Genomic DNA, 72,089 nt, shown 5'->3' with positions numbered 1-72,089 from the left:
TGGGCTGAAGGGCCTCTTTCTGTGTTGTATGTTTCGATAAATGGAAATTGTCATTGCAAGGAAGCCCCTGCCTGCCGTAGATAATACCTTCTAGTGCTACCTCAGGCCTGATTGGAGAGTTAAGTGGCCCTGAAAGTAGGTAGAAGTCAGACAGGACTTTTAAAGCGGAGCACCTAACACCGGCCCTGAAGGTGTTCTAAACCACCTGCAGTCCAAGCAGCCCCAACCTCACTTGATATAAACATTGCAAGTGCAATCTGGTCTGATTTTCCGACTGAGAGGTTGGAAAGCCTCGCTAAGCCACATTTAAACAAATACATACACTGCGAGCTGCACAGTTATTGGTATGATTGTCAATTACGTTTTAATATATGTGACAAGTTGTCAATTCCAGGAAGCCCCAAAAACTGTTTCCAGTTGTGCTTAACAAGGTGGCTATTCAACAGTTGAGCTGACTGGAGGAGCAGTAGGTTAAGTGAGTTGGGACCTTCAGCTGCCATGGTTAGAAAAGACTATGGGCAGAATTTTACAGTCGGTGTGTGGGGGCGGGCCTGACACACTGACATGTAAAATGATGCGCAATGACGTTGAGCATGTGTCCTGACGTTGAGTGTGTACACTCTCGTAATATTTCGTTCGGCGGGCACATGCCAGAGTTGGCTGGGCGCCCGCCAATAATTGAAAGGCCTATTAAGGCCAGTAACAGGGTGATTAAGTTGAATTTTACACTGCAGGTCCAACCTTACAGTTGGCGGGCAGGCAAAAAGGCCAAGTGGCCTTTATGTTTTATAGGAAACCTCACCCACAAGCGGGATGAGGTTTCCTAAAGCTAATACTAATTAAATGAAAACTTTCTTTTGAAAATAAAATCAGGTCCCATCTCATGTGACACAGCCACATGAGGGGACCTGTTTAAATAAATTTTTATTGCCTTCAATTATATTTTTAAAAAGCGCTTCAATCTCGCTGAAACAGCACTGTGCCTCAGGGAGATTGAAGCACTCCTTCACACGCATGCATGAACTGTGCGCTGGACCTGACTCTCCCACCTCCTCCCACCCGCACAGGTAGCGCTACCACTCACCATCCACACAGGGTGGGCCTTAGTCGGCCCGCCCAAGTGAAATCGCGGTGCGGAGTCGATCGCGGGGGGCAGTCAGCTTCCCGACCACCCACGCCCATTCCCGCCGAACCCGCCCGACGACTGGAAAATCCTGGCCCATGAAAAGAAAACTGTGTCTATATTTATTATGGGTGAGTCCGGAACTAGGGGGTGCTGTTTTAACATTAGGGGTCACCCTTTTAGGACAGAAATGTGGAGGATTTTTTCTCTCAGAGGGTTGTGCGACTTCAGAAAGCAGTGGAGGCGGGGTCATTGAATATTTTTAAGGTCGAGGTAGATGGATTCTTGTTAGGCAAGGGAGTTATCGGGGTTGGATGGGAATGCAGAACTCAAAACACAAACAGAGCAGCCATGATCTTAGTGAATGGTGGAGCAGGCTTGAGGAGCCAAACGGCCTGCTCCTGCTCCCATTTTGTATGCTCGTATATCCAAGTGAACCATAGACTCACTGATAGTTAGTACCTTAAAATGAGATCTGATGCTCTTCCACTTTTCAAAGACAGAAGGAAGTTCCAGTGTCAGCACAGGATCGATCGAACAGCTCAATTAATTAACAAAAATGTTTCCTGTTCATTCTGCTGGAGATGCAATCAGGAAAGTACCTATACATCAGGTTCAGTGACGATGTTCCTAAAACCATAGAGAGCTATGAGAGCAACATAAAATAGAGAAGCCATAATAGTCAGAGTAAGGTAGGCAGAAAAGACACAAGAACATCATTTCTGTAGGTATTGGTTTATTGATGACAAAAAAGACAAGCAAATTTTCTTCTTCCAAATCTTCTGTGTCTTCTTCCTCTTCAGTTTTAGCAATGGTGTCTTCATTAGAAAATGAAGTCCTCAGTGGAATTTTGGATCAATCCTTGACCAAGTGGCTATTTTTCACATGCTATCCTAGGAAGTAAGTGTCAGCAATTTTTTCTAATGTTTCTGTTTCCATCCAAAAGTAATTTAAAGTCATGTTAGAGGAAGAATGGACTCTATGGGCTGAATCGTCCAGATTTGCAGTAATGGATGTGAAAAAAGAATTTGTACCCATCGGCCACAATGGTGGGTTTTCCCACCGTATCATCTGCTTCCCGCCTCATTAACTACGCAGCCACAGGAAACATACCATCTCACTGGCGGGCAGCCGCTGAATCGTCAGTCATGCCGTTACCTCACTCCGGGTGCCACACACAGAGTTCTCAATTCTTGCAACCCAGGTCTGCTCCAGTGAAGACATGGTTCTGAAAGCCAAGAAGAGTTTGCCGGAATGGAATGTCTTTTGGAGGCCCAACGTGATGTCCTCCACTCCCGCTCAGGCCATAGGAGATCCAGCAATTTCACCACGCCGGCTTGGTAGGCAATGGCAGTGGTGGTCAGTGCTAATGTGACACAGAAGAGGTTGGCCATCCAATGCAGATAGAGGATGAATGATCTCATCCATGCCGCCATGGTAAAGCAACCATCTCAACACTCTAAACTCACACACTCACAAACCCATCACATATTCACTGTCATCTCACTCACTGCCAGCTCAAGGGATATCACCACTCACTCTCTCACACACCCTCACATTTCCATCTGGCCTCATCTCCTCTGGAGACCCCCTCCTCAGCCCTCACCATCTTGAGGCCACTTGCACATATCGACGTGTGCCCCAACATACACCCTTGGATACCCCCCCTTCCCCAGTACAGTCCTCGCCCTGCAGCCTCTTCCCTTGCCTGAGGCCACTTTTCCCCTTTCCCCAAGTAAGTCCTAGCCCTGCAGCCATTGAAAAGCCACCCAACCCCCACCCCCCCTTAAGACCAGCCTGGTAAGTAAAGACCTCTGCCTAGGAGGCCCCTAAAAGTGATGTGGTGCTGCCTGCAAAGCCTGGTGCTGATGACCACAAGTGCTGCCTGGAGGAAGGTAGGCAAATAAACCTTGACGTCCTGAACAAAGTGCAGCTCACCAGGTGCATGTGAAACACATCGGCATGCAAGCACGCCAACGTGCCCGAACGATCCAGTGTGGGGCGGATGATTCCAGTGGGCAGGGCTTGTAATGAGATGCTAAAGTATTGAAATTAGGTTCCTGATGTGCAACGGTGAGAAATGCAGCCCATCATCGACGAGCAGAGCAGACAATCGCAAACTGATTCCACGATAGCATAAAACCGATTTTTGGCCTTCTTGCCATATTGTCTGCTCATGCCACCAAACACGCCCACCAGCATTGGGAGTGGAAAATTCCACCCTATATATCAGGAAAACATTTTTATCCATTACTCCAGTTTTGTTCCATTTTCTTCTGAAGGTTCTAACTCTTGCTGTGGTATACTCCCATAGGCATGGCAACCTTTGACACTTCTTTGAAGTGATTATTGTTCATTCACAAATGTCGGCACATTATTCAATTACATAGCACCTCAGGATGTCCCAAAACACTTCACAGCCAATGAATTAATTTTGGTTCCTGTTGAAAGATAGATCAACACAATATGCATCATGCAAAGGCCACAGTGTAACACAACTGAAATAAGTGTCTGGGTTGGTGGTGATAATTGAGAGAGGAACGTCAACCTTGAGATCTCTTCTCCAAATAAGTATCATAAGATCTTTTATGTACGTGTGAACAGGCAGAACAGACAGCAATTTAACATCGCATCAGAAAGACAGCAGTCCCAACAATACAAGTCTCCCTCACTGGGGTGTCAGCACACATTAGGAGCGGAATTTACTCTTGGTGATGGGAGTCTCACTTGTCACCTGGAGCGTTGGCAAAAACCCAGAAATACCTCTTTTCGCTAAGGTCCACCACACCGAGTGCCAATCAGGCATTTCACAGGGCAGCAGGATCAAGGACCCCAGGGGAGGAAGTCCCACTCACTGAGAGCTGGCTGCTAATTGGCCACGTCATTCGCTAAATATACATTAACAAAATTACGATCTAATGCGCAACATAAGTAGTGTTGGAAAATGAATAGGTGATTTGCTTAGTTTGGAAGGCTTTTTATACGTAAGTATATAGTTATGTGTGTAAAGTGCAACAATCCTTTTTCTGGATGCACAGTATTTCAAGCCTCAGAGTTACCTTAGGCAGGGAAGTAAGTGATTGTAATTGTGGAAAAGAATCATTCAAATGCCCTCCCTTTTACTATTAAGAAAATTATACCCCATCATGGGGAAGATGGAGGGGATTGAATGGGATTGGTTGACAGAGAGAAGGTTAGGACAAGGGGGCGTAACCTTAAAATCAGAGCCGGGTCATTGAGGAGCGAAATTCTTTTTCATGCAAAGGATGGTAGAGGTGCTGAACTCTCTCCCACAAAAAAGAACTGGATGCTAGCTCCATAAATAATGTTAAGTCTGAGATCCAAAGAGAATGGTACTATGAGCATGTAGCTAAAGTGAATTTATCGAGTCAGGATACAGATCAACCATGATCTCATTGAATGGCAGAACAGGCTTGTGGGGCAGAATGACTCACTCCTGTTCCTAGGTAAGAAAAATCTTAGATGTAAATATTTAATATCTGCCACCATTTTTCCATATTCGGAAGCAATATGTAAAGTCAGCTCATTGTACTGTTAGTTATATATGACTAGGGCTACTGAGCTCAGGAGAAAGCTTTGGAAATTTATTTGCATCTGTGGAACACTTGAGAATTAGGGAACTTTTCCATATGAAGCCAATCATATGTCATTTGCTTCTTCCTTTGGACATTCCACTGTCAACAAGGGTGGGCAGAAAGTCCACAACTTTGACTCTGTCAATGTTCACCAGGTTTGGCTCCACCAGCTTTCTGTCAGTCTGGTTATTTTTCCCTCCTTTCCCATTGGGAAGTGCCGCACCTTTTATTGGCAAGCAGCCGTGACTGTATTGTTGACATTGACAACTCCTTCCCTGTATAGCCTGCCAATTTGTCCCTAGCAAACTAAGATAAAATAAGGGTGAAAGTCACCTTGGTTGTACTAAGTGGGAGATAGTGAATTGGCAATGCGTTTAACTGATGGGGAACATCACAAAGAGTGTAAAATGCTTCAATTCATGACTGTCTGTTTAGTATTACTGTTCAAGATGATTTTCCTGATGAAAATGCCTCTCTGCTTCTTCTACAAGACAGGTCAAAGTTAATTGTTCTCTTGCTTCAAAGCTGCACTGATACCTGGGCCATATCTTCAGAGTACGTGATACCACCATGTATTCAAGTATCAGCAAAGCATATCAGTGAACGGGACATATTACATAGGAACATAGGACAGGAACAGGCCATTCAGCCCATCGAGCCTGCTCTGCCATTCAATAAGATTATGGCTGATCTGATTTTGGTTTCAACTCCACTTTACCGTTTGCCCCCATAACCCTTAACTCCCTTGTCTATAAAAATCCGACTAACTCAGCCTTGAATAAATTCAATGACCCAGCCTCCACTGCTTTCTGGAGAAGAGAATTCCACATACTAATAACCCTTTGAGAGAAGAAGTTTCTTCTCATCTCCATCTTAAATGACCTCTTGTTGTTAAACTGTGTTCCCAAGTTCTAGTCTCTCCTACAAGTGGAGACATCCTCCCGGTATCCATGCTATCAAATCCTCTCAGATTCTTATATGTTTCAATAAGATCACCTCTTAGTCTTCTAAACTCCAATGGATAAAGGCCTAATCTGCCCAACCTTTCTACATATGATAAGCCCCTCATCCCAGGAGTGAGTCAATTCTGTCATAATTAGTAGGTAGTCCATGGACTTTCCAACACTGGCTGTTACTACTACAATGAAGTCATTGACAGAGGGGAAAATTTGATTGATTCGCATGATGTTCAATTGCACCCCCCGACAGAAGCGATGTTATCAGTTGTATCCGAACATACGAATTAGGAGCAGAAGTAGGCCAATTGGCTCCTTGAGCCTGTTCTGCCATTCAGTAAGATCATGGCTGATTTGTTTGTATTTCAAGTTCCACATACCATTCTATCACTGATAACCTTTGACTCCCTTGCCTAACAAGAACCTATCTACCTCTGCCTTAAAATTATTCAGTGACTCTGCCTCTACCACCTTCTGAGGCAGAGAGTTCCAAAGTCGCGCAACCCTCTGAGGGAAAGAAAATCTCCTCATCTCTGTCCTAAAAGGGCGACCCCTAATTTTAAAACAGTGCCCCTTAGTTCTGGACTCACCCACAAGAGGAAACATTATTTCCACGTCCACTGTGTCAAGACTGTTTAGGATCTTATATACTGCAATCAAATCACCCCTCACTCTTCTAAACTCCAGTGGAAATAGGTCCAGACCATTGAACCTATCCTCATATATCCACTCATTCCAGGTATCAATTTCGTAAACCTCCTCTGAACCGTCTCTAATGCATTTACATCCTTCGTTAAATAAGGAGACCAAAACTGCACATAGTATTTCGAGATGTGGTTTCACCAATGCCCTGTATAATTGAAGCGTAACATATTTACTTTTATGCTCAATTCCTCTCATAATAGAGGATAGCATTCCATTAGTCTTCCTGACTACTTGTATATGCGACCAGCAGTCTCTAAATGCGGACATAAACCCTAGGTTCGGCAAGCCTTGATGCGAACAGTCTGTGCCAGAGAATTCCCCAACCAACAGCAAATTTAGACCGAAGAAGTCTTGCCACCCTAATGGATAATCTGGCAATACTGAAGCCTCAGGCACATCAATAGCCTGAGTGTGTTGTCTGAGATTTCTTCCTATGTGGTGTGTTATGGACAGACCAACTGCTTTTAACTATTTCTTTGCTGCACTATGCACTGCTTAAAAGAAAGTGGTTTTTTCTGTTTGATAAATCAAACCAGAAGGATATGTTGCTGAAATCGCTGTCATTGGGCAGCCTTTGTGTCGTTAGCTTTACTTTAAGCAACTAAAGTGAAAACAGAAAAAGGGGGAACAAAGTAGCAAGCAATTTCTTTTATGTTTGATTTTATTTTAACGAACACAAAATCTGAACCAAAAAGCTAATAAAATGTTGCTCCATGTGACGGATGAAAACAGGGGGTTTTATTACAGTCTACTGCCACATTTATAGGAATTGCTGGGTTCAGTTTCTCAGGCATGGTGATGTGTATGTGTCCAAAAAAGACAAGTGCCGTGTCTGTTTAGCATGAAAATATTTGCCCAGATTTTGATACCCTCTCCCTGTCCTGTGGTGTCTATTAATGATTAGAAACTAAAAAAACTCATTCCGGTTCCCAAAACAGAGTGCTGAGTTTATTAGTCATAGTTGGAATACCAGCTGTCAATGCCTCATTTCAGGGCCAGATGGCTTTTGATTTGTGGGTTTTTATGTGCACTATGCAAGTTATGTAACAAAGTCCATAAGGGACAAATAATATTTAACTTTTCAAGTTCGGCTGTTTAACTGTTGCATATTATTTTTACCTCCAACTTAACAATGTGTTACGACGAGGATGAGAGGAGTGCCCAGTTTATCCAGCCCCACTATTCCACAGGTCGCACCATTAGTTTAAAACTTTAATTCAGTCACCAAAATGGCCAATTATTTACCTTTGCTACTGTTAGGCCCAGAATAAAAGAGGCTTTAACCAGGCCTCTTTCAATAAACTGAGAAGTATTGATTTATTATAAAGCAAAACTTTTTTAAAACATGCTGCAAGAAACGGTTAACGCACAATTTAATCTGGAAATATAACTATCTACCTCTTTTAAAATTCCCCAGCATGCACACACACACAAACAAATAAACAGAAAACAAACAGATAGCGTCTCTGCAGAGAGGGCCTTCGGAAGATAGACTTTAGAAAATCAAGAATAAAGTTTATAGGGTTTTGACGCTGTTGGTCTGGAACTCCCTTACTGAGGATGGGTCACTAGTCCCATAGATGTCTGGAGGTTTTCACCAACAGTGCTTCAGCATGGAGGAGAAGGTAGCTGGAGCAATCCTTCTTGTCTCAGCCACTTGGGTTTCCAAAGACAGGCAAGTTCCACTCAGATGAGGATTCCTAGCTGAATACTGACAATCACACAGTTTCAGGCAAGGCAACGAGAGTGCGAGCTGGGTAGCTTATTACTTTATCAGTTCAGTCCCGACTGAATTCAAAAAACTAAGTCCAAGACTTTAAACTCATCTTTGTCATGTGATTTCTAGTAAATCACAAGCCTTTGCCTTTAAACCAGTTTTTTTCACCCATTAAAATAATTACAGTGCAAACAGCTCTTCCGTCTCAATTACAATGCTGGTCATGTGATTTCTTGGAAAAGGACTGCTTGCTCGCAGTCCAAAGGTGAACTTATGATCCTTTTTAAAAATCCAGGTCAGCTTCCAAGTGACCAGATAATGCAAAGCCCTTCCATATTTAAAAAAAATATATATGGTTTTTAACAAATACAATTAATGAAAAGGGCCTATATCTCAATTACCTATACCTCAATTACTGTAAGAGTTTTAATTGCCTTTGCTATGAAATCTTTCCCAGCAAAGGGAGTGAGCAATTTTAATGGTTGGTAGGAGGTGTCACAAAACACTGACCTTTTATCATCTGCGTCCTCTGTTCAAATTCAGTCCAAACAGATGTGATGGGTTCTCCAATGGCTGTAATTTCTATTAAATGTCCTATTAGTGCAATGCCTTTGAAAAATCTTGAAATCCAGTTTGTTCCTCATGAACATGAATTAAGGCCTTCGTCATACTCCTTATTCTCTTGCACCAGTTTTCTTAATTTTCTTTAAAAGGTCAATGGGATGGATTTTGATGGGGGGAGGGTAATCGAGATGTAATGGCAGAGCCATGGGTCATTTCATTTCAGCTTAAAGGAAGTGCCTTCACAGAATCACAGAATGTTTACAGCACAGAAAGAGGCCTTTCAGCCCATCATGTCTGTGCTGGCTCTCCAAAGGAGCAGTTTACCTAGCGCCGCTTCCTGGCCTTCTGCCCAGTGCCCTGCACATTCTTCCTTTTTAGATAACAATCCAATTCCCTTTGAATTTCTCGACTGAATCTGCCCCCACTACACTCTCAGGCAGCACATTCCAGATCCCAACCACTCGCTGCCTGAAAAACCTTTTGCTCATGTTGCCGTTGCTCCTGTTGCCAGTTATCTTAAATCCGTGCCCTCTTGTTTTCGAACAACCGACCAATGGGGACAGTTTCTTCCTGTCCACTCTGTGCAGACTACTCATGAGTTTGAATACTTCTATCAAACCTCCTCTCAGCCTTCTCTTCACCAAGGACAACAATCCCAACCTCTCCAATCCATCTACATCATTGAAGCCTTACCGGATGAAGTGCCACTCTTTGGCCAATGTTATGACTCCTGGATTTGGCAGTGCCAGTTAATCTGGATACTTGATCACCACCTCGAGGGACTTTTTTTGTAATTTTGTTACACTTTTCTGACACAAGCTCACAAGAAAATTATGCCTGAGGAAAACCATTCAGCCCATCTTATTTTTTCTATCCCAAAGGCTATGAACTGTATCACTAGCCCCTACTTGCACAATTGTAGCAGCCAATTCTTACATAGTTTCCACCTCCACCACTCAATCTTTATTCCACATGTCATGGATACTATCTTATAAGTGAGATGTTAAACCAAAGACCCTTCTGCCTGTTGAGTTAGTCATAAAAATCCCATGGCAGTTTTGAAGTAAAGCAGGGGGCTTCTCATGCTTTGGCTAACAGTTACCCCACAACCAACATTTCCACTTTGCAATCTGGGGGAAGGTGAAGCCCAAGACAAGGAAGATGCAAGGCTTCCTGGGGAGCTCTGGAGCATCACTCCTGCACTTCCTGGTCCACAAGGATATGTGCTGGGCATCTTCAGGCCCATGATATGGCTCCAAGCCAGGTCTGATGGCGGGATTATCACTGCTTCCCCACTCAGGCCTCTTTACTTACATTTCAGAATGGGTTTCCATGACATCCCTTTCAAACTTGGATCGTGCCTTAAAGACGATACCCTACCAATAAGGCACAGGAACGTGATAGCAAGAGCCACATGGAGAGATGGTGATGTAGTGGTAATGTCACTGGACTAGTAATCCAGAGGCCCAGGTTAATGCTCTGGTGACATGGATTCAAATCACATCACAGCAGCTGTCGGAATCTGAATTCTGTTAATAAACCTGGACTTGAAAGCTAGTCTCAGTAATGGTGACCATGAACCATCGATTGTTGTGAAAACACATCTGGTTCACTAATTCCCTTTGGGGAGGGGATTCTGCCATCCTTACCTGGTCTGGCCTACATGTGACTCCAGACCCATTGCAATGTGGTTGACTCTTATGGCCTAGCAAACCATTCAGTTCAAGGGCAATTAGGGATGGGCAACAAACGACTGCCTTATGATTGACACCCACATCCCACGAAAGAATAAAGAGAAAAGAAACATCACCTGTGTCATAGCATAAGCCATTGGAATGCTGAATGTGCTTCACCTGCATAGATAGTTCTGGCAGTGTCCTTCAGGACTCACCAGCCTGGGTATCCAGAATGATGGTGATGTGCTGCTTAATGCCCAACAATGCACAACAGAGGGGGTTGCGGATGAAGGAGGACAAAAGAGTTCATCAGTTATCTTCGGATGAGGAGACAGTGAAGGAATATGAAGGTGACGCATCTGTTATCAGACATTGCCAGGATGCCTTAATAACCCACTCAGCTGGTGCTAACTCACACAGGAAAGAAAAAATCACAAGTGAAATCCTGTGGCCCTGCTCCCACCACCAGCAGCAGCAAAACGCTCTTCAGCATAAAACCTTCCTTCAACCATGTATATGCCTCCACTGAGTGCTGTCATGAACTAACACTCATTGTAAAGCAAGTGTAAGGATGAGTTAATAATCAGGACACACTAATGAGCAAGACGTGGAAGCAATGCTAAGCAATAAGTTTGATGATTCATTAAAAGAAAAGGAAACTCAAGAACATAACATTTTGCCAAAGAGCCATGTATATCCTCTTGGTCGATTACAATAACTTTCTCATATGTTTCCGATCACTTCTACATAGTGCTGACCATGTGGCTTCAGCAATGGTGGAGGGAGACTGCTTACATGACTGCTCTAACTGCTGAGAAGCGTTGGGTCAACCACTTCTGAGTTTTGGAGTCCATGCGGTCTTTACCAAAGACTACTGCATCTGAACCTGTGCAGAGACAGTGTCAATCTTTGGGAGATGAGTCCACAATTTGGGTACTGCCTATGAGGAGTGGCCAAGAGGTGAAAAGCGGCAATTCCTTGAGTGGAGTTCCCACTTCCATATCCACTTTCATTGTCTGCTTGGTCAGCATCACGTTACTCCTACCACTCTTCTGTAGACCAGCTTGGTGAAGATGAGACCCTTTCTCAGTAGTGAGACCAAACGGTGAGCAATGGGTGTTTTGTTTATATTTATGGCTAATATTTTTATTTTGTGAAAAAGGCTGTGTTAGGTTTGTGTTACAAGTGAATAGGTTGGATCTAACATTTGCATTTGTATATAAGTTGAGAATTTGTTTGAAAATCAAAAAGAAGTCAGAGGTAATAAGAAACATGTTTGCATCTTGCAGGAGTTCCATAGGTAAATAGGAGGAGGTATATTATATTTTATTGACCCAAAAGCAAAGACAGAATAGAGATATGAAAGATTTTATATTTGGAAGGATTTGGGTTTCAAAGAGATGTGAGAATAATGGAATCTGAGATGAAAGGGGAAAAAAAGATATTTTAGCATTACTGTAACTGTGAGCTATAGCTGGAGTTGCTGTTGAGCTGGAGCTGTGAGGTGTAGCCATAGCTGAGTTGTGAGCTGCAGAGCTGTGGCTCTGGGTTGAGAGAAGATATAGCTTGAAGCAGCCATCCTGTCAAGCCAGGAAAGTCTTGGGCTGCAAAAAGCAGTTTTATTCTTAAGTTTTGATTTCCACAGCAGAGTGGAAGAGAGTTACAGGCCATTTGGCATGCCTTTATTGAAGGTACAGCAGTTTGCCTTGTGTAATATTGCTGGATTTTTATAGTTAAACATTTATAAGGGAGTGTTGACTTGTGGATCTGGCCAAGTAGAGCCTTTTGGGGGAGGATGTTTTGTAAGACTAACTTTAGTGGTGCAACTGTAATCTTGTGTACTTAAGTTTTCTTTTATTCTGGTTAATGAAATTTTTACTTTTAATTTTTAAAATCCCAGAAGTGTTACTGGACTTCTTACTGCTGAAATTAGCACGTCTTCTTCTCAGTTTCAGAATACAAAAAATTGGACCGTAAATCAACTTTCCGACTGAGATTTGGTTTGTGCAGCTATGACATTAACTGCAGTATGACAATACCTAGATTACTGTGCTCAATTTTGGGCTTCACACATTTGGCCTTGGAGGGAGTGTAGAGGAGGTTGATTTTAAATCTGAGATTGATAGATTTTAGTTAGCCAAGGGTGTTAAGGGAAATGGGGATAAGGTGGATATGGAGTTAGGTCACAGATCAGCCATGAGGGGTTAAATGGCCCACTCCTGTTCCTAAATTCATATGATCTGGAATGTGTTGTAAGGCCACAGATAAGTTGTCTAGCATTCAGTTTAAGATGGCAGCTATGTTGGTATCTAAAGTCAGCATGGCTATGCCAATGGCCTCCATGGACTGCAGATGATTCAGCTGAGGACTTTGATTGGGCAGCATGCAGAAGAACACTGATGTGGGAATGCACAGTGAAATGCTAGGTGCATTGGCAAACCTGCCAGAAGGCTTACATGCAATGTCGATGGGTATGGTAGAGCTGAGGTTTCATCATGTGGGTGTACACATTCCCTGTTGTGCAGCTGGGAGATGTAAAAGCCAGAGGTCAAATTGCATCAATTCAGTTGTGATCACTGATTCCAATCTGTTAACTTGACTTTTGGGTTTTGTCCACACCCTTCCAACTCTTTTTGCCCATTGTAAACCACCTCCAGATTAACACTGGGGCCAATTGTGACTAACATTTGCACAAAAATTGTTCATCCATCCATTTGATTCCTTACTACCTGAATACCAAATCTAATGGCCCAAAGTTTTCTGAAAATGTAACAGTATGTTAATAGCACACACTGTTGTTAATGGAACACACCATTGTTAATGTACAAAGCAGCCAGCGACTTGTAGAGAGGAAGAGGTACTCTATGAATTGCAAGCTGGCGCATGTTTCTGGCTGATTTGTGCCAGCCCAGAATTAGCCTCACGGAAACATCATCTTACCATTAACTCTCCATGCATTTTGGGAAATTATTGCATTGCACCCCAATTGGTTGGTAGCCGATCAGGCTATAATCTGTGAGTTTGAATTGAATAGGAGATGAGAAAAAGGAAAAATAATCATGATCACAGGATAAGGAGATGCTTGAGGTAAGTACACTGGTAAGCTTTTTAATTTCATCTAAATCAATCAACTATAAAGTAATAGTCGATTAATTGGCATAAAAATTAAAAACTAAAGCCAATTTCATGGTTCATCATTTAAATTAAATTAGTGTTCAATTAATCAATCAAATCAAGGGAATAAAATTAAAATTAAATAATAATTATGACAAAGCTGAAGAAGTCTGATTTTTTTCAGTTAATTAAAATTTAGTATTTTTAGGTAAGAGTTCATCAAAAACATTTCAGTTAACCTCCCTATAAAATAAAGTGACATCAGCATTGCAGGAGCAGCTGATTGGTGAGTAGCTGGTGACTCTTTATTTATTTAAGTAGTAATTTTATTAGCCTAATAAATAGAGGCCTGGAAGGGCAAGCTGGACCCATGGAGTGTGCATCATGTTTTATGTGGGAATTGTAGGACACTTCTTGTGTCCTAGATATCCACATGTTCAGGAGGTGCCATCAGCTGGAGGAGTTCCAGCTGTGAGTTTCAGAGCTTGTTTAGCAGCTGGTGACACTGATACATCAATAAGAATGAGAGTTTCATGGATAGCACATTTATAGATGTGGTCATCCCATAGCTTACAGGTACGCAGGCAGAGAGTGACTGAGTGGCCACTAAGCAGTCAAGAATGACTAGGCAGGTAGTGCTGATCTGTTCTGTTGCCATTCCCTGTGATTGTGTATTGCTTGGACACCATGAAGCAGAATTCTTGGAGTTATAAAGAAGCCTTTATTAACAGCACTGAGCTATGTACAAATTTGCAGTAGAGGGTAAAGGTATGGAGAGGACCCCGCACTAGGTCCTGACAGGTTGCTACCTATCTCTAGACTGGGACTTAGCTCTAGATCATGTGCCTTTTTATATCACCATTGTGAGCAGTACTGTACTCAGTCCCATGTTAACCGTTTAGGTCCCAGATCCTCCTATTACAGTGCACATGTCGCCTGAGAACATTTTACGCTCCCACCAGTTTTCTGCTCTGGATGCAGGTGAGCTATTGATTCCTCTGGATGTGTAGCCAGAGCCTAGTCCATGGCACCAAAGCTGCTTCAGTAATACATGGGGGCAGGATAAATATTGTAAAAGCAATAGTGATAGGGGATTTGATATTTAGGGGAACTGAGAGGTATTTTTCCGTGAATCCCAGGTTGTATATTGCCTCCCTAGTACCAAGTCAAGTATGTCACTGAGTGACTGCAGAGCACTTTGAGGGATAGAGTGAAAATTCAGCAGTTTTGATCCATATAGGTACCAACAACATAGGTAGAAACAGAGATGATGTCCTGCCGGCAGAGTTTAGGGAGTTAGGGAAGAAAATAGCAAACAGGACCTCAAAGGTATCATGTGCTACTGAGTAGAGATTGGAGGGTAAAGCAGAAGAATATAGGAGAGACAGTCCAGGAGGGAGGGCTTTAGATTCCTGATTTGCTGCTATTATTGGGGAGGATTTAAATTAACATTGCTATATGAAGGGCAACTTCCATGGGGTGAGAATGGATCCAGCCCAGGTAAGTTGGAATCAAAGATTGGCAGGCAAAACTGCATTGGAATAATGGACTGCCTTTAAAGAGGAGATAGTTCGAGTACAGTCAAAGTACGTTTACACGAGGGGAAAAGGCAGAACAATCAAATCCAGAGCTCCCTGGGTGATGAAAGAGTTAGAGAGTAAGATGGAGCAGAAAAAGGGTATGACATGTGGATAATAAAATTGAGAACAAGGCTGAATGTAGTAGGTTCAGAGGAGAAGTGAAAAAACAAATAAGAGAAGCAATGAGAGAGGATGAGAAGAGACTGGCAGTAACATAAGAGGGAACATAAAAGTCTTCAGATATAAAAGCAAAAAACTGCGGATGCTGGAAATCCAAAACAAAAACAGAAACAGAAATACCTGGAAAAACTCAGCAGGTCTGGCAGCATCGGCGGAGGAGAGCACAGTTGACATTTCGAATCCCTTCAACAGAACTAAGTAAAAATAGGAAAGGGGTGAAATATAAGCTGGTTTAAGTGGGGTGCGGGGGGGGCGGTGGGTGGTGGTGTGTGGTGGTGCAGGCAGGGGGGTGGTTTGCGACAAGTAGCCAGTAATAGGTGGAGAAAAAAAGTATTCTTTTGAATACTAATGAATAGTAAAAAAAGTGGTAAAAGGAGGAGTGAGGCCCTTTAGGAACCTTAAAAGGAAATTACAGATGGAGGCCTTCACATGGAGGCAGTGGCCAGGTCTGAGGTATTAATTGTGTACTTTACCAAGGAAGAAGATGCTATCAAAAGGGACCTAGGTGTCTTTGTTCAGAAGTCACTAAAGATTAGCATGCAAGTGCAGCAACCAATTAAGGAGTCAAAAGTTGGCCTTCATCGTAAGGGGATTTGAGTACAGGGTTAAAGATGTCTCGCTGCAGTTATATAGAACCTTGGTGAGACCTCATCTGCTGTATTGTGTACAGTTTTGTTCCCCCTATGTAAGGAGGGATATACTTGCCATAGAGGGAGTGCAAAAGAGGTTGACCAGGTTAATCCCTGGGATGGTGGGAATGGCTTTTGAGGAGAAATTGAAGAGACTGGGTCTGCATTCCCTAGAGTTTCAAAGAATGAGGAGTAACCCCCGTGAAACTTACAAAATTCTTACAGGGCGTGAGAGGGTGGATGTAGGTAAGATATTTACCCGGGCTGGTGAGTCTAAAACCAGGGGAGATAATCTCAGGTTAAGAGGTAGGCCATTTAAGACTGAAATGAGTAGAAATTTCTTCACTTTGAGGGTGGTGAATCTTTGGAATTCTCTACCCCAGAGGGCTGTGGAGGCTCAGCCATTGAGTATGTTCAGAACAGAAATTGATAGATACTTGGAGACTAATGACATCAAGGGATACGAGAATAGCATGGGAAAATGGTGTTGAGGTAGATGATCAGCCATGATCTAACTGAATGGCGGAGCAGGTTCGACGGGACTAATGGCCCCTAAGTTCCTAAGCCATAGTAAAAGAGGAAGGAGTTAAGACACTGGATGGAATAAAAATTGGTAAAGCAGAGGTGTTAGATAGTCTATCTGTGCTTAATGTTGATAAACCTCCTGGACTGGCTGATAGTGAGGGAAGAATGGGTGTAGATAGCAAAGGCAGGAGGCATTGGCCATAATTTTCTGATCCTCCTTAGAGGCAGAGGTGGTGCCAGAGGACTGGAGATTGTAAATGTTACACTCTTGTTCAAGAAAGGGCATAAGGATTAACCCAGTCTACAACTACAGGCCAGTCAGTTTAACATTGGTGGTGGGGTAGCTTTTAGAAATCATAATTCGGGATAAATGAATTATTTATCCAAGACTTGGATAAATATGGATTAAGTAAGGAAAGCCTGCTCTGATTTGTTAAGGGCAAATCATGTTTAACTAACTTGCTTGCGTTTATTCTTGGGGTAACAGAGAAGGTTAATGAGGGTAATGCGGTTGATGGGGTGGACATGGACTTCCAAAAGGCAATGGATAAAGTGCCACCAAACAGGCTTGTCGGCAAAGTTACAGCCCAGTGAAACTTAAGATTCAGCAGCAGCATGAATACGAAATGTGGCCAGGTGACGGAAAACAGACAGTGGTGGTGAACGGTTGTTTTTCAGGCAGGAGGAAGGTGTGCAGTGTTCCCCACGGCTCAGTATTAGGACCCCTGCTTTTCCAAAAAGAAATTAGTGACCTAGACTTGGTTGCACAGGGCACAATTTCAAAATTTTGCACATGACCCAAAGCTTGGAAGTTTTGTGACAACTGTGAGGATGGTGATTAACTTCAAGAGGACATAATTAGGCTGATAGAATGGGCAGACAAGATGGAGGTGAAATTTAATGTGGAGAAGTGTGAAATAATTCATTTTAGTAGGAAGAGGTAATATAAAGGGTATAGTTCGAATAGGGGGTGCAGGAACAGAAGGACCTGTTGTTATATGTGCACAAATCATCGAAGATGGCAGGACATGTTGAGAAGTGGTTAATAAGGCATATGGGATCCTGGGCTTTATAAGCAGGGACATAGGCCAGGGTTTTGCCCTTGTCAGGAGGGCTCAGCAGGAATGGGCAAGAGCATTCGGGAGCCAACCGCTGCCCACGATTGGGGCAGGACCACGATTTCACACTGGCAGACCAATTAAGGCCCGCCCAGTGTAAAACGCGTGCAGCAGCGCTCAGCGCTGCCTGTGTACAGGGAGGAGGGCAAGCAGGGAACTTCACACATGCCTCAGGGAGGTGAAGTTTTGAACAAATAAAAACAAAGAATTTTAAATTGTTAAAAAACATGTCCCCTCATATGACTCTATGAGATATTTAAATTTTTATTTAATTTTTAATAGCTGTTGGAAACCTCATCCCGCCCGTGGATGAGGTTTCCTAAAAGATCCAAAGGCCACTTGGCCTTTCTGCCTGCCCGACAACTGTAAGGTTGGACGGTCAGCAAAAAATGTAATTCAATCATTATTTTGATGGTCTTAATAGGCCTTTTAATTGTCGGCGGGCACGCTGCTGACTCCCACGCACGGCCCTCGACTGAAATGTCGTACGAGTGCGCGATAATGTCGGGATGCTCGCCTGACATCATCGTATGTCATTTTACACTCGTTTGGGTCAGGCGCGTCTGCCCAAAGAGCTGAAAGGTCTGGCCATAGAGTGCAACAACAAGGAAGTTATGATAAGCTTGTATAAAACACTAGTTCAGCCTCAACTGGAGTATTGTGTCAAGTTCTGGGCACCCCCTCTGAGGGAAGGTGTGAGGCCATTAGAGAAAGGGCAGAAAAGATTGACGGGAATGATTTCAGGGCTGAGGGATTTCAGTTTGGAGAAGCTAGGTTTGTTCTCCTTGGAGAAGAGAAGGTTGCAAGGTGATTTGACAGAGGTGTTCAAAATCATGAGGGGCCTGGATAGAGCAGAGAGGAAGAAACTGCTCCTGTTGGTGGAGGATCGAGTACCAGAGGGCACAGATTTAAGATGATTGCAAAAAGAAGCAAGAGCGATGTGAGAAACTTTTTTACTCAGCGAATGGTTAGGATCTGGAATGTACTGCCTTAGAGTGTGGTGGAGACAGATTCAATTATGGCTTCTAAAAGATAATTGGACAATTATCTGAAAAGAAAACATTTGCAGGACTATGGGGAAAAGGCAGGGGAGTGGAACTAGATGAGTTGCTCTTGCAGAGAGACAGCACAGACACAGTGGGCTGGATGGTCTCCTTCTCTGCTGCAACCATTCTATGATTCTATGAATTGCCTACCCTCCCTATAGATAGTTAAGTATTGTGAGTAACAGCATAATTTCCCTTTTAACAATGTGATCACTGTTAATGACTGCTAATCAACCTCTTGGGCCCAAAAAATGAACAATTAAAACAATGAAGCCTCATTACTCCTGGTTGTGAATTGTTTTTTGAGATTTAAATATGTCAAATTTAAATGTTTTCATTTTTTTACCCTTTTATCTTTGTTAATTCAGTCTTTCTTTCCCTCTCATTTTTTATTTTGTAATTGATTTGACTATGAATTTAGCCACTTTAATTCACCCTCCTTCTCAGGCCTTGTGCTTTTAATTTCACAATCTTTAAATCTCATTGGTTAAGGCATACACTGTTGGTCCCATCATTCACCAATATAGACAATGTCCTGTCCCTCTCACTGCACCATTAGCAGCTCATACAACTTACAATCTGGTGGGTAACAAATTTTAAAACTTAAACGTGCAAATGCTCCTGTAAAATCTGGACCATTTTCTTACCAATAGGCAACTGGCAGTGGGTTGTTCAAACTGTAGCCCATGGGCTATATGCAGCCTTCAAGGCCTGGCAATTTCGTCCATGAATGCACACATGGTCCCAATGTTGGGACATGTCCCCTTCCAACAAAATCCCAGCTGACATTTCTTCAGTCAGCTCCTCACATTAGAATGCTAATGCCAGGTGCTTGCCATGGTTGTAACTAATTGCCTTTGGAGGATATAAGGAACTTATTTTTTCTTTATTTTTTCATGGGATGTGGGCATCACTGGCAAGGCCAGCATTTGTTGCCCATCCCAAACTGTCTTGAACTGAATGGCTTGCTCGGCCATTTCAGAGGGCAGCTTAAGAGTGAACCACATTTCTGTGGGGCCTGGAGACACATGCAGGCCAGACAGTGTAAGGATGGAAGATTGCCTACCCATCAGTAAGCCAGAATCAAAGATAGTTTCGTGATCACCATTACTAAAACTAGCTTTATAATTCCAGATTTATTAATTGAAGTTAAATTCCATCAGCTGCCAGGGTAGGATTTGAAGCCTTGCCCCCCAGAGCATGAGCCTGGGCATCTGGATTGTTAGTCCAGTGGTGTTAACTCTACGCTGCCGTATCGATCAAATTGATGATGGTGCTAGCACAGTCAGAACTGAACCATTTTTGGGTGCTGGGCAAGTCTACGTTTTAAAATACTTTTGTGGCGTCGAGGAGAAGATTTTAGCTAAGTCTGAAATATGTGTCTTTCCTCTTGTCAGTGTAAAGCTTGGCATGCTCCGCTGCAGATGTATGTGATACATAACACTTCTCAGGATCGTAAATGGAGAAGAGAGTTGAAAGAAGCTGTGAAGATACATCAGGCACTCAGCCAGTGAATATTCCTCACAGAACTGCTTCTGTATGGCTATTTCAGAACGGTCTCGTTATTTCATGGCTCTCAAAGCATATTACAGTTTAAACCGTCAGTGGTATGAAAGCCGTTTTAGTCAGGTTATAACTGGCTAATTCATTTCTGTTGAGAGCATTTAAAGCAGGATTATCCTTTCAATGAAATGCCTTGCAAGTCACTTATGAGAGCTTAATTGCTCGGAGGTATTGTAACAAAGAAGCTAGTGTGTTTGTATGAAATTCATTAATGTGTTTGTTCATCTGTTTATTTCAAATTAATTAATGGAGGCCTTAATACAGCACAGAGAGGTGTTTGAAATTTCAGGCTAATGTCATCATAGTAGCACAGAGAGCAATTTTAATGTCTAACTGTATGGTGAACGATGATGTAGTCATGTACCCTTGGGCAGGCTAAGCTGTGAAGTTTATAAATATTAAAACAAATTAGGAGGCTGGCGTCAACCACACTAGAAAACCCTGCAGCGTAAATCATCCCTCCCGTGTGCAGCCCAGTGCTTTTGCAGGTTAAAAGATCCAAGGCACTCCTTTTTGGCCTGCTCAAGCCAATTCCACTCCTTTTAGAAGTTTAATAAAAATGCTTCGCTGAACAGGCTTTCCATGTACTGTTCAGCAATGAGGAGGTGAGGAAAACCACTTGAAACAATGTCAAATGCCATTTGCTTCAGGTCAGCTTAACCTGCCCAGCATGTTGACAATGAGAGAAGGAACAGTCACCCGCTGACGTATGTCACAGCACAATTCAAACAGACCTTTTAACTTTACACCATAGATGTCGGCGTATAAGTCGACATTGGAAGCCTGGAAAAATCCCTCCAAAAATGGGAGTTGACTTATATGCCAAGTATGAAAATGAACCGCTGGCGTGGGTTTAGGTGGTCACCATCCTTCTCGTTCACCACATGGGATCCTGCTCTGTGTGGGCTTGTCTCTTAATCTCCTGCTCATCTTCCCAACACAGCCCGTATTGCCTACTTGATCCCTTGCACCCAGTTACAAGGTACCAGCAAGTAAAACATTCATTTGCGGAGTGAAAACTTAAGGCTGACTACTAATATGAGTATAGCTCGTCATGGCTGAAAAGGAGTTGGGGGGGGGGGTCAACTTATGCGTTGAATATGTGCAAAAACATGATTTTTGAGGCCGGAAAAAGTTGTCTTAAACACCAGGTTGACTTTTTGTTATTCATTTATGGAATGTGGGTGTCACTGGCTAGGCCAGTGTTTATTGCCAATCCCTAATTGCCCTTGAGAAGGTGGTGGTGAGCTGCCTTCTTGAACCGCTGCAGTCCATGTGGTGTAGGTACACCCACAGTGCTGTTAGGGAGGGAGTTCCAGGATTTTGACCCAGTGACAGTGAAGGAACAGCGATATGTTTCCAAGTCAAGACGGTGAGTGACTTGGAGGGTAACTTCCAGGTGGTGGTGTTCCCATGTATCTGCTACCCCTGTCCTTCTAGGTGGCAGTGGTCATGGGTTTGGAAGGTGCTGCCTAAAGAGCCTTGGTGAGTTTCTGCAGTGCATCTTGTAGATGGTACATACTGCTGCCACTGTGCATCGGTGGTGGAGGGAGTGAACATTTGTGGAAGGGGTGCCAATCAAGTGGGCTGCTTTGTCCTGGATGGTGTCAAGCTTCTTGAGTATTGTTGGAGCTGCACTCATCCAGGCAAACGGACAATATCCCATCACACTCCTGACTTGTGCCTTGTAGATGGTGGACAGGCTTTGGAGAGTCAGGAGATGAGTTACTCGCCGCAGGATTCCTAGCCTCTGATCTGCTCTTGTAGCCACAGTATTTATATGGCTAGTCCAGTTCAGCTTCTGGTCAATGGTAACCCCAGGATGTTGATAGTGTGGGATTCAGTGATGGTAATGCCATTGAACATCAAGGGACAATGGTTAGATTCTCTCTTGTTGGAGATGGTCATTGTGTGGCGCGAATGTTACTTGCCACTTGTCAACCCAAGCCCGGATATTGTTCAGGTCTTGCTGAATTTCAGCTTGGACTGCTTATAAACTGTGGTCTATGGTAACTCAAATATATGATGCATGTTGTTCATTGGACACCTCCCCTCCACCATGTACTCTTAGATCATACACCCTCACCTAAACTCCTTCCTGTTTTTGTCACCTGATTTAGTGTCTCTATTACAAAGCTGACATGGCCATACTCCAATACATCTTTCACAAAACATGCAGTGGAATACCTCGAGCATTAGCAATGTAACAAATGGTGGGGCGAGAGGTCAACTTTCTCAAGCTGTGTACACACCGTTCAGAAACTGTTCTATTGAGCCACTTATCTCTGTTCTCTACATTGAAAGTCTTCTCCACGGTATATTAATTTCATGTGAAATAGCCAATTGGCTGGGAACGTGCAGCCCCTTCCTCTGGCAGGATCTTCCAGCCCAATGGACATTTGAATATCCCGGCACATCCTGCTACCGCGGTGGGGCCAGAAAATTCCAGCCAATATTTTTTTTGTGTGTTCTTCAAAATGAGGGATACAGTGCTGGAAAAATGGATCACTTTTACATTGAAGTACATAGAACACAACTCACAGAAACAGACCGTTCTGTCCAACCAGTCTCTGTTAGCATTCATTCTCCACTCGAGCTTCCTCTCATCCATCCCATCTAACTCTGTTAGCATAATTCGCCTCTCTCCCTCATATCCTCCTCTACCTTGCTCCCCTTAAATGCACCTATACTGTTTGCCTCGACTACACCATATAGTAGTGGGTTCCACATTCTCACAACTCTATGGATAAAGAAGTTTGTTCTGAATTCCCTAATTGATTTCTTGGTGACTAGTTTATATTGATAACCTCTAGTTCTGCTCTTCCCCAAAATTGGAAACACTATGAAAAACTTTCATAATTTTAAAGACCTGGATTCCCTGTTCCTGCTTTTTACTTTTAGCTTCCATTAAACACATCCTCACTGGGCATGGCATGGGCCATGTTGTGAGTAAAGATCCCTCCGCTCTTCCCTGAAATGTGCCTCAACCCCAATTCAAACGAGCACACACCGTTGTGAAATAAGAACAGATGATGCTGGCTAAACTCAGCAAGTCTGGCAGCGTCTGCGGAGAGAGGAACACAGTTAACGTTTCGAGTCCGTATGACTCTTCTTCAGATGTGAAGAGAGGTAGAAATGTGATGGGTTTTATGCTGTTGGCAAGGGGGTGCTGGAGCAGATGGAGAAAAACAGAAGATCAGGGACAGGTTGGAGCCCAGGAGAGATTTGACGAAGATGTCATCGACACAAGACAAAGGACGGAATTGTCCCAGATTTACAGTAAGTGTGGGAAAAAAAGCATTTCACCCGCCGGCCGCAATGGCGGCTTTTCATGCTGTATCATCCCAAACCCGCCGCATTAATCATGCATTCCCGGGAAACACACCGTTTCATTAGCGGGAGGGCTATGATTCACCCGCCACACCGTCACCTCAACGTTCCCTCATGCCGGGCCCCATATTTAAAGTGCAGCCACGCTCAGACCTCTCGGTGCTTCCAGCCCAGGACTGCTGCACGGAGGACATGGCCCCAAAACACATGAAGACTACAGCCCCACAAATCAGTGACATATCCCTGGGATGCCTTCTAGACACCATTGGAGCCTGACACAATGTCCTCTACCGCCATTCTGGCCGCAGAAGGCCCGTCAGTGTCACCGCTCTGGCTTGGTAGGCAATGGCAGTGGTGATCAGTGCCAATGCTGCACAGAAGAGGTTGGCCATCCAGTGCAGATAGAGGATGAATGATCTCATCCATGCTGCCAGGGTAAGGCAACCATCTCACTCTAAACTCACACACTCAAGCCCATCACACATTCACTGGCATCTGACTCACAGCTCAAGGGACACCACCTCTCACTCTCTCACACACACCCTCACATCTCCATGTGGCCTCATCTCCTCTGGAGGCTGTCTCCTCAGCCCTCACCATCTTGCAGCCACTTGCATAGATCTACATGTGTCCCCACACACACCCTGGAATATCCCCCTTCTCCAGTACAGCCCTCACCGTGCAGCCTTTTCTCTTGCCTGAAGCCACTTCACCCCCTCCCCAAGCAAACCTTAACCCTGCAACTGTTGAAGAGCCACCCCTTGCTTTATGACTGCTCTGGTAGGTAGAGACCTGCTCATGAGCCCACCTAAAAATGATGTTGTTCTGCCTGCGAAGCCTAGTGCCGATGATTGTGAGTGTTGCCCGAAATAAGGTAGGTGAAGAAGCCTCAAAGTCCCGAGTGAAGTGCAGCTCGCCAGGTGCTTATTGCACATTGTTATGTACAGTTGTGAAACACGTCGGTGTGCTCTGGTGATCCAGCATGGGGGGCTGTTTCTGGCAAGCTGGGTTTATGCAGGTGTATTACAATGAAGCTCCCGGCGTCAGACAGTGGGAAACACAGCCCGCCATTGATGGGCAGAGGGAACAGTTGGAAACTGGTTGCCAATGGATCCCCAAATAGAGGTGAGTGTGGGTGGGGATGCGGGGGGAGTTGGAAGCAAGGGCAGGGGCTGGCTTCCTGCAGGACCACCCCTTCCCAATGCTAAGTCTCCTGAACAAAGGACATCAACCCCCATCCGCCCACTAGCCCAGCCTGGTAGGCCACTGGCAAACCCAATATAGTTTGTTGATTGGCCTCCCTGGATGGTGAGTCCCCCACCCGCTGCTGGTAATCAACCAGCGGCAGCAGGATGAGGGCTTTAAGAGGCCCGTAAGTGGCCTCTTAAGGGTCTGAATTGGCTTCCAGGTGGGAAGGTCGCCCACAAACCTTCCGCCTTCGGACCTGATCGGAGGGAGGCTGGAGTGTGGTGGCTCTCCCGTCTCCAAACTCACCTGGCGGGGGAATGGGGGGGTGTGGGGGTGCTTTAAATTTTAAATCCCACTCAATAAGTCAATAATACAGTAATAATAAAAAATAAAGCAATAATTTCCTGACTTATAGACACTTTGTTTTTACAATTTCTGATACTCCTTATGAGTCTAATGGTGGAACCAGATTTATATTTTTAGTATTTCTTTATGGAAACTTGTAGCTATGGTCACTTTAATTTGGCTACTGCTTTGACTGAGTAACATTGAGTGGCCAGTTATTGTAATCAGTGGCTCATTAACCTTATTTCTTCTCAGAAACCCTACATTACTTATATTTTAAGAACCTATGGTCGGCCTCAGGCCAGATATGTGATTGGGAAATTTTCTCACCTTAACCATGCCCAAGTTGTTACTACAGTCAAGTGAGTCGCAGCTATCTGTTTAATCGACAATGAAGAACGATCGATAGTGTTCCAAATCTCTCAGAATAGAAAGAGATCATTATCTCGCTGTGGTTCACCAGTTGCATTCACACCTCCGAGTCAGAATGTTGTGAGTTCAAACTCAGAGACTTGAGCACCAATCTGTGCTGACACTCCAGTGCAGTACTGAGGGAATGCTGCACTGTTGGAAGTGCCATCTTTTGGATCAGGTGTTAAAATGAGGTCCCATCTGGTCTCTCAGGTGGATGATATAGCTTCCATGGCATTATTCCAAAGAAGACTTGATAGAAGTTTGCAAAATTATGAGTGGCATGGACAGAGTAGATAGTCAGAAGCTTTTTCCCAGGGTGGAAGAGTCAATTACTTGGGGACATAGATTTAAGGTGAGAGGAGAAAACTATAGAGGAGATGTGCGGGGCAAGTTTTTTAAGCAGAGGGTAGTGAGTGTCTGGAATTCGCTGCCAGAGGAGGTGATGGAAGCAGGTACGATAGTGGTGTTTAAGAGGCAGCTTGACAAATACATGAAAAGGATGGGAATAGAGGGATACGGACCCCGGAAGTGCAAAATGTTTTAGTTGACGGGCAATATGATCGGCGCAGGCTTGGAGGGCCAAAGGGCCTGTTCCTGTGCTGTACTTTTCTTTGTTCTTTGTTCTTTGTTCTAAGAGCAGGAGAGTTCTCCCTTATGTCCTGACCAATAATTATCCTTCTTTAAAATGTTATCTGGCCATTATCACATCAGTGTTTATGGGAGCTTGCTATGCACAAATTGGTTGCCACTTTTCCTACATTCAGAAAGTCACTACATTTCAGAAGTATTTCATTGGCTGTCATTTTGGGATATCTTGAGGTCGGGGAAGATGCTATATAAATGCAAATGTTTCTTCCTTTCAAAAGATTGATGACCATCTGTTAGGAGGATTCAAACCTATTCATTGGGATCGCTGAGCCATTATAATTTGATTTGAACCTGCACTTCATCCAGTGTAGCTGAAATTACCACTGATTGTCAGCTCTATACTCAGAGCCTTTCTGACTCAGTGATGTTAGCAAATGCATTCTACCAGTTGATCAGTCCAGATATTCTTGTGAAGTTTTGCTGGTAGAACCAACAACTCTGATAATAACCAGCAACTCTGATCCGCTATTCCTCACCAAAGCGTGCTCTGGTTTACAAAAAATACTATTATTGCTGTTCTCCTAAATAAACCTGATTCATTGTTTACGACTTGAGATAACCAATCTCAGTGACATCTCTGTCTAGCTGAGCGATGCAGAGTTACGATATTCAGTGAGCTTGTCAGCAACAAATGGAATTCATTGTTCACTCCGAGCACGCTTCCTTCCAGATTAATGCACACATCAAGTCCCTGTTTGGTCCCTGGGGAAAATGGGCTCACCTGTGGAAATGGTTCTTTGTGCTGGGTGTTGGTAAAAACATTGCAGCATGGCTGCTTAATTGTATCAGCAGAGTGGCTGTACAAATGAGCTGAGTGAACCATGCTTTAGGAGAACATATTAAAGCTGCATTTATCAATCAGAATGGCTCTGGTGCTACTTTGACACCAGCTGCATATTTCTATTATTTAACAGTGCTGTTTTCTTTAACACCATCACAGGATATTTTTTGTAAAAGCAAGATCTGTACAGTGACACAGGACATAATAACCTGGAATTCACAATGGGAACATTGCCCTTTCCAGTTCTGGTGTGCTTCATCGAAAGGTCACTCAGGAAATGCAGCTTTGATATCCTGGTTCTTCAAAAAATACACATCAAACATATACACATGTTCAACATTAGAGGACATATCACAGGTTTCAACTCAATCGCTTCCAATAACCACTCCAGATTTGGCCTGGCATGCTATGTCAGTCAAGGCATTGAGGCTTGCGCCAAACTCAAGCACACCTTTCCAGCTTTTCCCAATTCTGGAAAGCAGGAGACATTAAATGACAATAGGTTTCACAAAGCCAAATGGAGTGTTAATGGGTTTGGTACAGAAACAAAAGATATGTCCAAATGAGGTGTGAATGGCTGGATAGCAGCCATCTGGCTGGAAAGGAAATGAACAAATAAAGAAATGAAGAGAAGCAAAAAAAGAGTATAGAAAAAAGGTGAACCAGCAAAAAAAAAACACGTACAAAATTGGAAGCAAAGGTTAGGATCTAAAATTGTTGAAATCAATGATCAGTCCAGAAGGATATAGAGTACCATATCAAAAAATGAGGTGCAGTTCCTCGAGCTTGTGTTGAGCTTCATTGAGTCACTGTGGCAGGCCAAGGACAGAAAGGTCAAAGTGAGAGCAAGGTAAAGAATTGAAAAGAGAAGCGACAGGAAACTCAGAGTCATGCTTGCAGACTGAGTGGAGGTGTTCCGCAAAACAGTCATCCAGTTTGCATTTGGTCACCCCAATGATGAGCTGACCACATCATGAGAAGCGAATACAATTGGTTAAATTGAAAGAAGAGCAAGTAAATCACTGTTTCACTTGGAAGGAGTGTTTGGGGTCTTGAATGCTGAGAAGGGAGGAGGTAAAAGGACAAGTGTTGCATCTACTGTGCTTGCATGGAAAGCTGCCGTAGGGAATGGAGGGGAGTTTTGAGGGTGACTGAGGAGTGGACCCGGGTGTCATGGGGGAACAACCTCTTTGGAATGTGGAGGGGTAGCAGGATGGGTTTGGTTATGGCATCATGCTGGAGCTGGTGGAAATGGTGGAGGATGAACCATTGAATATGAAGGCTGGTGCGGTGGAAGGTGAGGGAACCCTACCTTAGTTGTGGAAAGGAGGGGTAAGGATGAGAGCAGAAGTGTATGCAATAGATTGTGTTGAAATTCCTCTTCCCTCATTCCCTATTGTCTGCTATGAATTCTTCCACAGGAGTTACTTGTATCCTTCATTTCCTATCATTCCATTAAGTCGCTGCTTGTTGATTTTACAAAAGGCCCAAGTGTTGATGTACTTGGGTTCCTGCGTGTATTAAAACATCTTCTGATAAAACATCTGCTTGTGACATTTTAAATGGGGCTTTCTTTTTGCCAAACTTTCTCTCACAGCATCATCTTAATTTTGTTATTAAAAAGTGTTTGTTTGTCAGGGCAAGGGTCAACTGCACTGGGAAATGGTACAATTTTCTACTTGTCAGACTTGTCAAAATCTCTTCAGAAGCATAGTAAAGTCTAAGCCCTTGCGCTTTTGACTCCATGAGTTCTCAGTAGAAGAGTTCTGCTAGACCTCAAACCCACCTGGTTTCTCTTTGTTTTTCATCTGCAACAATTTAGAACATATTAGTCCAATTAAAGATACTAACACTTCCATTTAGGATTATCTGCCAACCTGCGCTTCAATGTCAATTTTGTCTCTCTCATTGTGGTTCAAACATGTGACAACGCTAAGATAAAAGCAAAGAACTGCGGATGCTGGAAATCCAAAACAAAAACAGAAACAGAAATACCTGGAAAAACTCAGCACGTCTGGCAGCATCGGCGGAGAAGAGCACAGTTGACGTTTCGAGTCCTCATGACCCTTCAACAGAACTAAGTAAAAATAGGAAAGGGGTGAAATATAAGCTGGTTTAAGGGGGGAGTGGTGTTGGGAGAAGAAGAGCTAGGTAAAGAGCCAGTGAAACGTGGAGATAACCAAAAGCTGTCACAGACAAAAGGACAAAGGGGTGTTGAAGGTGGTGATATTATCTAAAGGAATGTGCTAATTAAGGGTAGAAAGCAGGACAAACAAGGTACAGATAGCCCTAGTGGGGGTGGGGTGGGGTGAAGGAATACTAAAAAGGCTAAAAGGTAGAGATAAAACAATGGGTGGAAATACATTTAAAAATAATGGAAATAGGTGGGAAAAGCAAAATCTATATAAATTATTGGAAAAAACAAAAAGGAGGGGGAAGAAAAGGAAAGGGGATGGGGATGGAGGAGGGAGTTCATGATCTAAAATTGTTGAACTCAATATTTAGTCCGGAAGGCTGTAAAATGCCTAGTCAGAAGATGAGGTGCTGTACCTCCAGTTTGTGTTGAGCTTCACTGGAACAATGCAGCAGACTAAGGATGGACATGTGGGCATGAGAGTAGGGTGGAGTGTTGAAATGGCAAGCGACAGGGAGCTCTGGGTAACGCTTGCAGACAGACCGAAGGTGTTCTGCAAAGCGGTCGCCCAGTCTGCGTTTGGCCTCTCCAATGGAGAGGAAACCGCATTGGGAGCAACGAATGCAGTAGACTAAGATGAGGGAAGTGCAATTGAAATGCTGTTTCACTTGAAAGGAAATAAGTGAGGACAAGGGGAACCCTATCATGTTTCTGGGATGGAGGAGAAGGTGTGAGGGCGGACCTCATCTTCTGACTAGGCACTTTACAGCCTTCCGGACTAAATATTGAGTTCAACAATTTTAGATCATGAACTCCCTCCTTCATCCCCACCCCCTTTCCTTTTCTTCCCCCTTCTTTTTGTTTTTCCAATAATTTATATAGATTTTTCTTTTCCCACCTATTTCCATTATTTTTAAATATATTTCCATCCATTGTTTTATCTCTACCTTTTAGCCTTTTTCGATTCCTTCACCACCCCCCACCCCCACTAGGGCTATATGTACCTTGCTTGTCCTGCTTTCTACCCGTAATTTGCACATTCCTTAGATAATATCACCACCTTCAACATCTCTTTGTCCTTTTGTCTGTGACATCTTTTGGTTATCTCCACGTTTCACTGGCTCTTTACCTAGCTCTTCTTGTCCCAACACCCCCCCGCCACCACCCCCCCCCCACCCCCCCAACCCCTTAAACCTCCTTATATTTCACCACTTTCCTATTTTTACTTAGTTCTGTTGAAGGGTCATGAGGACTCGAAACGTCAACTGTGCTCTTCTCCACCAATGCTGCCAGACATGCTGAGTTTTTCCAGGTATTTCTGTTTTTGTTTTTGCATGTGACAACACTAAGTTGGAACTGATTCTCCGAATTTAAAGAAAAAAATCGTAGATTCGTCTTTTGTTTTTCCATCTCTAGTTTACTCTCATGCTGGATCTTGTATCCATATCCTCTAAACTCTGGATTTGTCTATAGTGATAAATATTCATATACTCATCTAGTGGTAATCATTTGGCTACTTTAAAAAAAGACTTGCATTCATATATCGCTTTTCACAATCACCAGGCATTTCAGAACACTTTACAGCTAATGAAGCATCCTTTGAAGTGTTGAATTGTAGGAAAGAAACAGGAGCTAACTTCCACAAACAGCAATGTGATAATGATCAGATAAACTGTTTTTGTAATGCACTGAGGGATAAACATTGACCAGGACACCAGCAGGGGTAACGTCCCTGCTCTTCTTGGAATTAACACCATGGCATCTTTTACACCTACACAAGGGGCTGAACCTCCGGCTCGGTGACCAAGCCCCGCCCCCGCTCACCGGGGCGTAAAATGACGGGGGGGTGGGGGGCGACATCAAGCGTGCGTCCCAACACCACCACACGTCATTTAGATTTCCAGTTCCGCCAAACCGTCAAAGGCCTGTTATGGCCATGAATGAACTAATTAAGCCTATTGAAAAAACTGCTCCTCCAACATTAAAGTTGGTGGGGGGGGGGCAGGTGAAGAGCCCAGGCGGCCTTCGTATTTTTCATAGAACCTCATCCACGGGCAGGGTGAGGTTTCATGAATGATTTAAAATGTTCAGAAAATGTTTTATTAAAATTAATGCACATGTCCCAGCTCATGTGACAGTTTCACATGAGGGGGCATGTCATAAAAATTTTTACAACACTTTATTACAAAAATTGTTTTAAGTGTTTACATTTAAAACGAATCTCCCCGAGGCACCTCTTTGCCTCAGGGCGATTTCTGATGCGTGCGAAGGAGCGCACCCCCGACTCAGGGAAACCCCGCCCCGCCTGCACAGGGAGCGCTCAGCACTTCCAGGCGCACGTCACGCTGGGCAGGCCTTAATTGGCCCACTCACGCAAAATGGCGGCACGGACCCGATCGGGTCCACGCCCGCCCCCACACAACACCCCACCCCCCCCCCACCCCCGACGGGGGGAAAATTCTACCCAAGGAGGCAGACTTGGTTTAAAGGTCCCATCGGAAAGACAGTACCTCCAACCCTGCAAAACTCCCTCAGCACTGCATTGGAATATCAGCTTTCATTTCTGTGCTCAAGACTTGCAGTGGGACTTGAACCAAGGATTTGTGATTCAGAGGTGAGAGGGCTACCATCTGAGACATGGCTAACACTCAAGAATGCATCATTGCCCGGTGCAATCCTGTCTATATCCAATATCCACACACACTCACTGGGTAGAAACCAATGTCATACCAATGGTTGATTTTTCCTCCTGGAAATATCATAGTGTGCCTACTGTCATTCGAGCTAGACCATATAAATCAAAACAGACCAGAGGGTAAAACTGTATAACTTGTTGCTATAGATCTGTATACATTTTCTCCTTTTAACGTTCAAATTAACTTTACTAATTTATTTATTTACATTACAATTATTTTATAAGTAAAAATTCTAGGGACAATGCTTAAATTAAATAATTAAAATTGACCCATTAGAGAAGTAAGAAGGGTGTGTTTAATATCACACTCGTAGAGATAGGTGCTAATTTTGGGCCAACTAGGTTAATACAATACAACTTATGTGGAATTTAAGTATTTGCCTTAACAAGGTTTAATGAATATAAGATACCTGCATTACAATTAATTTGAAAGGATCCAAACATACATTCATTTTCATCTGACTGGCAGAATGAAATCTTATATCATTTGCATGTATCAAGTGTTAATATTTGATAGCCTGTGGCATTAAGTGTCCTGTTCCATCACTCTTCATAATGTCTGTGCAGATCTCAATATACAATGTAGCCAATTTAGCTCTGAAGGAGAGTCATACAGACTCTCTCTGTCAGACCTGCTGAGCTTTTCCAGCATTTTCTGTTTTTGTTTCAGATTTCCAGCATCTGCAGTATTTTGCTTTTATACCATCCAGCTGCTTAAACTGAATTTACACAAGCCATTTTGCAACCAAAATGAAGCCAATGTTTATAGCAATCTAATGTTTAAAATTCATTGTTAAATATTTTATGTTGACAGATTGCCTGACTGTTCTATTTGAGATTGTGAGGTGGATAGAGCTGGAACTGGAATCTAATCTTTTTAACACTTAAATGCCTTTATTTACAGAGACACATTACAAACATGCATAGGCTTGGCCTAAATAGCCAAGTGGTTATGGTACTGGGCTTATAACCCCAAGATCAAGAGTTCAGATCTCACAATGGCAAACTATGAAACAATGTAACTTCATCTGAAACAGATGGAAAACAGGTTTGTACTCGAAAGAGTTACAAACATGCATCTCCAAACCAACCACCACAGTTTAAGTTGCACCTGTGTGTAAGAGCTTAAGGGACTCCCCAGTTAATAGCCAACACCTGAATACAATTGAACAGTGAGTTCGGATCAAAGGTTACAGACCTGAAACATAAAGGTGTTTCTCTTCCCACAAATGCTGCCTGATCGACTAAGTATTTCCAGCACTTTTTCTTTTTATTTCAGATTTCCAGCATCTGCGGTATTTAGCTTTTGTGCAGAATTAAACAATCAATTAATAAACAATTAACATCATCAACCCCTTGTTAACATTAAGTATTGATCTGCACTTTGTGATTTTTTTTCATTCGTGGGATGTGGGCATCGCTGGCAAGGCCAGCATTTATTGCCCATCCCTAATTGCCCTTGGGAAGGTGGCAATGAGCTGCCTTCTTGAACCGCTGCAGTCCATGTGGTGTAGGTACACCCACAGTGCTGTTAGGAAGGGAGTTCCAGAATTTTGATCCAGCGACAGTGAAGGAACGGAGATATATTTCCAAGTCAGAATGGTCAGTGACTTGGAGGGGAACTTCCAGTTGGTGGTGTTCCTTTGTGTCTGCTACCCTTGTCCTTCTAGAAGGTAGTGGTTATGGGTTTGGAAGGTGCTGTCTAAGGAGCCTTGGGAGTTCCTGCAGTGCATCTTGAAGATGGTACACACTGCTGCTCCTGTGCGTCTGTGGTGGAGGGAGTGAATGTTTGTGGATGCAGTGCCAATCAAAGTGGGCTGTTTTGTCCTTGATGGTGTCTAGATTCTTGAGTGTTGTTGGAGCTACACTCCTCCAGGCAAGTGGAGAATATTCCATCACACTCCTGACTTGTGCCTTGTAGATGGTGGGCAGGTTTGGGGAGTCAAGAGGTGAGTTACTCTCCACAGGATTCCCAGCCTCTGACCTGCTCTTGTAGCCACACTATTTATGTGACTAGTCCAGTTCAGTTTCTGGTCAATGGTAATCCCAGGATGTTGATAGTGGGGGATACAGCAATGGTAATGCCAATGAATGTCAAGGGGCAATGGTTAGATTCTCTATTGTTGGAGTTGGTCATTGCCTGGCACTTGTGTGGCATGAATGTTACTTGACACGCGTCAGCCCAAGCCTGGATATTGTCGAGGTCTTGCTGCATTTAGACATAGACTGTTTCAGTACCTGAGGAGTCGCAAATAGTGCTGAACATTGTGCAATCATCAGCAAACATCCCCACTTCTGACCTTATGATAGAAGGAAGCAGCTGAACGTGGTTGGGCCTAGGACACTACCCTGAGGAACTCCTGCAGTGATGTCCTAGAACTGAGATGACTGACCTTCAACAACTACAACCATCTTCCTTTGTGTTAGGTATGACTCCAACTAATGGAGAGTTCTCCCTCTGATTCCCATTGGTTCCAGTTTTGCTGGGGCTCCTTGCTGCAACACTCGGTCAAATGCTGCCTTGAAGTCAAGGGCAGTCACTCTCACCTCACCTCTGGAGTTCAGCTTCTTTGCCCATGTTTGAACCAAGGCAGTAATGAGATCAGGTGTTGAGTGACCTTGGCGGAACCCAAACTGGGCATCAGTGAGCAGGTTATTGCTAAGCAAGTGCCACCTGATAGTACTGTTGATGACCCCTTCCATTACTTTACTGATAATCGAGAGTAGACTGATGGGGCGCTAGTTGGCCAGAATGGATTTGTCCTGCTTTTTACGTACAGGACATAGCTGGGCAATTTTCCACATGGCCGGGTAGATTCCAGTGTTGTAGCTGCACTGGAGCAGCTTGACTAGGGGGCCCGGCAAATTCTGGAGCACAAGTCTTCAGTGCTATTGCCAGAATATTATCAGGATCCATAGCCTTTGCAGTATCCAGTGCCTTCATGTGCTTCTTGATGTCATGTGGAGTGACTCGAATTGGCTGAAGACTGGCATCTGTGTTGCTGGAGACCTCTGGAGGAGGCCGAGATGGATCATCCACTCAGTGCTTCTGGCTGCAGCTTGTTGAACTGTGATGTCTATAAATCTCTTCTCCTGACTAAAGACTGATGTAGAGCTATGAGCCTTCTATTTTTGCTTCAGGGTAAGTAAATACCACTCTCGAGCAATACCTGCATTGTAACTGTGCCCTTAGAGGTGGAAGATGTTAATTTATTTTTAGTTCATAGCACTGTCTTGTATGATTTAAAAATGTCATTCAACAATAAAAAGCAACAATAAACTATTGGGATAAATGGTAGGTTGTGAGACCCACAGCCCAGGAACTGTTTAATGGTAGCCTTAGATTTACTTGAGATGATGGATGTAAAAAATCACGTTACCCAGAACAGTATGATTATTTAACACTACTTCATTTCTTGTAGTCATACTTGCAGCACACTGTGGTCAGTCTGTCCAATTTTTCATCTGAACTTCAAAAGTGCAGCTGGGTTTTGAGATTAACACAAAATAATTAATCCCTAAACCTCATTGGAACTCCTTGGTCTGACATACAGCCTCAAATATCCAGAGGCCTTGTACCAGCCCTAAGAAGGTGGCTTCACCATCCACCCCACCATTTTAGAAATGCGCAAAGATTGTTATTTTAAATTCTTTAAGATTAAGTTATTTAAATTCTTTAATGGCTAGTTCGGTACATCTTGTTTCACTGTTTGCCTTTTATCCTCTGACAGTCACAGTCTGGCTTTGCTGTGGATGTTCACCTCTATCTGACACGACTGGCCAAAGTGGGTCGATTCAGAGTTGGAATAAAACCACTCAAAAATGAGTTAAACACAATGTCTATAATTAAACAGAGCAATGAGAGGCAATAATATGTTGCGGGGAGCCAGATGTAGAAGGGGATTACTGAGACAAGGCAATAGAAAAATGACTGGGAATTAAACATTGCGGGGTATAACGTCGAGAAAAGATATAGAAGGAAAAAGGAACAGTAATCATGTCAGCAGAAAGGGGTGATGCAGCCATGAGTAAGACAGAAAAAGAGTCCATGTAGGTTGAGATAAAAGATAACATTAAAGGATCGAGCACACTAATAGGGGAGGTCCACAAACCACCTAATAGCGAAAGGGAGGTGGGGGAAGAAATGTAGAAAAGTTAAGGAGATGAGTGAAAAAACATAGAATTATAACCATGGGGGATTTCAACTTTCTCAAAGTTCATTGGCTGGAAGAGGTAGGTAAAGGAGATAAGGGAGTGGGAATTCCTACACTGTGTACAGGACTCCTTTCTAACCCAGTATGTAAGAAGCCCAAGGAGAGAAGATTTATTACTGCATCCAGTAATGGGCATTACATTAGAGCAAATGAGAGAAATAAAAATAGGGGAGCAATTAGACCTGTGGTGGGCAATCTGCAGGAAAATCCTGCCCATTAGCTCAAAGGTGAGGGATCAAATTCTCTGTTTCAATGCTGCTGGCTCATGCCTGGAGAACAAGTTGGGATATTCTGCACCCTGAACTCATGTTTTTTTTTTTCCCTGCCTGTTAAATTAATGATTGGAAAATCACACAACTAGCGTGTGGAGTTTACTCACACGTCCTTCTGGCACATACCAAGAGACCTAAGCAGACAATTTTAGCGAGGATGCTTTGGAAGTTTTGCGTTTGCTTGTTGATGTTTTAATTGCAAAGTTGTCTCAGCAGAACACTGCCAATTAATTATTTACTTAAATTGAATAGCAATGGCATTTGACTTATTGTAGCTTGTTTCCTTGTTGAATTGAAATGTAAATGATCTGGTTCAAAATGCTGAAAATGACCTGATAACGCATTTATATCAAGTGGAAACCAAGGCCGTCAAAATTTTGGAGCTCTGACTTTCATCTGGTTTAATTGTGTCGCGCCGCGAAGCATATGGGTGGCCAAGGAGTCCATAAGTACATGTCTGCAGAGTTTCTACACAATGGATATAGCTTCCGCAAACACTAGACGTTTCTCCTCCAGTACGGTGCTACCCCAAGCTCCGCAAGGAGGTTTTCTAGGGATCTCGTTATCCTTGCTTGTTCGATTCTTTCTAGATTCACTCTTGACTACTGTACACACTTTTACACTTCTGTGAATCTCCCCTTCGCTGATTAAACCTGTTCAGTCACTTAGCATAAGGCAGCTGGTGCAGCTGATATTTTCCTGTTGCCGAATGATAAAACTATCAATTTAGAACACTAAACCAAAAATTGGATACTCGGAGGCCCTGTCCGTGAACGATCAGGTCTAAAGATTGACTCGGAGGTGATAACGGGGTAGCACAAGCTGAGGGCACCTAAACATTCCAATGGCAAAATCATGGCAAATTGGTCCACCAGCCTCTTTACCAAGCAAAGGCAGCTCGGTATTCTCAAGAGACTCTGTTTCAGCGGCACGCCTGGGTGGCCAGCAGAAAAGCCGCTACCAATATGGCTGGTAGCACACGGCTGCCCGTGAATGAGTGCACACTATCCACCATATCGGGCCCTAGGGCCCCCATTTCTATGCCTGAAAAACAGGTGGAGCATGATCCAATTTCGAGGACGTAGGATTAAGTTTCAGATCATTGGTAATGAAATGTTTCCCATGGAAGCTGTCTTTTCCGGTGAGTACTGGGGACAAGATTAACCAGAACAGGTGTGATGGTGGCATTGAACAATTCAATGATTCAAAGGATTGAATTGATGAAACTGTGTCTTGAGTTACATGAGATATTGATGCATATCTTGCTCCCTACCTCTGTAATCTCTTCCTGCCTACAACCATCTGAAATTTCTGTGTACTATTGATTCTGGCCTCTTGAGCATTCCTAAGTTTAATCGTTCCACCATTGGTGTTGTGCCTTCAGCTCCTAAGAATCAACTTAGGACATTTTACTATGTTAAAGGTGCTATATAAATATAAGTTCTTGTTGTTTATAAATAGGCTTTTCCGCCACGGAGCTCCCAGGAATGGAAGGAGTACCTTAACAAAGTCCAATGTTCCATTGCAAATGTGCAAGAGCACACTTCTATCGTGACTAGGCTATGCAGTTGAAGAAGGACAGTCCATCGTTGTGGTATCAACACATTAGACTGAGGACGCCATCTTCCCAGTCTTCTCAGGTCATTGCAGTTCCCAGCAGAGATCAGCCCCAGGAACTCCTCATCGCCCCTTCCATTAATAAATACTTTGCAGACGTTGATGATGATACAGCACCTCTGCATTTGCCCAACTACCGAAGCTCCTACCAGCGAGTAAACTTCCTATGATTCAATGGTAGGAAGTCTTCTGGGAGTTCTTGAAAAACCTGGAAAGTCAGCCAGTCCAGTCAGCATTCCAGCCAAACTGATCCGAGTCTTCACCTTTGAGCTTTGTGTCCTGTTACGCAATGTCTTGACTGCTTCCTTTGCTGAGGGAGTAGTTCCACATCAGTGGAAGCAATTACTGTCCTCATGCTGAAGCAACAGCCAACAACACTGGACACATTGTGTCCCATCACATTGACAGATCATTTCTCTAAGAATGCGGAGCAGTTCATGGCTAAGTGGTTACTCTAAGACATCATTCCTCTACTTGATCATCACTATGAATGCCAGACTGGAAGATCAACAAACCACTGTCTGGTTGATGTTGTGAACTTTGGTTGTAAAAATGCTGATAAGCTGGGAACAACCTCAAATATTATTACAATAAACTTTTCAAAGGCGTTTGACTGGGTTGATCATACAGTTGTGGTTAAGGAGTTCATAAAGTTAAACGTACATGAGATCATGGTCAAATGGATTTCCAACTTCCCCTCTCAGCATGTCAGATACCGTGGCTGCCCATCAAAAGCATTATGTCTCTGGGCACTAGGCAGGAGACAACTCTAGTCCTAGCCCTCATTCATGATGCTCTCTCATCTTCTGGCCTCAAATACTGGGAATATTTGGACAAAAGACAATTGCGGAGTCCAGGCCACAGATTGGGGTCAGTGGGGTTCAGGAGATTCTCAAAGCTCCCAATGAGTGTGAGGAAAACAGTATGCGGCAAAATGCTACTAAATGTAATGTCAAGCAAGTAGACATTGGCGGACATGAGAACATGCCCCTTGACATAAAATTAGGCAATTACACCCTGATGGAGGTGTAATTGAAGCTGACTTGAACTGGGATGGCCAAGTAGTCAGTATTTTTTTTCAATAAAACACAAATAAATGGATGTTCATTCTCAGACCCCTCAATCCTTTCAGACTCCCTATCCATGACTTGTAGTGCTCTGCTGCTTCCTCTTCAGCTGTGACTGCAGTCTGACTGGAGGTTGGTTGTGTCCATGTGCTCCTGAGTCACTGCTGTTCATTCACTTTCAAAGTCCCAAAGAAGCTGACGGATAAATCAATCAGGAGGTTATCATGGCCTTTAAATATCCTGGCAAAGCAACTGTAGAACAAGAGGTAGCAATTCACCGCATTAGAATTACCTTGACCAGCCCGAATGTAAAATCACTAGAGAAAGTTTGTGCTGATCTAATTCGTGGTGCCAAAGAGAAGAATCTGAAAGTCAAGGGGCCTATTGGCACGCCCACCAAGACACTGTGTATCACAACAAGAAAGACTCCATGTGGTGAAGGTTCCAAAACCTGGAATCGCTTCCAAATGAGGATCCACAAGCGCCTAATTATGATTTACACAGTCCACCTGAAATTGTGAAACAGATCACCATCAGTATCAAGTGGAGGTTACAATTGCCGATGCTTAAATGTCTATGGAAATAAGTACAATAAAAGAAGTTTAAAATCCTAAAAAAAAAACACTGGCTGCTCCCATCTCTGGGTCGTATTGGCTGTGCCTGTGCGGTACCCACACATGAGCAAACCCAGGTTGAAAGAATATAGAAGCGTGTGCTGAGATTGATCTTAGGCCCACGGTACCGGTTACACATCAACACTGATCATGTCATAAAGCTGTAAACTGTACAAACAAGAAGAGTTAGTAATTGCACCAAGTTTGGAAAACTCCTTGGCCAGTTCTGAAATTGGGTAGGTTGCATATCACCACACTGCCCAAAGCAATCAAGACAAGAGGGTAGGCTGTAAGGTATAGGACAGAAAGGTTCTGATGTAGCCCTATTCCTTACATGGCTCAGGTCCTCAATTAAGTACTTTAATGATGAAATCAATGGGCAGCATTTTCACCTCGGCTGACGGGAGCACACCTGACCTGCTCAAGCATGAAATGAAGGGTGATGACATCGGGCAAGCATCCTGACGTCTACACGCAGTCGCGCGATAGTTCGGTCGGCGGGCGTGTGAAGGAATCGGCAGCGCGCCCGTCGACAAGTAGAAGGCCATTAAAGTATTAATTAACTTAAATTTTTCGCTGACTGTCCAACCTTACGGTTGATGGGCAGACATTTTTTGGAAACCTCGTCCACGGGCTGGAGAAGCTTTCCAACAGCAAATAAAAATTAGATAAAAATTTTTACATCTCATCCATAGCCTGTCCCTGTTCATGTGACAGAGCCACATGAGGAGACATGATTTTTAACATTTAAAAGTTCTTTACTTTTGTTTCTCAGAATTCTTCATTTCCCTGAGGCAGCTCTGTGCCGCAGGGAGCTTCTCCTGTGCGCACCCGCAGACATGCGCGAGGCTCCCCACTCGCCCCTCTCGCACCCACCCCCTCCCCACACAGGCAGTGCTGGCCCGCCAACGTGAAATTGCGGGCTGGCCCCGATCGCGGGCGACGGTTGACTTCCCGACCACCCCCACCAGCCCCCACCGAGCCCGCCCAATGAGGGCAAAATTCTGCCCTATATGTACTTCAGTGGTTGTACTGTAGGAACACTGTATTGGTTTGCAGCTTTACTGTCATTTTAATTCAATATGCCTTCTTTTAATATCCCGTCCACCACTCACCTATTACCTGGTGAATCTGTTTGTCTATTTTTGTTATTAAATGATCATCATGTGTTTCCATGTTTTTAACTTGGTTTCTTGACCTATACATGAACTTAATGGCCAGAATATTTCCGTCGGTGATTTGGGGGTGGGGCCCGCTCGCCAACGTGAAATTGACGCGGGATGATGTTGGGAGGAACCCCCGACGTCATCCCACTCCTTTTAAATATTCAGGAAGGCAGGCGGACAGCACGATCAGCTGTCCACCTGCTGACCGGTCAATGGCCAATTGAGGCCAGTGACAGGATAATTAAGCCAATTAAAGGCCCTGGCTGTCCAACTGGCTGGCGGGCAGGCCAGGAGCCCCAGCGGGCTTCTGAAAAAACATGAAACATCATCCACTGGCGGGATGAGGTTTCATGTCAGTTTTTAAAAAGTTTAATAAAGTTTCAGTCATATTTATTTACATGTCCCATCTCGTGTGACATTGTCATATGAGGGGGACATGTTAATAATTTTTTTATTATTCTATTTTTGATGTTATAAACACTGTCAGTGATCTCCCTGAGGTAGCACTTAGTCTTAGGGAGATGTGCACTCTTTTGCGTGCATGCACACGAAAGAACGCACTCTGACAGATGGGGGATTCCTGCACCCCCCCCCCCCCCCACCCCCCGCACAGGAAATTCATAGCGCTTCCCACTGGGCAGCCCGCTGGACAGACCTTAATTGGCCTGCCCACTCAAGATGGCGGCGGGGCCCATTTCGGCGGCGACGATCAGCTGCCCGCCCGCCGCCAAGCCGGTGGGGCCTGCCCACCCACCACGGGCAAAATTCTGCTCAATGAGTTTGTTTTGATATAAGTTACACTGCAATACAGCCTTTGAGCTGCAAGTGTGTTTCTTGAATAAAATGCCATTATTACTATATGATAACAATTCATAGCTCTGTTGACTTTGATTGCTCATTGTGAATATGCATTTTGAATTTACACTTCCAGTCCCAGCTTGGGCTATTTTTAAAATGTATTCTTACATGGGATGTAGCTGTCGCTGGCAAGGCCAACATTTGTTGCTCATCCCTAATTGCCCTTGAACTGCGTGGCTTACTAGACCATTTCAGAGGACAGTTAAGAGTCAACTACATTGCTGTGGGTCTGGAGTCCTTTGTAAGTAAGACCAGGTAAGGATGGCAGATTTCCTTTTCTGAAGAACATGATTGAACTAAGTGTAAATGTCATATTAATTACATTGTTATGGTTAAACATAACACAAGTGAAGGGTATTAATTGTCTTTGAGCATGTATAAATAGGGGATATCTGGGACACTGGGTTGAGTGGGAGGAGAGCTGTGAGTCTGGATAAGTCAATAAACTCTCAATAAAGCAAATCTCTGTGTCTTGGTTTCTGCTTCATTTACCAGCTTGGATCCTATTAACACCAGGTGGATATTGACAACAATCAACAATAGTTTCATGGTCACCATGACTAAGACTAGCTTCATATTGCAGATTGTATTAATTGAATTCAAATTCCACCAGCTGCTGTGGCGAGATTGGAACCTACAACCTCAGAGAATTACCCTGGATCTCTGGATTACTAGCCAAGGCTATAAAAAAAAAACTAGAATATGCTGAAGCTCCCAGCTGTGCTAAGGCTGGTTTCATTAATGAAGATATGGACCATCATGAACTACATTGAAGAATCAGATGGTTCAAAATTTATGTGTAGAGAAACCAAGCTGTACTTAGAAGTATTCAATTCTGGGATTACGCTCATTGTTGTGAAAGCCACATATGCAAAGTACAAAATGTGACTAGCTGAAAATAACCAAATAAGTTACAACAAGCTTTTCACTCCTCAGTTTTAAAACTTGTCCATTCAAAACTAATGCCAAAATGCTCGCTCCGTTGCCAATATGAGCAAATTCCTCAGCATAACTTGTCATCTTCCTGATTGAATGTAAGGGGAATACAAAAGTGTAGCCTTTCAAGGAAAGGCTCCATCCAATGGATTTCAGGGTGACGGGGAGGATTGTAACAGTGCCAGGTGAAGCTATAGACATGTGAAAACAAGCAAACTAAGTCTGTGATATCAAAGCTACATGCAGGATTCTTGTAAAGGCAAAGTAAAGGGTTTCTATGTTTAATGGCACAAAGTAAAGGTTCACTCAGGCCTGATAGGTAAGTTTGACCTGACTGCTGCAATATCTGGTGTAACGTAATTTCTCCATGGCAAGACTGTAAAAGAAATCAAGCTTACAGCACGTTCTGGAGAAGAAATTAAGCAGTTAGCCAGTGAAATGCTTTGCAAATTTCCTAAGGGAGAAATTTGTTGGAAAGCATTCATTTGAACTGGTCAAATATAAAAGCAGCTAATTTAGGATTTCATTGCAAATCAGGCCAACAGTACAACTTGTCAAATGGAGTCCTCCAAGGAATTGGACATGTTCAAGGTGTGACAGCAATGCTGAAGCTCAGAGGTTTGCAAAACACTCGGTAAATCTTTCTTCACTAGTTGATGAATGCTTTTCTATTTTACTTTATTGTTGGACCTTGTGAGTGTACCAGCAGGCCATGCAAACAAATTGGACAGCATACATTTGGGGAGCCAGCTCACTGATACTGGAATCCAAACTAGAAGGACAATCATAAAACACTGCTTGTGACTTCTGTCAAAATGGTAATCGGAACCTATCGGAGATTGCAATATAGAAGACGCGTAGCAAATGTTTAATCCCTTAGGCAACATGTATAGCAAACATTTTTTCCACCCGCCTCCACCATAGTATTCCTTTAAAGGAGGAATAGTCATTAAAGGGGCAATTTTAACTCTGTCTGCCTTTGTTCCTGCTGTATGTAATATTAACCTGCTTCTCTGAGTGGGTGAGAGGGACACCTGCTAGGAAACAGCAGAATCCTTCACTAATTAGGATTGCTCCTCTGGTCCCCATAAGGAAATTTTCAGCCTCCTTTTCCCTGCTCTTCCTCCAGTTCCTTCAAACCTTTGATCTGCATGCCTGGCACCATTCCTTTGGATCCCACCTGCTCTTATTTGCCCCCCAACCAGCTATTGCTTCCCATCAGGAATGAACAGAAGACTGGAAAGGACTCTGCAGGTGACACCTAGGCGTTAAGATCTTCTTGGCCTCGCACTGTGGATGTCCAGATGGTTTGTTGCCCACCTTGGCCCTGGTCACATGAGTCGCATCCCCAATTAGAACTGATGCTTATAAGTGTTTAGGGGGGATTTGGCTTATAGATTCAGCTGTGCCAGGAGTTTGTCAATGTCCTTCAACCCTGTAGTGACATTTGCAATGCAATGTTCGGCCTCCAGTGTGTGGTCGTATTGCACAGTATTTGCAACACAGACACAGCCCATTTGGCACAGTGGTGTTTATGCTCCACATAAGCCTCCTCCCAATTTACTTTATCTCACCCTATCAACACGCCCTAGCCCTTTCTTCCTCATGTACTTATCTAGCTTCCCCTATTCACCTCAACCGCTGCCTGTGGTAGTGGGCTCCACACCCTAACAGCTCTCCGGGTAAAGAAGCTTCTCCTAAATATGGACCATAGCCCCTCAGAGTGGAAATATCTCTATATCTACCCTAATGAATGCTTTCATTAAATTAAAAACCTTTAATCAAGTCGCTTTTTCAGAGAAAATAACCTTCTCGGAGTGTTTAATATTTGACAACATTTAAAATGGTTCCAGATAATCACCATTCTCTGCATCAAAATCCAAAGGGTTTAAATCTAGGCTTTTCTTTTTACTACAAATAAATGATGCTGAAGAAAGGTTAAGGGATTACTAAATATATATATATATTCACCACCAAGTTTTTGTAGAGTAATGCAATTGCTCTGGCCCCAAAGAACAGATGGATATAATCTTCAACCAGTCCCTATGTGTTTTGTGACCTACATGATCTGGTAATGACTTGAATAAATAACGTGCAACATTTAATGAGCTGAGAGGTCTTAACTTGTTTTCATGAAAATGCTGTTATGCTGAAGCTGCTAACATATTCCGTCAAACACAGCGTAGGCCACAATCTACAGATAAGTGGAATAAAATTTTGTTTTCTTTAAAGATCAGACTGTGCACTTTGATCCAATGAGTTTTCACAGCTTGGGTCCTCTGTGAAAAATTATTTGTTCTGATCCATGTGAATTGGCCACATGAATTCAGGACCTGAAACAGTGACTGGGAAACTCCTCAAAGCTGACACTCTTCCAGAGGGAATTTGCCGGAATTGTGGCAGAAGCCTCATTTGCACAAAGTAACATGGGGTGAAGTGGGGGCAGCTTGGAGGAATCTCCCAGCCATTGTATTTATTTAGTGTCAACGTGTGCCTGGTAAAGTCTCGTAAAGCTACTTCAACAGACGCTTTGACCTAACCTAATGGGTGAAAAGCTGGACCAGTTGTAGGCCAGGATTTTCCAGTCGTCAGGCGGGTTCGCCAGGAACAGGGAGCAGGCCGGGGTGGTCACTGAGCAATTGCAACTGCAACTGCAGCGAGACTTCTTTATTCTTGTACTCAAACCCTCTTGCAATAAAGACCAACATACCATTTGCCTTCCTAGTTGCTTGCTGCAACTGCATGTTAGCTTTCAGTGATTTATGAACAAGGACACCCAGGTCCCTTTGGACATCGACACTTCCCAATCTCTCGCCATTTAAGAAATATTCTGCATTTCTGTTTTCGCTACCCAAGTGGATAGCTTCATATTTTTCCATATTATATTCCATCCGCCATGTTCTTGCCCACTCACTTAACCTGTCTAAATCCCCTTAAAGCCTTTTTGAATCTCCCTCACATCTTGCAGAAACACAGGGCAGCATTTTACGACAGCGGGATTTTATGTTCCTGCTGAAGTCAACAGGGTTTATAATGGCCCGCCACATTTTACAGCCCCATCCCCGTTGAAACGGGGCCACAAAATTCTGCCCACAGAATTCTTACAGTTCAGAAAGAGGCCATTCAGCCCATCTTGTCTGGGCCAACATGCTATTTACCTTTTGTCACAAAGAGATTAATGTCTACAATGTTATTGGATTTTTTTTAAATAGAGTTTAGTTGTGTCTATGTGTGTGTTTGTGTGTGTGACTTAATTGGGTTAAAGCCAGCTAGCCCTGGGTGCTTTGATGTATAGAAAGAAGTAGTTTAGAAATGGCAATTAGGTAAACATGGAGAAGAAACATAGGTGTCATGGGGCGATTTGCAATTTTAAATAAACCACTCAAAAGAAAGAGTGAAACTTTGCACCTAGCTAGAAGACACCAAGCAATGTGTTTATATTACTAATAAAATTAGTGGTATGAAAATGTTATTGTTAGACGATGTGACAGTAAATCCTAAGATAGCCTGGAAAATTTACATTCAAAGGAAAAGTAGGTACAAACAGAAAGGAGTTTGTGTGTGCAGGTCAGGGGCATTTAAAATCTAACCAGCCCGTAAGCCTACAACTGTGTCTGCAATGGAACCAAATTGCAAGGAACATCATTTAGAATTAGTAAAGTCAAATGTGCTTTGCCTGGTGTCTGTTTAAAGTCTATGGGTTATTGTTGCCTTGGTGATGATTTACCTGGGAATGATTAATTTGGGGATTGGTTTAAAAGTTATCATATTAGTCATTTGTAAACATGTGTATGTGTTTAATATGTTGTTAAATTATTAAATGTTTAATTTAGTTTTATATAAAAAAAAAACCTCTGGAGGCTCAGTGATCTTATTCCTGAATTCGGAGCTGCATCTCAAACATACTAATTGACAATATAGGTTATGACAGTTGTTCAAGTTTCCCTCTGGGAGTTAAACAGCTCAGCCTTTACCAACTGCTGTGTCATAAACCTTCCTAATTGCTTGCAGCACCAGCCTGTTAGCTTTCAGAGACTTATGAACAAGGCAACTCAAGTCCCTTTGGACAAATACTTTCCAATCTCTCACTATTTAAGAAATACATTCAAAAAATGAATTATACTTGAAGAGGTAGGGTTTTTCCTTGTTTGACTCAGTTGATTTAGTCAGTAAACAGCTTAGTTATATTGACTGGAAGGTCGAAAGATTCCTGCTCCTGTATCGTTTTACTTGCTAGATTTGTGTGTGCGAGGGTGTGAATAGGGTGGGGCTTAGATGTCCTTGCAGTGCTTGATGCTAAAGTTTTTCACATGAATAATGGTCACTCGGGTGTTCTATGTCACCGTACCCGAGTGAGCAGTCAAAATCGCCAAAAGGAGAGTGGGCATCACCATAGAAACCTCAGAGCTAACCCTCCACTATGGAAAGCAGTGCCATGGCATTCTACAGTTACTTCAGTCAGTGGGAAACCTTGATGATGGATGATGGTCCCTTCCTTTGCTAATGAAACCTCCCCTCCTGGCTATATCTTACACCATTTTCTCTGCCAGTGGGATCATATACAATTGTTTACTGATCTCAGCAATGTATATGCTCTGTCTCTAAACTGATTTTAGTTTGAAAGGCAACCCAGTTGGAGTTTTAACAGCACCTTGGCATGGGATAAGTCTAAAAGTTCCTCTGAATGAATTGCTGTTTTCATTTTTGATACTGACAATAGCCACTTCCTACCAGCTAGTTCAACAGCCATTGTGTCACCGGCATACCATCATACGCAGCAGTAACAACTTGCATTTGTATAGCACCTTTGATCTTAGTAAAGTGTTCCAAAACAAAATTTGACACCAAGCCACATCAGGAGACATTATGACAGATGGCCAAGCCCTTGGTCAAAAGAGGCAGGTGTTAATGAGCATTTCAAAGAAGAAAAGCAAGGTAGAGAGTGGAGCGATTTAGGGAGGGAATTGTCAAGCTTAGGGCTGAGGTAGCTGAAGAGGGACACTCACGCAGCCAAGATTAGCGGAACACAGATATCTTGGAGGGTTATGGGGCTGGAGAAAATTATTGAGATAGATGAAGTCATGGAGGGAATGGAAAATAAGGGTGAGAATTTTAAAACCAAGATTTCAAAAATCTGAGTCAATTTAGGAGAGTGAGCACAGGTGATGGGTGAACAGAACTTGGGGTGAGTTTGGATACAGGCAGTGAGCACAGGGTGATGGATGAACAGGAATTGGGGTGAGTTTGAATACAGGCAGTGAGCACAGAGTGATGGGTGAACAGGACTTGGGGCGAGTTTGGATACAGGCAGTGAGCACAGGGTGATGGGTGAACAGGACTTGGGGCGAGTTTGGACACAGGCAGTGAGCACAGGGTGATGGGTGAACAGGACTTGGGGCGAGTTTGGATACAGGCAGTGAGCACAGGGTGATGGGTGAACAGGACTTGGGGCGAGTTTGGATACAGGCAGTGAGCACAGGGTGATGGGTGAACAGGAATTGGGGTGAGTTTGGACACAGGCAGCAAAGTTTTGGGTGAGCTCAAGTTTATGTGGGGTGGAAGACAAGAGGCTGTCCAGGAGAGCTTTGGAATAATCGAGTGAGAAGAAATACTAATGGCAGGACTGTTGTGGTGAATGGGGGGTATCGGGCTAGACGGTGAGGAGGTTGAAAGTGAAGTTGTCATTGAGTTGTAGGAAAGTTTTTGCGTGACATACCATGACAGCAGGTCTCCTGGTAGGAGTAGCCACAAGAATCAGCAGCAGCAACGAGACACAGAATGAATTGGAACTGCAAGGGGGAACAGGCGTGTGGCTAGAGAGCTATACAAGGAAGTGATCAGAGATAGCCTTACCTGTGATTGTCAATGGGAGTAGTGGCCATATGAGATGGAGAAATCAAGGGAGTGAGGATCTAAATATGGGTTGGGGAATTTATAGAGAGAGAAATTAAGGGATGATGGGAGGGCAGTGAACCAGAGGAGAGAGAATGTGATGAACTGAAATGGAGGTTGAAGTCACTGAGAATGAGAAGTCTCTCAGTACGGAGGCTGAGGGAGGGAAGCAGTGAAGATGTCGCAGTGAGAAATTTGGACAGCGGAGAATCAGGAGTGAGGGGTATGAAAGAAGGTGAAATTCTCAAAGGTGAAGAAGTGACCAAGATGTGACGTGGCGCTAACAACCACACCACCGCCATGACGGTTTGGGCAGAGCATGTGGTGTAAGGTATAGCCAGGAGGGGAGGTTTCATTAGTGAAGCAAGGTGCCATCACCCATCATCAAGGTTTCCATCAAGGCCGCGGCATCATGGGTAGGATTTTATGCCCCCTGGGTGAGTACATGCCAGACCCAATTGGGTGTAAAATCACGCACGATGACATCGGGCCAGTGTCCCAATGACAACGCACACTCCTTCGATCTTTCGGTTGACAGGCGCATGTGAAAGTCAGCAGCGCACCCGCCAACAATTAAGAGGCCCTTAAGCGGGTAATTAATTTGTATTTTTCGCTGATCATCCAACCATTCGTTTGGCGAGCGGGCAAATCGGCCAGGCGGCCATTGCATTTTTAATGAAACTTCATCCACTGGGGGGTGGGGATGAGGTTTCCAGAAGCAATTCAAAAAGAAGAATAAAATAATAACCGTTTTTAAACACCGTTTTAAACATGTCCCTCTTCATGTGACTGAGTCACATGTGGGGACGTGTTTCTCTCATTTTTAAAATATTTAATTTTGTGTCCACAATTCCTCAGCTCCCTGAGGCAGCTCCGTGCCCTCAGGGAGCTCTCAGTGCGCGCTCCCTCTACGCAAGCGCAGACTTCCGTGCTCGCCCTCCTCCCGCCCCCCCCACACCCCACCCCAGCAGCGCTGAACTCCTCAGCGCGCATTTCACGCCGGCTGGCCGTTAACTGGCCAGACGACGTGAAATCGCGGCTGGAGCCCGATTGCGGACGGCAGACCGTTTCGCGGACGCGCCCGGGCCTGTCCGCTGCGCCTGTCTATAATGACCACAAAATCCTGCCCCATGAAATCATCCACAATAAGCCCAAGAACGATGGACAGGATGGGAGGCCAATGACAAGAAGAGAAACGCATTAAAATAGAAAGGGTGGGCCAGGGGTTGGGGGTGGGGGGTATTATTTCAACAGGCCTCGGATAAGAGTAAGAAAATCTTTTTTTATTGTGTTTATTCAGACATAGAAAATGCAGAGTTTATCATATTGTACATCAATCCTCGATCTCAGCTAGAACTCAGCCCAACTGAACTTTTTGGTGGAACGTCACATTCCAGTAAATTATAACGGTAATGTGTTTGAAATTCAGAACTTCCCTCAGCTCTCGAAAGGCTGGGAGTGCCGATTAGAGGCAAGTTCCAAATCAAACTACATTCAAGTGTTCAATCTTTGAACCTTTGATCAAAATTGTGCAAGATGTTTATCATTTTCCATTGAAATTGGTACATTTTTGTACCATTTCCCAGTCTTGAATCTGCCAGTTTGTCAAAGCCTTGTATTTCATATTCAGTAAAATGGCAGGCTGCTCTAATAATCTACATTCAGCAATCCACTCATAACGTTTCAAATCCAGGGGCTTTGATCAGGATTCTACGAGATTTTTATCATTTCTATTGAAAATGCTGCATTTGAGCAGACTGTAGTACGTGTTTCAGATTTGTATCCTTTGATCAAAATGGTGCAAGATTTTATCATTTTCTATTGCGTATTATGCAGCATTTCACTTATCTTCACTTTCTAGTCGTTCTGACAAAATGTCAAGCCCTATGCTTCATTCTGAGTACAATAGTAGGCAATCCTGAGCTGTGCTCCCTGTAGTTGAGCTGGGAAACACTGGGGCTTTAAGCAGCAGAAAACTGTGGTGACTTGGCTGAAGTGGTTCAGCTCGGGGGAAGAGCTGCATAGAAACCTGGGAGGCTTACCTGGCTTGTGAATGCCGATCTGCTGTAGTTTGGAGAAAGCTGCCGCTGAAGAAACTGTTCTCATCCCTGGGTGAAGTAAGAGGTCCTCTGTACGTTTTACAGGAGCCTAGGATAAGGCCAAGCTCTCAGTCTGAGGCACTGAATGATTGGAACATTCAGGAATGTAAAAAGACCTGAGAGAGCACTTGGCAGGTCCAAAGTTCCTGAAAATACTGTGCAAAAAACACCAGAAACAGGAAATGCCGCAAACATGCAGTGTTCAGGCATCTTCATCTTCCTTCTTCAGTGCTGGAGGCCATGCCCCCGGTTACAGAATTTGTTACACTTACCTAGAATGAATCTAGACTGAAACCCCAGTTGGGGCACCCCTATATAATAAGGTCTGTCTCCTCAGCTTATCCCCCTCGTTCAGCTAATCTCCGGCAGCCTCAATTCCCATCCTCAGTCCAATTGCCTACCTCTATAAATTGAAGGTGCATTTCAGGTAGTCTTGATCAGTGCCTTGCGCAAGTGCACCATTAATCCCTCAACTTGCATTCGTTCCCTTTGATTCAGACCTCCAGATCTCATTATTACACTTGTACACCGCACTGTTAGTTTCTATCTAGCTAGCTATCCATCAGTATCCACAGGCCCCCAGCTCTTTTGTGTTGTGTTATACAGTTTATGATTCACATTCTACCCTCTTGTTTCCCTCCCCCAACTCATCACCTTGTATTTGTCTATGTTGAATCTCTAGGACTTGTCAGCGCAGCCCTCCACTCAATCTCAGTCCCTCTGTATATTGGCCTGCTTGTTACTGATTCATCACAAGAGGCATCAAGGAAGGTACAATGCCAACTGAAAGATCCAGAAATGGTTGCAATATCTAATTCAGTACCGGCAGTTGATGAGAAAGATATTAAAATTGGCTAGGATGGCGCCACAGTCGAATAACTGGCCAATAATTAAGTTGAGGCTTATGTGTAAGTTATGGCTCTTCAGACTGTTGACTGTGGAACCCAATCCCAATAAGTAATCAGCACCTTAGAGAACAGAAGAAAGGGCATTGGCAAGAAGGAGTGAGTGCAAAATTGGTCCTTTTTTTGGAAACTACAAGTGCTTTTAGTGATCATAAGGACATAAGAAATAGAAGCAAGAATAGACCATTGAGCCCCTTAAACCTGACCTGCCATTAAATACGATATGGCTAATTTTTTCCCTCAACTCCACTTCCCACCAATCCACATATTCCTTGATTCCAAGATAGTCCAAATATCTGTCTATCTCAGCCTTAAATATAATGAGGACCATCCATAATCCTCTGGGATAGAGAATTCCAAAGATTTACAATCCTTTGAGTTGAAGAAATTTCACCTCATCTCAGTCCTAAATGTTCCACTCCTTATCCTGAGAGTGTGCCCCATGTTCTAGATCCCCCAACCAGGGGAAACAACCTCTCAGCATCTACCCTTTCAAGCCCCTTCAGAATATTGTGTTTCAATGAAATTGCCCTCATTCTTCAAAACTCCAGAGAGTATAGGCCCAATTTATTCAGCCTCTCATCATATGACAACTCTTTCATCAAGGGGGTCAATTTAGTGAATTTTCACTGAACTGTGTCCAATGCAAACATACCCTTCCTTAGATGTGGAGACCAAGACTGCGCAAGGTGCTCGAGATCTGATCTCACCAAAGCCCTGTACAACTGTAGCAAAACTTCTTTATTCCTATACTCCAATCCCCCTTGGTGACAAACAACGTAAACGCATACATGCAATTTGTCTTCCAAACTGCTTGCGGTACCTGCATGCTAACTTTCTGTGTTCCTTGTGCGAGTGCACCCAAGTCCATCTGAATCTCAACATCTAGAAGTTTCAAGCCTTTTAAAAATATGTGCCTAGGTTGTGCCACAGAGAGAGCCTCATGGAAAAACCCTCACTGTACAAGAGTTCTCCAGAGTTAAAAGTGTTTTTTTGTTTATTCTTTCACAGGGCATGGATATTGCTGCCCATCCTTAATTGCCCTTGAGAAGGTAGAGGTGTGCTGCCTTCTTGAACTGCTGCAATGCATGTGGTGTAGGTGCACCCAGAGTGCTGTTAGGGAGGGAGTTCCAGGATTTTGACCCAGCGACAGTGAAGTAACGGCGATATGTTTCCAAGTCAGGATGGTGAGTGACTTGGAGGGGAGCTTGCAGGTAGTGGCGTTCCTATGCATCTGTTGCCCTTGCCCTTCTAGGTGGCAGAGGTTGCGGTCTTGGAAGGTGCTGCCTAAGGAGACTTGGTGAGTTGCTGCAGTAGCATCGTGTAGATGGTACACACTGCTGCCACTGTGCATCGGTGGTGGAGGAAGTGGATGTCGAAGGTGGTGGAGGGAATGAATGTTTGTGGATGGGGTGCCAATCGAGCGGGCGGCTTTGTCCTGGATGGTGTCAAGCTTCTTGAGTGTTGTGGGAGCTGCACTCATCCAGGCAAGTGGAGAGTATTCCATCACACTCCTGACTTTTGCCTTATGTGGACAGGCTTTGGCGAGTCAGGAGATGATTTACTCTGCACAGAATCCCCAGCCTCAGTGTTTGGCTGGTCCAGTTCAGTTTCTGGTTCAGGCTGGGAAAGGAAAAGAATGGAAGTAAACCCTCAGGAGCTAAGAATCACTCTGAACCGGCTCCAGGAAAATCGATAACTGCTTAAGTGACAGTGTAAAATATACCTGTGAAGTGGTATTGTTGGTTGTGTTAAAAGTAAAAGGTGAATGTTCTGTTCTATAGTTTACAGTTTAAGTTGCCAACAAAAATAGTATTCAGTCAATGGTACTTTTAGCTGTTTGTTACAGTAAAAGTCTTAAACTTGAAGTCTTGATGTGCTATCCTTTCAGCTACTCCCTGGAAGTTCGGATTTCATTTTTTTTAAAGCTATTGGCCTCTACAGGGACCGTAAAAGACCTTTGAAATGGATAAGGCATGAGTTGTATCAGTTGGACATCGCTACTAACAAGAATGCCAAATATTGTATAGTTAACAGTATCTTTACTCTAGTTGGGGCATGCCTTCTAATTGACACCAAAGCAGTGATTGTACAACATGGACACCAGCCACAGCTACAGAACCCACTCACTGATGTGCTTTGTCTGGTAAAACTATAAATAATTGACAATATAGATCTAAATATCTCTTTGACCGCCAAGCATTTTACTTGGTTTCAATGTATGAGATTAATTTCCAACCAATTTGACTGTTATTGATTATCATTGTCATTGTTTCTTTCAGTACTTGAGAGGCACAGATAAGGAAAAATAGAGTAATATAGTACTACACTCAATACATCGGCAATGACACATTATAGGAAAACTTGACCATTTGAAGTATCCTATTAAGGCCCAGCCTAAACCCAACTTTGAACTGAAGATGGCTTATCTCTTTAGGAGATTATTATTAAATTAGATGCTTTAAAAAAAAGTCTTAAAATAATTTACTTTCACCTTTATTATCACTAGGGAGAAAATATGACATTGGTGTTAATTCATTTTATTTATTGACATAAACCCAATTTTAAAAAGAAAAAGTATGCTTTTTCCATTAATGTAAATGGAAAGATCTATGAAGCCATTGTTAAGTAGGATCATTCAGGGACCATGAGGTTCATGGACTCTCCAGGACTTAGACTAACCTCCTGAAAACTGCTGCGAAACAATCTCAGGAGAAACAGCACAGGGGCATTTAAAATTGGGGTTTTTTTTGTGCTTCCTGCCGATTAATACGATTGCAGTGTGCAGCCAGTGGTAACCGGGCTGTTGGGTGGCTGTATCCTCAGCAGTATGCTCAAAATCATGAGATGCTAGCACCGGTTAAAGCTAGCCTGCACGCCTTAAATCCAGCCATACCTCTTAAAGAGGAGGTACATTGTGGCTGGGGTAAATGCTGGAAGTCATTCTGCCACAGACTCTGACCTTGGAAAGGTGTAAGGATGGCACAACGTAGGAGAGAGTGAGCTCCGAGATTTTCTGATGCTGCACCAGAGGCCTTGGTCGAGGAGACGCAAAGGAGGAGGGACGTGTTCATCCACAGGGGCCAGGATGCCTTTCAGAAAAACATGCCCGTGTACTCTGCTACAAGTCTCACACCCGTACCTCACAGCTTGCACACACCAATCAGTTATTCAGCCACGAGACACATCACCCAAACATATTGCACGGCACTGGCTGATGCACATTCCTCTCTCTTATATAACAAGGTGGTGCCCAACTGGAGGCAGTAGTTGCCAACTGGTAGGGAACAGACACGGCTGCATACCCTCACCCGGATGGAGGAGTGGTGCTCGCCATTATTTTAGTGGCCTGTTATGAAGCCGTGACAGGCTGGGATAATAGGAGGTGACAGTTTGATGGTATTCTCAAAACTAATGTAACGGCCTTTGACCTGGAAGCAGTAACAGTAAGGAGAATTTGTGATTACTTTAAAATGTTTGGGGAGTCTTGAATCATTTTTTTAAAATGTTGGGTTGAGATTTTTGTCTTGTAAAGTGATAGAATTTCTGGACAATAAGAAATACTGGTCTGCGTGACCTGGTGAACCTTGACCTGGAAGTAGAACCAACAGGAAGGAAGTTAAAATTCAGAGACCATGTGGACACAGACAAGACCAGAGAGAACAAGAGGAGAGAGGAGCTGGGAGTTCACAAGGTTCACAAAAAGAAACGCAGCATTTAGGGAAGATTGCACGGGCGGAATCCTATTTATGCAGAAGCTGCTGGCTGAAGACAATCAGCTAAGCCCTTGAAGGAAAGGGGCTGGGAATTTTGTTTGGAAAATCTATGCGGCTGGAACTAGGACAATACAGGTGTTCAGATTGCATATAGGATTCATGAAATAGTTTTTGTGATGCCTCCTATTCCATGCATAATTATATTTCCTACTGATTGTGATTTGCCTGTTAATTTATGTTTTAATTGCATTGATTTAGATTCATGTTAAAGTGAAAGTTACAAAAAATGAAACATTGTTGGGTAAATTTCTTCATTTGGGATTAGTTTGGTAAATCTTTTGGTTTTCGGGTATCCATGGGGATCACAATATTAATCCTCTTTCTTGTATCCCACTCCCCCCTCATCCCACACTCTTTACCAGCATACAAGCTGCAAATGGTATGAGCATGTGCCTCTTAATATCCATGCCACCCCTCCCCACAAACCTACCCTCGCGCCTTTCTCTTTTCAGACGCTTGAGAATTATGATCTGGTAGCAGTGGAAGAGCAACTGCTGGCAGGGCAAGAAAACATTGATGATGAAGAAACATTGGTGCTCGATCTCACTGTCATAGCCACCAGCTCACATTTTCTTAAACTTAATTTTTCATGGGATGTGGGTGACGCTGGCTAGGCCAGCATTTGTTGCCCATCTAAAATTGCCCTTGAGAAGGTGGTGGTGAGCCACCACTTTGAACCTCTGCAGTCCATGTGGTGTAGGTATACCCACAGTGCTGTTAGGGAAGGAGAATATTGGCTGCATTTAATTTAAAGCTAGCCCAGATGTGGGAAATGCACTTGGGGAGTCATTGGCCATGAGTGACCTGCAGCCAGGGCAGTGGGCAACGGTGAGTGAGGAGGTCATTGTCATTCTCTGGTTTTGCAACATTTTGTAACTGCTCAGCTACAGAACAGTGAACTCCTTACACTTGAGGCAGGGGGGATGTGTGTACGTTTTGAGGGGAAATTCTTTCACTGAATTCTTATTACTTCACAGTGACTGATTAGTAACTTCATGAGAGAAAAATAGATCATTTTCTCAACCAACATCTTTATACACTGAAGTTTAAAGGTAATCATGATTGTCCAATTTAAAGTGTACAGTAGTACATAATGTAACCAAAGAATATTGAAAACTTCAATCAATTTTATTAAATAGAAATTTTTCCACTGCTGGATAAAGATTTCAGTGGGCTGATGGTTATGCAAACTGAAATGCATAGTGTATTGACAGGCCTGCCTGAAAGCTTGTGTGTAATGCCAAGGAGCATGGAGGACTCCAGGCCCCAAATTTGAATGGGCTTTGCGCACTGCCTGGAGACCATTCTTTCCAGCGTGGGCACCTTGATCAACTCCATTAGCATACGTGTGGACCTAACCATGACATAGCGTTTCATGGCCGGTGTTTCAGCTCCCATTGTAGCTCAGGTAGCATCCACCAAAATTCGGAGTACTACAGTGGAAGTTCAGACCGCTGTCATGTGAACTCAGACTGCTCTTGGAAGCACAACTTGGTGCTGCATAAGCCCAGGCTGCTGCCACCATGGCTGCAGATACCCAGTGTTCAAAGGGGCATTCAGAGAGCCTCACAGTAATCCTGCAACCTGCCCTCCAACAAGTTAGCAGGATTGCTGAGGCGTGGACCTGGGGGAGCGGCAGTAGCTCCGTGGTGCGCGAACCTGCTGGCCTCGGTTGGTTGTGGCGCACCTCGGAGTCGGCGTGCAGTGCCTGCAAGGTGACTGGCGTGCAGCCCATGGCACCCTACGCCACAGGGGAGTCCGCAACCTTCTTCGGTTTACTCGGCCATGTTTGCCACTGGCAAGGGAGAATGCAATGTGGTCATCTCTCAATGAACGGAGAAAGTCAGTGGGCAGCAAACTGCTAGATGTTACAAATACCTCCTGCTCAAGCCTGGATGGGGCATGATGCAAAAATGGTTCATGGCCACTGTCACTTTCGCAGTCACAGGCAATGCAATCCTTACTCTGCCCTGAGGCTGCAGTTGGGGCAGTAGCGGGTAGCAGATTTCAATGAGGATTAGCAAAGTGCAGACGTCTAACATGGAGTTTCTCACAGAGGCTCAGACAGGAGAATTACTCCCTGAAAAACCCTGGGTGAATATTAAGAGCAATTCTCCCCCTCCCCCTCCTCCCTATTCTGCTCAGTGTCACTTCTGCTCATTCTTGCAGTCATACTGTGTTCCAAAGGGAATAATGTTTACAGCAGCCATGACTTGGAGAATGTGATTTGTGCAGAAGCCTTGAAGTCAAGACCAAATGCTTCAGCACCTGCCACGCCACACCTGTAGTTATTAGTAACTTTAAAGAACTAATGAAAGCACCAAACACTTCTATAATCACAGCAACAGATGGTAGAAATCAAACAGCTACTAACCTGTGAGTAGTTGATGATCCTTTTAAATTGTCCTAGTGGGGAGTTCTTCCTGCTACTGAACACGTGTTCACCATGTGTGCTGAAAATGGGCATTAGCTGAAGTGTTGAGATCCAAAATGGCAGTGCTGTTGTGAAACCAGCTTTACACACTGACTATAGTCATGATCTGACTAATCTGCGCACAGCCCCCGCACTAACGCCCTCGCCAATACGGCTTCCAGCGCAACCCACACCAGAACTATTTGCCAGAGACGCCATCTTGAGCCTCCATGGTCACAAGTAGTTCCATATAACATCCGCAAAGCGGCTTGTATACCTGCGCACGTGGTATCCGGGGTTTGTGTCATTACATCCTACACAGCCTCATTGACAAGTCACAGGATTCCCTATGCATTCTGACTTGCTTTGTGAATCTGGCACAGGATGGGATTGTGATGAGAATGATGGAGTTGTCGAAGCTTTTAAGTAACGTGAACATCAGGATACCTCACAAGCGACAGAAAGTGACCTCGCTAAGTGTGTTTGCTTCGACAAGGGGTTCATGCTCGTGACACAGAGAAGAAGAGAAAAGAAAGTAGCAGCTGATTAAAGAAAGAGACTTGCGTTTGTATAGCCCCTTTCACAATCTCAGGGCACACCAAAGCGCTTTACAGCCAATGAAAAACTTTTGAAGCATAGCCATTGTTTTAATGTGGGCAACCCTAATTTGTGCACAGCAAGCTCCCAAAAAAACAACGTGACATTGACCAGATGGCCCATTATTGTAATTATTGATGTATAAATATTGGCCTAGACACAAGAACACTTCCTCAAAGTAGCACCATGGGATCTTTACATCCACCTGAGAAAACAGCCTGGGTTTCACGTAACTTGTGATCTGAGAAACAGCACCAGGGCAGATCTCCCAAACCTGACCTGGAATGTCAACATTGGGCAGGATTTTCCCTTCGTCAGGTGGGCATGGTGGGCAGGCCCGGAAGTGGCTGTGAAATGGACCACTGCCCACAAACGGGCACCAACCACGATTTCACACTGATGGGCCAATTAAGCCCTGTCCGGTGTGAAATGTGGTTCTGCACTGGCCGGGCAGGGATGAGCGGAGACGTGGGCCAATGGAAACCTGGCGGCCGGTTTAAAAGCGGCCCAGGCAGCCCCTGGCCGGCTCCACGGAGTACATTCCCTGAGCCGGCGCAATGGACCCAAGTGCAGCTGGACACGGCAGGCGGGAGGGCAGGTCGGGTGGACACTCAGCCTCCCGTTTTTCTGATGAGGGCCTCACCATCCTCCTGGAGGAGGCGGCTGCCAGGAGGGACACCCTTGTCCCCGGGGATGGGAGGAGGAGGCCACCGCGCCTCACCAAGAGGGCATGGGAGGAGGTGGCAGCGCTGGTCAGCAGCCGTGACGTGGTGCGGCGCTCCTGGGTGCAGTGCCAGAGGCATTCAATGAGCTGCTCTGCTCAGGAAGGGTGAGCACCATGTTGGCCTGGCTCAGTGTGCAGATGTGTTAAGGTCTTGCTGTCCCCCCGTGGACCTCAGCACTGCTAGAGTCTGAGTGCCAGTTGTCAATCACGCCGGAGCTGGCCAAGGGGGTGAACCCTGGCTGCTTGGACTGAGTGCCTTGCGGCTCGAGGCCCATGACTCAGATGTGCCCTGCCCGGTGTTCCTCAGCTGGGGTTAGCCAGGCTGCAATGTGCTGCAGGTAGAGGGTGGACTAAACAATGCTCCTCTGTCCTTTCAGAAGAAGACATCCCATAACAATATAGAAAGGTCGTGGATCGGCGGAGGCCCCACTAGCCTCCTAAACCTCTCGAGGTATGAGCAAGATGCCCTAGAACTCAAGAGCTGGCACGCCCCACGTGCAACCGGGCATGGAGCGGTTGGGGTGTCAGACAAAGGTAAGAGCGCAGTGCACAGAGGTGAGACTTTCTAGTGTAGCCTCTTCATTGATGTGAGCCTTGAACCTGGAGTCCCCATTGATCATTGGAAGACAATGGCACCATGATCCAGATCTCCATTGTCTCACCAGGGTGCCTGGCATGTACAGTGACAGCGTGATGGCTTTAACTATTGACATGTCTTTCTTCTCTCTTTTAGGTTCATCAGCAGTTGTTCACTCTCCGGACACTGAAGGGCCACCCCTGAAACTGGAGGACAACCAGGCATTATTTGCACCTGCATTACACCCGATCTCTGAAGCAGGCACCAGTGCAGATACCAGCATCTCACTGGGCATTAGAGTGGCGCCTATTACCTTGGTGCACATTGGTGAGGATGCATCACAATCACTTGAGGCGCACGTGGAGGCAGAGAGTGCCCAGGGCGCTGGCAACTGGAGGACTGCTGGGGTCCAGGGCTCAGCCGAAGGCTGATGATGAGCCTCTGGGGTCGTCCATTAGGGGGCAGTTGCTGGATGTCCAGTGAGATGTGCAGCAGGATCTGGTGGAGATCCATGTGGGCCTGCATGCCATGGTCTCTATGATGGAGGAGTCCTTATGGCCAGCAGAGTCAGCAGGCTGTCTCCAATGCCAGTGCCAGCAAGGGGAGGAGCACCAAGATGTAGCACCCACAAACATAAGTTAAAGGCACCATGAGCACAAGAGGGACAAGCCACGGGTGATTTAATGTTCATTTTTGTTAACTTTATGTATATTGGTCTGACGTTGAATACCAGAAACATTTCTGTTAAGATTGTTGAACTGTCAGAATGATATAATTTGTGTTCTTGTCATCATGGCATGAGTATGCCTCACCTTTTTATTTCATTGGTGCGGGGAACGCCAGTGTGTAATGCTGTACGTAGGTATCTCTGAACTTTATTGCACAGGCACTGAGTGTTCTTTGTCTTCAAATGAAAGGCTCCTTTCAGATGTCTGGGATGGAGGCAGCAGCCCTGGCGTGTGTTTGAAGCTGATCTTTGGTAGCCTAGCTGAAGGAGCGTTGGATCAAGGAGGCCCTGGGTCCCTGCCTCCCTGCAGGTCACCGAGATCTGGCTCCACACCCTCAGTATTCTTCTCACCATGCTCATCTTCAGACTCACTACAGGACTCATCATCTCTGGCCTGGGGAGTTTCGTCAAGACCCTCTTCCTCCACTGGGTGCGCCCTCACCAGTGCCAGGTTGTGGCGAGCACAGCATGCAACTGTGACACCCACTCTGGGGGTTATTGTAGGGCTCCCCTGAACAGTCCAGGCATTGGAAGCACATCATGAGAAGATCTATGATCCTCTCTACCACCCTTGTAGCGCTTCTCTGCATCTGTTCTTGGATGGCGGAGAGGCGTCATGAGCCACCTTCTGAGGGGATAGCCCTTGTCACCCAGCAGCCATCCATCCAGTCGGGAGGGAGCACTGAAGAGCCTCGGCATCTGGGAGTGTCTGTGGACGGAGGTGTCACGGGAACTGTCGGGGAAGGTAGCACAGACTCACAGGATCAGCATCCTGTAGTCACACACTATCTACATGCTCATGGATTGGAATCTCTTCCTGTTGACAAAGGCACCCGGCTGACCCACTGACACCTTGGTGGCCACATGTGTGCAGTCGATTACGCCCTGGATGCGGAGGAACCCAGCAATCACTGCAAAGCCTGTGGCTCGCTCAGCCTGGCTGGCCTGGTCTGTACAGTAAAGAATTAAGGCCAGTACCTGTCTGAACAAAGCTTCTGTCACTAGTTTGACGTAACTGTAGATAGTTGATTGGGAGACTCCACACAGATCCTCCACTGACCCTAGAAGGAGCCAGAGGCATAGTTGTTGGGGCTACTGTGACCTTCAGAGCCACTGGCATGGGGTGTCCACCCACATAGTCGGAGCTGATCTGAGACCTAATCATCTGGCCAATGGAGGTCACAGTTTCCCTGCAGAGGCAGAACCTCCTTCGGCTTTGCATCTCGGACATATTGAGGTAGTTGCATCGCTGCCTGTAAACCCTGGCAGCAGGATAGTGACATTTTCTGCAGCCTCTTCTGCCTTGGACTACCTGCTGGCCCTGGGCCCCTTGTGCCTGCGCCTCTCCTCCCACAGGTCCCTCCCCTGGAAGCTGTCTAGGGACACCCGGCCTCCTCTCCCTTCTGCCCCTCTCTTCCTCCTCAGAGGAGGTGCCTCCAGTGGAGACCACAATCCCCATTACCAGGGTAAGGGAAGGCTGTCTGATACCTGGAAGGCTGCACATGGTCTGAATCCTCTGGAGGCCTGGCAGACAGCAATGGGTCCTGAAATGAAGCCTGGAAATGCTAAGGGTGAAGCCCCGAACAGTGATGAAGCTGCCAAGTACCAATAAGCAACCAGCTGCAAACTATCTCCAAAACCCCTCACTACTCACACTGGCAATGCCCCTGATCTTTTTATCCCGCCCTTGGATGAGCTTTGTGAAAATGTCGGCTAGCCGCCTGCCTGTTTTGCCCGAGTGACGAGCAGAAAATCGCATGGACAAGGAAAAGTCACAGACGGTTGGACTGTTAAAGGGCCTTAAGTGGCCTCTTAATTATTGGCGGGCACCACTGTGGCACCAGCACACGCCCGCCGAGTGAAATATCAGGTGAGTGCGTGATGATGTCAGGGCATCATCGTGAACTATTTTACTCCCATTCAGGTCAGGCGTCCACCCGCCTGCCCTTTTGTACTCAATTCTCTGGAGTGGGGCATGAACCCACAACATGTGATTCGATGACTGGAATGCTACCAAACAAAGCCGACACAGAGGCAGATTCTTTGTTGGTTTCCGTTCCAAACCACCAACCCATTGTCAATGGCCCAGGCCACAGTGGCAGAAGCATCAGTTGAGCAAGTATAGTATGGCATTATTGGCCTTGGAGCTGTATACATAGTTATAATGGACAACTGCAAACGTTTTTTTGAACTTCACAGTTGGACTGATCCCACATGTTCCTATCTGAGGCAGATGACTAACAGCTGTTTCCTTCCTTGTTCTCAGTATCAGCAGCCAGTCACACAGCCTTCTGAAGCGCAACTCTAACACATTGCTGATTCACCAACCGCGAGGTTGCTAAAACCGATTAACCTATACACTTGTAACATTAACGCTGAGCGTCAGTGTAAACCAAATGCCATCATTTGAAAGAAGTTTGCGCAACGAAGGAGAAACCCCTGCATTAAAAAAATGCCCAGGCAGGCCTGATTGCAGACCATTTTCTACAGACTGTTCAGCGAATTGATCCTTCAGATGCAGCCCCCATTTAATGGGTAAATCACAATTTCCTGTTCTCCCGTTTCACATCTGATTTTCAGCAAATATTAGCAATCTTACAATTGTGCCAAATTTCTTCAGCACATACTTGCCATAGCTGCATTTCACCCATTCATTCTGTGACATGTTTAGGAATCACCTGTAGGACTGCTGGTACCGTTTTAACCTTTTAGTGAGCTTACATATAATTGGAAACATTTGAACGGCATACTTTAAAGATTCCAATCTTTGTGCTTTTAAAATGCTTTAGATTAATATATGATAGTATCTTAACTCTGCAATGTTGTGGTGAGTCATTTCTAGCTGATTTTACACTAGCGTGAGGATGTAGTACCCTCTTCCGAGATGTCTAGTTAACATTATTGCAGAGGGATGAGTAATACTTCTGTGGCTTTAAATCCATGTTTCACTGCAGCAAGAGAGGCTCACATGGAGGTGAAGGATGTCATTGGCCATCACTAAATGGATGACTGCATTATAAAAATATTCCTGGAAGAAGCAGAACACATTGTTTGATACCATTGAAGGACTTTTTTTTGAAGTCCGTGGTCTTTCCCACTTAAAAAATACTCTTGAGGCACGTAGATGCTGCTGACTCAAGCTGTGTAGGTCTCTTGTAGCTATCAGTGCTCCCAGCATAAATCACTTGTCTGGTTGGTCTAATAGTGGAGATCCACATATCATGGACCTCTGGATATAGATCCACGAACCTGGTCGGCCTACAGAAGACCTGTGACACCCTCCATTTGTTAAACAGACCAGCGAGGCATATGATCCTTTTGACAGATTCCTTCCAGGGCTGGCATAGCCTCAAAACGAATAATGCAAAAGCAACTTTAAGTAGTGGGTTCTTCTTGCTGCAGATGGACCTTGTATCAATTGTCATTCCCTTCTTGCCCACTGTGCACTGTAACATACTTAAATAATATATGCTAAGGTAAGATTAAAGCAGAAATCCTTATGTTAATGTTAAGATCAATGGTGTAAAGTTAGGCAACACTGGTTGATTACAAGACCAATTAATTTTATTTAAACATCTTATTTACAGCAATATGAGCTTATTTTTGGTGACCAAACTCCTCCAGTATGTAGGGGAAGTGTCAGTTACTGGGTTTGTAAACCAGGTATCACCTTTTGCTCATTGGTAGCAGTTACATCTCTTGTGAGTTCAAGTGCCATCCCAGAGATGTCATGTATATTAATCCAGACTGACACTCTACTACAGAGAGGGGGAGGAGAAGTGAAGGGCTTGCATTTATATGGCAGCTGGGGCTCAGTTTCTAGCACTTTTGCCTCTGAATCAAAAAGTCAAGGGTTCAAGTTCCACTTCAGGGCTTGGGCACAAAAATCTATGTTTCGAAAATTCTGGTCTCCAGACTCTCGGAGACCAGACCTGTGATCCATGATGCAAGTCTCAACTCAGGGTTGGAGACTGTGGGTAGTTCTGCAATACCCAGCTGAATTGTTACCCAGGAAATGTTAGACGGATTAAAACCTAGTTTAACTCCTGGGTAACTACACAACTGACACCCCTCACACCCCCAATAACTCATGCTGACCCCTCAACACTCTGACTACTCTATCTGGCTACCCGAGTACCCCTTTATCCCCCAAACACCCGCTCAATACCTCCAACATCCCACCTGGCCACCCCTCCTGACCAGACCCCTGACTTGACCTGACCAGACCTGACTACCCCACCTGAGCCAACCTGACCCAACTACACCCCCCCGACCCACTTACCCACACACCCACCTCACCCACCCTACCCAACTACCCACTTACCTCACCCGCCCTATCTAGTTACCCACATACCTCACCCACCTACCCACCCTACACATTCTCTCATTCGCCCACTCATCCGTTCATGAACATTCATTCACTACCATTCACGCTGGACCTTTAAACTTACACCATGTTAGCTAGTGCTGTAAAAGAGGGTGTGTCTTGTCCTGCCTCCGGATGTGACAGTTCTGCGACAGAGGGACACTGGACTCTGCATTTCTGATAAAGCCAAGCTTGGAAGACCCAGCAAGAGATGTGGAGCGGCGCCAAGGCGGGGTAAGTTTGAGCGGAACAGCAATCCGACATTGATTGCCACTCCTTGGAAGATCTGGGCTTTTGCTGATGCTCTAGTGCAGTATTGAGGGAACATCGCACCGTCAAAAGTGCTGTCTTCTCGGTGAGATGTTAAACCATCTGCCTACTTGAGTGGATGTAAAAGATGCCATGGCACTTTATCCAAGTAGGGCCTGGTGTTCTGCCCAACATTTACCCCTCAGTCAACATGATGAAAAACAGGTTATCTGGTTGTTGTCGTATTGCTATTTGTGGCAGTTTACTGTAGGTATACTGGCCGCTGTATTTCCTACATTAAAACAGTGAATACACTTCAAAAAGCGTATTTCATCGGTTGTAACGTGCTTTGAGATGTCCCATGGTTATGAAAAGCGCTATCTAAATGCAAGCCTTTCTTTTTCTTTTTAGATGGTGCTTTTCATGACATCAGGTCATCCCAAAGCACTTCGCAGAATCACAGAATTGTTACAACTCAGAAAGAGGCCATTTGGCTCATCGGGTATGCACCAGCTCTCCAAAAGAGCATCATGACTTAGTGCCATTCTCCTGCTTTTTCCCCATCCCCTTGCACATTGTTTCTATTCAAATAATCACCTCTTGCCCTCTTGAATGCCTCGATTAAACCTGCCTCCACCATGACCAAGAAAATTCTTTTGAAGTGTAGTCGCTGTAGTAAGGGAGGGAGGGCTTCTACACGATTGCATGTTTCCTTGTTGTCACCAGTGCCCAGTAATTTAAATGGCTCAGATTGTGACCCAATGTCACTTGGGTGATCAGCGTAAAGTCCTGGCCCACGACCACAGATCAACCCCCTTGTCAATGACCAATATTTCCAATGCTGGGGTTTGGGTCCTGGAGTCTCTGGCTGACGTCAGTATGTTGATGCCAGGGAAGTGCGCGATGAAATGATTTTGTCTACCTCTCCTATCATCGTGAGGAGGCCTCCAAATGACACTGCAAACTTCAGCAGACTCAGTCCCAGAAAGCAGCACCTCACACAATCCTAAAGTAACTGCTGGAACCCTAATCAAGATAATTTCACTACCACTGCCCTTTGTATCCATTTGCTTCTTAATAATTTACTCTGTTTAACTGTTGGAGACAAACATCAATTCTCACTCTCAAACCATGAGGAGGTATCATGTGAAATCCTGGGCACAGATCTGAGTTAACTTGTAACAGCGCTATTGTCATAATACTCAATAGCAGGATAAATAGCTCGTGTGAGCTTTATCTATTAGACTGACTGGTCAGATACTAATCTAGCTTATTGTCAGTGGCTCTCATGTGACATTACTCAAGGTGAGCTGAAAGATATGAAAATAAGTTTGAGAGAGACTGTGACGTAAGTGGATGCTCCAATTAACCCCCCCAAAAAAGTGTGATAAGATTTCTTTGTACAATGGATACCATTGAAGTTAGGTTACAATTATGCTACTGATAACTTCAACTTATCTTCTTATATCCTAATCAAATTATTATTTGGGCTATTTAAGTTTCTAATGGGCCATTTGTTTAGCATTGTTTATTCATTGTTTTTTTCCTTTATTCTTTCATGGGATGTGGACGTCACTGACAAGGCCAGCTTTCACGGGGAGGTGGTGGCGTAGTGGTATTGGCATTAGATTGGTAATCCAGGGTAATAATCTGGGTTTGAATCCCACCACAGCCGATGGTGGAATTTGAATTCAGTAAAAAATCTGGAATTAAAAGTCTAATGAAATCACTGTCAATTGTTGTAAAAGCCCATCTGGCTCTGCCATCCTGGTCTGGCCTACATATGGCTCCAGACCCACAGCAAGGTGGTTGACTCTTAAAATGGCTTCTGAACAAGGGCAATTAAGAGTGGGCAATAAATGCTAGCCTAGAGGGCAGTGCCCACATTCCATGAATGGAAAAAAAAATCTTTGTTGCCTTTGAACCGAGTGGCTTGCTAGGCCATTTTAGCTGCAGTTGAGAGTTAACCACATTGCTGGGAGTCTGGAGAAGGCCAGAAGAGGTAAGGATGGTAGATTTCCTTCCCTACAGGGCATTAGTGAATTCCAAATTCATTAGTCCAGTATTAAAGTGTCATTCTGAAATATTGTTATTGAAAAAAAGCCTGAAGAAAACATGGCAGAAACATAGTCTTCACAGCACTCAGCAAAAGATTGCTCAGTTCTCTGACTGATTTTAAGCAGTTAACAAATTTACTGAGTGGCTAGACTTCTTAAAAAGAAAAGATTCTTGGGTTGTGAGCATGACTGGCAAGCATTTAGTGTCCATCTCTAATTTCCCTTCAGAAAGTGAGTGAGCCACCTATAAATGAGTGGCTTCGCTAGGCCTAAAAGGGCAGTTGAGGGTTAACCACATTGCTGTGGGTCATGAGTCACATGTAGGCCAGACTGGGTAAGGTTGGCAGATTTCCTCCCCTGGGGGGCATTAGTGAACCAGATGAGTTTTTACCACACCCTGGCAGTTTCACGGCCATTATTAATGAAGCTAGAATTTTAGTCCAGATTTTCTTTATTGAAGTTAAAGACCCACAATCTGTCATGGTGGAATTCAAACTCATGTCCCCAGAGCATTCATTCAGGCCTCTGGATTACTAATCCAGTAATGTTCCAACTATGCCACCATCCCCTTAATCATCTGGTTTGGAGGAAGGCGGGGATCAAATTGAAAATTCTTCACAAGAAATCATGCCCATTCTTTCTCAAATGAACCATTTTGGTCCTTTCAGGTTGAGACTCTGGAACAAGGGATCACACAGATAATCAAATGATCAATCCAACATACAAGGTCTTCATTCTATAGTTTTATTAGTAAATCAGTAATGCACTGTGTTGGAAAACAATATGCATTTTATTTGTAATGGAAAGAAAAAGCCGTAAGATTGAATAATTTTTGTAAGCTTTGACATCTACAAGACATTGCTTCCATTAGCCATAGGAGTATAGCTCTCTTCTGTTCTAACAGTCTTTTTCACTAGTCGTACTTTGTTCCTCAGGTTGTGACTAAAATTAGCAACAAAGGATCTGTCAATGAAAAGCCTGTTGATTATAGAAACCACACATACATTGTATGTGATTAAGGACAAGGGCAGCACTAAATGCCACAGACGCAGTGATGCAACCAACTGTACACCAGAACTGTACAATTAAATATCTCCTCAAGTTTTGTTCTGTCCAAACCACTAAGGTTTAACTTTTAAAAAAAAAAATCAGTAGCTGTTTAGAAACTTGCATCTTTCTTCTATAATCAATCTATAATGGTATACAATTTTTTAAAAAGTGCAAACTTTTGGCGACACTTCTTGCATTCAGGTTATTGCCATTTTGTCGTGCCCACTTATAGAAGCACTGGTTTTATCCACTGTCTTCCTTCAAGGCTCCACTTTGTCCTTCACACCAAACGTCCTACTACAAACAAAGAGAAATTAGATTATATTCGATTTTAGTCTAGCCAAGCAGAGCTACTCAGATAGTTACCGGCTGCCACCTTCCATTTGATTATAAAAAGAGGTAAATACATAATCATTAGCTAGCAACCATGCAATGCTCAAAGTGTAGAAAACTGGAACTTGTATATTTTCTGGCCCCAGGTGCCAGGCCAAAATAATAAGGCTGCAGACCTGTCCTCAAAGCTCCCCCATGTCACTCTCTATGGCCAACCTATAAGGAGTAGCACCAGAACAGTCCAAAGTGACTTTGCCTTCTTATGTGATATATATGTCCCCTTTGTTTGGTTCACCTTCAAGGATAGTAGAAAACTCATCGTCCTCAGAATCATAGGTGTGAACCAATATCTTAACATGTAATGTATGATGTGCTGGTCACGTCCCTCACCATCTCTAAGATGAGGTATAAAAGAAAGACAAATATATATTATACATAACTTTTGATGACCACTGGACATCTCAAATTGCTTTACAGCCAATGAAGTACTTTTGAAGTGTAGTCACTGTTGTATGTAGGAAATGCAGCAGCCAATTTGTAAACAGCAAACTCCCACAAACAGCAATGTGATAATGACTGGATCATCTGTTTTTTTGTGATGTTGTTTGAGGGATAAATATTGGCCAGGACACTGGGAATAATTCCCCTGCTCCTCTTTGAAATAGTGCAATGGGATCTTTTACATTGATCCAAGCAGGCAGACGAGGCCTCGGTTTAACGTCTCATCCAAAAGACAGCGCCTCCAACAATGCAGCACTCCCTCAGCACTGCACCGAAGTATCAGCCTTGATTTTTGTGCTCAAGCCCTGGAGTATGCACTTCCCAACTTTTCCAACATGATATACTTTAAACAGAAGGAATACTTAAAAACTGATGTCCCTTTTAAATATAAATAGCTAGACTTTGAAAATGTAGCTGTAAGTATTTCTTTTTTAAAAAGTGCTTTCTCTTTCCTTTCCTGCCAAGTAATTCTGAACAGGCAAGAAGGTGACCTACTCCTGGCCATTGAAAAATGCTATTGTTACAATTATGAGGTCATGAGATTGTTATGTTTAGGGACTGTGCCTTTAAGTTAAAATGAAGGGGATCATGTGAGGTGTTCTGACAGCAAGCCTGGATGTTGATTGCTAATTATTAAAGAAAGGCCTAGATTGTTTTACTGAGAAAAAATGTGCAAAGTATTCACACTTGCAGACAATGATGAAGGCAGACATGATGCCGGTGGACCAACTGTAAGTCTCCAAGTTCCAGAACAGTGTTGAGAATGTTGGGTTGTAAACAGTTGTGCCTTAAACTGTCCATTTAGTTCAAAATGAGAGTTGAGCTCTCAGGGATAACTGCTCAGCATCTCTACCTGGATACCAGACCCATGTGATTCACATTGTCACGGTGATGGGCTTCTAGATGGCAAGGGTACAGAAAAAGCCATTGTGATATCAGATTACCTAAAGTGTCACTGAATATCACAGACAGGTTAGTCTTCCAGAGTCTTGGACAGAGAGAACAGTTAGTGGTCGAAAGTCTCTCTGGTTCACTCACCAGAATATGGGTGGAAGCTCGTGCTCAGATTGAAAAGACCAAAATCCTGAGGAATTAAAATAAAGTTGGAATATTCACCTAGGTTGTGCTAGAGAGAGGATGTCCAGTAATACTCTCACCATGAAGAACAGTACTGGGGTTAGAAGTTACCAGAATGAGAACGGAAAAGGGCAGAAGTAAGCTCTTGGGAGCTTAGAGTTATTTTGGACTGACTGTGGGAGAATTGAATGTCTACTTAAAGGACCATGTAATGCATACCCTCTTTTTGGTTGTGTTAATGTTTGGTTTTGTAGTTTAAAGTATAAGCTGCTTACAAAAACAGTGTTTAGCCAATAGTGCTTAAAATCAATCTGTTAGTAAATGTCTTAAAACGTGAAATCTTGTGTCATCCATTCATCTATTACCTAGAAGTTGAAATTTCTTTTTAAAAGTTATTGGTCTCTATGGGGGTCTTAACACTATTCCTTAATTGGGTAAGACACTGACCCTCTCCCTCCATATGGGAAGGACATATCTAGTTGAAAAATTCTGGAGAGATCTGAGCTCAGCCATTTAGAATAAAGTTAAGGGAAAAAAAAACTGCATTTATATAGCCTCTTGCACAACCTCCGATGTCCCAAAGTGCTTTACAGCCAATGAAATACTTCTGAAGCGTAGGAACTGTGCATAAATGTGGCAACTGTTCATGCACATTGCAAAGCCCCACAAACAACAATGAGCAGATAATCTGATTTAATCATGTTGGCTGGGTGAAGAAAAAGACAGACTCATTCTTCACAATTATTGGACATCTTGACATTTTACAGCCAATGAAGTACTTATTGAAGTGTGGTTGCTGTTGTAATGGAAGAAATGCAGCAGCCAATTTTTGTTCAGCAAACTCCCACAAACATCAATGTGATAATGACCAGATAATCTTAAGGTCTTTTTTGTGATGTGTACTGAGGGATAAATTTGGGCCAGGACATCAGAGATAACCTAGAGCTTCTTCAAAATAATGCCATTAGATCTTTTACAGCCACCTGAGGGGGCAGATGAGACTTCAGTTTAACATCCCCTCAGAAAGACAGCACCTCCAGTTCTCAGTACTGCACTGCAGTATCAGCCTTGATTTTTGTGTTCAGGTTCAGGAGTGGGACTTGAACCTCGAACCTTAAGATTCACAGGCAAAAACGCTACCAAATGAGCAATGGCTGAGGAACAGGAAAAACAGCAATAAAGAAAATACTGAGCCCGAGAAGGAACCATTTACTTCACACAATTAGGGCACTCTGTCTGATGTAAAGTATGATATGAAGCTTTTGCCTAATGCACAATACTTGATCTACTGAATTGCAAGGCAATAGTCCTGCCTTTTCCTTAGACGATCATAGGTTCATGTCCAGCTGGGACACTTGACTTTAAACCTGATGACCACACTTACACTGTTGAAAAGGGTGTTAAATTGAAATCTGAAGGATGCTAAAAGTAAAGACCATCCCTGGGCGCTGGCCAAAAAAATAAATGAATCCTCCCAACAGTTCGCATCTCCCAGAGTCCAACCTTGTGGGGATTGATTCCCTCGTTGGAATATCCTTAATTTGTACGCAGCGACAGGTCTTTGACCCAGTCCAGGAAGTTCCTTGAATGAACCCATTGCTCACAGACATTTTTTTTTAACTTGGGAACAATGTGACGGGTGAAGCAGCACATCCTTAGTGCAGCATGAACGGCCACAGCGTGTTAGTAGCTGAAAAACTGGTAGCGTAGCTGGCATTTGGCAAGAGCATACTTTGACAGAGATCAGATTGGATCCAGATGTTCCGGCAAAGGTAAACTTCTGGGAAATTTTGTGTAATGAGTAAATTGTACCCTGTAGAAACATAGCAGGGAATAGTTTTCTAATCGATGCCATACTTTCCCTTTTAGACAGTGGCAGCTGAGCATAATAAAATAAATATGCGATGAATAAAACATCTTGTCAGAAGCAATTATTTTCATGTTTCACTTCCCCAGACACCTGATTCTGCCATGGCTGGGAAGCAGATTGACAACCATCCAGCCACTCTAATGTAAAATTATTAACACTGTTTTATATTGTATAAAATACGGACACTTCTTTCTCCAGTTTGTGAAACGAGGGCAGGGGGCTGCATGAACGTCCCCATCCTGAATGAGAGTGGAGCTCAGCATATAAGAGACAAACGGTTGAAGTGTTCTGAACCATCTTTATTTAGGATTAAGGGAAACTCTCACTGGCTGGGGTCATGCCTAGCACAAAAGAAGATGCTTGTGGCTGTTTAGATACCAATCATCTCAGCCCCAGGACATTACTGCAGGAGTTCCTCAGGCCAGTGCCCTCGGCCCAACTATCTTCTGCTGCTTCAGACCTTCCATCTGTCATAAGGTGGGGATGTTTGCTGATGATTGCAAAG

At 44.0% G+C, this 72,089-nt stretch overlaps 1 protein-coding gene and 1 pseudogene across 3 annotated transcripts in view; one reads left to right on the top strand and one right to left on the bottom strand.

Moving 5' to 3' along the window:
- The first annotated feature begins 39,021 nt into the window (after nt 1–39,021).
- Nucleotides 39,022–39,419, top strand: LOC121292706 (annotated as a pseudogene).
- Nucleotides 39,420–67,490: 28,071 nt separating this feature from the next.
- Nucleotides 67,491–72,089, bottom strand: part of smoc1 (SPARC related modular calcium binding 1) — a 262,010-nt gene continuing 257,411 nt past the window's right edge. For 2 of the 3 annotated variants that reach the window (XM_041214635.1, XM_041214637.1), the window contains exon 13: nt 67,491–68,100. In XM_041214635.1, coding sequence (XP_041070569.1) covers nt 68,084–68,100 — 17 coding nt within the window. In that variant the 3' untranslated portion in view covers nt 67,491–68,083. The remainder of the gene's footprint in view (nt 68,101–72,089) is intronic. The other variant, XM_041214636.1, reaches the window with a different exon arrangement.

The sequence above is a fragment of the Carcharodon carcharias genome, chromosome 20 (assembly GCF_017639515.1).
Source record: "Carcharodon carcharias isolate sCarCar2 chromosome 20, sCarCar2.pri, whole genome shotgun sequence".
NCBI lineage: Eukaryota > Metazoa > Chordata > Chondrichthyes > Lamniformes > Lamnidae > Carcharodon > Carcharodon carcharias.
This window is presented reverse-complemented; position numbering and strand designations above follow the sequence as displayed.